The 64,072-nt window shown below is 36.2% G+C and overlaps 7 protein-coding genes and 1 pseudogene across 11 annotated transcripts; 4 read left to right on the top strand and 4 right to left on the bottom strand.

Annotated features, from left to right (window-relative positions):
• The first annotated feature begins 8,356 nt into the window (after positions 1–8,356).
• On the top strand, positions 8,357–12,732 carry LOC132187221 (amine oxidase [copper-containing] alpha 3, peroxisomal-like). Its single transcript, XM_059601462.1, has 5 exons — positions 8,357–9,129; positions 9,980–10,364; positions 10,440–10,553; positions 11,785–12,323; positions 12,442–12,732. Exons 1-5 carry the CDS (start codon positions 8,357–8,359, stop codon positions 12,644–12,646), a joined length of 2,016 nt encoding a protein of 671 aa, XP_059457445.1. The 3' UTR covers positions 12,647–12,732.
• Positions 12,733–15,359: 2,627 nt separating this feature from the next.
• On the top strand, positions 15,360–19,312 carry LOC132187212 (amine oxidase [copper-containing] alpha 3, peroxisomal-like). Its single transcript, XM_059601450.1, has 5 exons — positions 15,360–16,135; positions 17,152–17,536; positions 17,627–17,740; positions 18,458–18,996; positions 19,091–19,312. The coding sequence occupies exons 1-5, from the start codon at positions 15,360–15,362 to the stop codon at positions 19,293–19,295; spliced, it is 2,019 nt and encodes a 672-aa protein (XP_059457433.1). The 3' UTR covers positions 19,296–19,312.
• A 1,485-nt stretch (positions 19,313–20,797) lies between these two features.
• LOC132178059 (G-type lectin S-receptor-like serine/threonine-protein kinase LECRK4) lies at positions 20,798–23,181 on the bottom strand (annotated as a pseudogene).
• Positions 23,182–24,219: 1,038 nt separating this feature from the next.
• LOC132177992 (G-type lectin S-receptor-like serine/threonine-protein kinase LECRK4) lies at positions 24,220–26,541 on the bottom strand. The gene has a single exon (XM_059590482.1). The coding sequence runs from the start codon at positions 26,539–26,541 to the stop codon at positions 24,220–24,222; it is 2,322 nt and encodes a 773-aa protein (XP_059446465.1).
• Positions 26,542–36,186: 9,645 nt separating this feature from the next.
• LOC132187229 (primary amine oxidase 1) lies at positions 36,187–40,515 on the bottom strand. 3 transcript variants are annotated; one of them, XM_059601480.1, is made up of 6 exons: positions 40,296–40,515; positions 40,022–40,119; positions 38,388–38,746; positions 38,166–38,279; positions 36,530–37,074; positions 36,187–36,450 (listed from the first exon to the last, which is right to left on the bottom strand). In XM_059601480.1, exons 2-6 carry the CDS (start codon positions 40,047–40,049, stop codon positions 36,288–36,290), a joined length of 1,209 nt encoding a protein of 402 aa, XP_059457463.1. In that variant the 5' UTR covers positions 40,050–40,119; positions 40,296–40,515; the 3' UTR covers positions 36,187–36,287. The 3 variants fall into 3 exon arrangements, with proteins under 3 accessions (XP_059457463.1, XP_059457472.1, XP_059457456.1); XM_059601489.1 differs by lacking the exon at positions 40,022–40,119; XM_059601473.1 differs by lacking the exons at positions 40,022–40,119; positions 40,296–40,515 and having other exon boundaries at positions 38,388–40,001.
• A 2,388-nt stretch (positions 40,516–42,903) lies between these two features.
• Positions 42,904–49,335, top strand: LOC132187249 (heat shock 70 kDa protein 8). Of its 3 annotated transcripts, XR_009440810.1 has the most exons (5): positions 42,904–43,235; positions 45,441–47,163; positions 47,919–47,960; positions 48,043–48,135; positions 48,360–49,335. XR_009440810.1 is itself a non-coding variant. In XM_059601499.1 (3 exons), the coding sequence occupies exon 2, from the start codon at positions 45,443–45,445 to the stop codon at positions 47,159–47,161; it is 1,719 nt and encodes a 572-aa protein (XP_059457482.1). In that variant the 5' UTR covers positions 42,904–43,235; positions 45,441–45,442; the 3' UTR covers positions 47,162–47,163; positions 47,251–47,282. The 3 variants fall into 3 exon arrangements, 1 of the variants encoding a protein (XP_059457482.1); XR_009440809.1 differs by having other exon boundaries at positions 47,919–48,135; XM_059601499.1 differs by lacking the exons at positions 47,919–47,960; positions 48,043–48,135; positions 48,360–49,335 and adding an exon at positions 47,251–47,282.
• On the top strand, positions 48,066–49,250 carry LOC132177909 (glucan endo-1,3-beta-glucosidase-like). The gene is made up of 3 exons (XM_059590412.1): positions 48,066–48,135; positions 48,360–48,636; positions 48,875–49,250. The coding sequence occupies exons 1-3, from the start codon at positions 48,066–48,068 to the stop codon at positions 49,248–49,250; spliced, it is 723 nt and encodes a 240-aa protein (XP_059446395.1).
• A 1,875-nt stretch (positions 49,336–51,210) lies between the features above and the next one.
• LOC132190870 (uncharacterized) lies at positions 51,211–54,681 on the bottom strand. The gene is made up of 7 exons (XM_059605902.1): positions 54,473–54,681; positions 54,168–54,285; positions 53,759–53,847; positions 53,596–53,642; positions 53,423–53,511; positions 52,764–52,897; positions 51,211–52,325 (listed from the first exon to the last, which is right to left on the bottom strand). The coding sequence occupies exons 1-7, from the start codon at positions 54,557–54,559 to the stop codon at positions 51,630–51,632; spliced, it is 1,260 nt and encodes a 419-aa protein (XP_059461885.1). The 5' UTR covers positions 54,560–54,681; the 3' UTR covers positions 51,211–51,629.
• Between the last annotated feature and the right edge of the window lie 9,391 nt (positions 54,682–64,072).

Genomic DNA, 64,072 nt, shown 5'->3' with positions numbered 1-64,072 from the left:
AATATTTTATTTTGTTTTATTTTGTGATTATCGAAACAAAACTCAGAGTCATGGTTATTGAAATTGAGAACCATTTGTTCTCAACCACCATGAAACCCACGTATATGTTTTATTTGTTTTGACCAATTTGCTTGTGTATTATTGTTTCTTAAAACAAAATGTGTGGGGCCTATGGGTGATCAGGACCCTTGGTCCTTCATTTTCCCCTGGTCACTTTCGATTAGAATTCAAGAGAGACAAGCTACAAAAACCAACCCCCCTTATCTGCAGTGCCGATTTTTTTTTTTTTTCTTTTTTTCTGCAGCACCGATATCCCCCCTCCCACAGCAGCGGCGTTGGCCGCATAAGGTGAGCTGTTGACGGAGGAAGCCCCATAAGGGGCCGCCTGTGATGGGCAGAAACGGTGCCTACACAGGCTGCCGATTTTTGGCCGGAACGGTGGCCATTTCACTGGGCTACCCACAAAAAAAAAAAAAAAAACGGCCGGCAGCCCCACACGGGGTGCCTGCTGTTTTTGGCCGGCGCATTAAGGAACCGGTGACCAGAGAATGGGGAAGGGGAAGATGCAGTGGCGCAAGGGGCTAGCTTTCCGGGTTTGGGTGTTAAGTTTTTCGGGTTCAGGTATTATTATTCGGGTAGGGTTTCAACCCGTTTTGGTATGATTTAAAAAAAAAAAAAAAAAAAAAGAATTTGGGCTGACCCGATCCAGTAACCCAATTCTGGGCCCGTATCCGGAGTAAAGAAGCAGCCCAACCTGGTTTAAAAAAAAAAAAAAACTGGCCCATCCGGATTATAAAAAAAAAAAAAAAGGGGGGGTGCTCAGGTGGGTTTCGAACTTGGGCTCTTAAGGGATGAAGGCCTAAGGTCACTTTAAGACCATTGGGCTATTCAGTTTATTACGCTTTAATATTGCATTTATATTTATCTTATCTTTTAAATTGTTCAGTATTAAATTATTATTTCTTTAATGCATGAACTTAAGGATACATCTTTTAATTGTTTAAATATAAATTGTTTGATGCCTGGACCTGAGAATAATTAACTAAGCCTCATGTGTTGGTGAATGTTTATGGTACTATCCAAAATTGCAATCGGAAAGCTCTGGCAAGGCAAGTCTTGGGACTTAAGTGTGCCGTTGTGCGCCCCCCCACTTACCTGGGACACTATCCGGTTGTACTTTGGAAAAATACTGTTTACCCACTAACATGATGGTTTTGTCTTTTATTCTTGGGAACTTTATTTTGGCATCTATATAGTTAATGATGTTAATGAAGTCGTGATTATCATAATAATTTTTGGGAGAGCCACAGCATCCCGATTTTATGATGATAATTGCATCAAGATCATATATATGAACTTCATACGAAAATTAACATCATGTTGTAATTAATTCATAAATTTAATTTGCCAATCCCCACAGGGACGTTTTTATTTTTATGAATTAATTAGAATAAGATAGTAAATTTAACATTAAAAATAAAATTTCTCTTAGGCCCACAGGTACGGAAAATTTTATTTATTAATGCTAAATTTATTAGTCTTATTAATAAAGAGTAAATTTCATGCATGATGCAACCTTTGCCCACAGGTAGGTTGAAATTTACTATTAAGTTAACATTGGTTAATTTAAATAAAGTTATTTCATAGCATTAAAATATTTTCCTTGGTTATTGCAGCTATTCCTACTGCTTTAATGGATGGAACTTTTCATGTTCCAATGCTTAATGGTAACAATTTTTCTGACTGGAAAGAAAATTTATTTTTCACATTGGGGTGTTTGGAGCTTGACTTGGCGCTCCGTGTGGACGAACCACCCGCCCTCACGGAGGAAAGTACGCTACAAGAGATTACTAAACATGAACGGTGGGAGCGATCAAATCGCTTAAGTCTAATGTTCATGAAATCTCATGTCTCTAAGGGCATCAGGGGTTCCATCCCTGAATGCACTAAGGCTAAGGCATTCATTAAGGCAGTTGAGGAACAATTTGTGAGTTCCGACAAGGCCTTAGCCAGCACCCTAATGAAGAAACTATCAAGCAAGTCCTTTGATAATTCCAGAAGTGTGCGTGAGCACATTATGGAAATGAGGGACATGGCAGCTCAACTCAAGTCCCTAGAGATTGACATATCTGAGTCATTCTTGGTGCATTTCATTTTGAACTCTCTTCCCTCTGAGTATGTTCCTTTTAAAATATCATACAACACACATAAAGACAAATGGTCAGTAAATGAACTTCTGACCATGTGTGTTCAAGAGGAAGAGAGGTTAAAACATGAGAAGCCAGAAGGTGTTCACATGGCTATTCATGCTAAGGGAAAGACCAAGAGAGGCAAGCATGCCCAAAACTTCAAAAGGGAGAACAAGTTGCCAATCAAGAAAATTGGCAAGAAGGATACTTGTTACTTTTGCAAGAAAGAAGGGCATATGAAGAAAGATTGCCAAAAATATATAAAGTGGCTCGAAAGAAAAGGTAATCTTATATCTCTAGTGTGTCATGAATCTTTTTTTTGTTGAGGCTCCTAATAATACATGGTGGATTGATTCGGGTTCTACAATCCATATTGTCAACTCAATGCAGGGTTTTCTCACAACAAGGAAGCCAGCAAGCAATGAACAACGTGTTTATTCAGGAAACAAACTATTTTCACAAGTAGAAGTTGTTGGGACCTTTAGAATAATTTTGAAATCTGGATATGTTTTAGACCTTGAAAATGTATTTTTTATTCCAGAATTTTCTAGAAATTTAATTTCAGTTTCCAAATTGGATGCTGTGGGTTTTGGATTTTGGTTTATCAATTCAACTTTTAGTATTTTTAAAGGTGAACAATTGATTGGTGGTGGAATAAAAATTGATGGTTTATTCAAAATTGATCTAGATCCCAATTTTGAAAACAATTATTTATCATTGCATACTGATGTTGGCATAAAGAGGAGTCTAATGGATCAAAACTCCGCTTTGTTATGGCACAAGAGATTAGGACATATCTCCATTGAGAGAATCAAAAGGTTAGTGAATGATGGAGTTTTAAAAACTCTTGATTTTACAAACCTTGGTACTTGTGTGGATTGCATAAAGGGAAAGCAAACCACTAAGACCACTAAAGGTGCCAAAAGGAGTTCTGAGATTCTTGAGATCATACACACTGATATCTGTGGACCTTTTCCTACTCCCTGCCTAAATGGTCAAAGATATTTCATATCTTTTATTGATGACTATACAAGGTTTATGTATCTCTATCTTCTAAATGATAAGGCTGAAGCATTAAATGCTTTTCAGACCTATAAGGTAGAAGTAGAGAAACAAAAGGAAAAGAAAATCAAGATCGTAAGATCTGATAGAGGCGGAGAGTACTATGGTAGGTACACAGAAAAGGGACAAATGATAGGTCCATTTGCGAAATTCCTTGAAGAGGAAGGTATTGTGGCTCAATACACGATGCCTGGCACACCACAACAAAATGGTGTAGCAGAAAGAAGGAATCGTACACTTATGGACATGGTTAGGAGCATGCTGAGTAATTCCCATCTCCCTTTATTTTTATGGAGTGAAGCCTTAAAAACTGCTGTGTATGTTTTAAACAGGGTTCCATCCAAGGCTGTCCCCAAGACACCTTTTGAATTATGGAATGGGTGGAAACCAAGTTTAAATCATTTACACATATGGGGTTGTCCTGCTGAAGTAAGGATTTACAATCCAAGTCTAAAGAAATTAGACCCAAGGACAACCAGCGGATTTTTTATGGGCTATGCAGTTAACTCCAAGGGATTTAGGTTTTACTGTCCTTCGCATAGTCCTAGAATTGTTGAGTCTATAAATGCAAAATTTATAGAGGATACTGAACCTTGTGGGAGTGCTCATCCTCAAATGGTTGAATTAGAGGAAGCACGAGAGTTGACTGAAACTCCTTCACATGAAGGACGTTTGATTGTGCTTAGGGAAAATCAAAATGATTTCCTTGAACCACAATCAATTTCAGAACAGCCAACTCCTGAGGAACAGGTTCTAAATGAGCCTACTCAACCTCCTCCAAATGGGGAGGAAGTAGGATTAAGAGGATCCTCTAGAATATGTAGACCAACAATCCCTAGTGATTATGTTGTATACCTCCAAGAGTCTGATTTTGACATTGGGCCTAAAGATGATCCAAAAACATTTTCACAAGCCATGAGTGGAGATAACTCCACATTTTGGTTCAATGCCATGAAGGAAGAGATGGAATCCATGGCTAAAAATCAAGTCTGGGATCTCGTTGACTTACCAGAGGGAGCTGTAGCCGTAGGCTCCAAATGGGTTTACAAAACCAAAACAGATGCTTCTGGTAAAGTTGAACGGTATAAAGCTAGACTTGTGGCCAAGGGATTTACTCAGAAGGAAGGCATTGATTATCATGAAACCTTCTCTCCAATATCAAAGAAGGATTCATTTAGAATAATCATGGCATTAGTAGCTCACTTTGATCTAGAACTACATCAAATGGATGTGAAAACAACATTTTAAAATGGGGATCTTGAAGAAGAGGTATACATGAAACAACCTGAAAGATTTGATGATAACAGTCAGAAGGCTTGCAAATTAAAGAAATCTATTTATGGGCTAAAACAAGCCTCCCGCCAATGGTATATTAAATTTCACAAAGTTATTACCTCATATGGTTTTGTTGAGAACTTTGTTGATCAGTGCATATACCTTAAGGTCAGTGAGAGCAAAGTTATTTTCTTAGTCCTATATGTAGATGATATTTTGCTTGCAACTAATGATTTAGGTTTGCTACAAGAAAGCAAACAGTTCCTCTCTCAAAACTTTGAAATAAAAGATTTGGGTGAAGCCTCATATGTCATTGACATAGAGATTCACAGAGACAGAAATCAAAGAATATTGAGATTGTCTCAGAAGGCTTACATTGAAAAGGTTTTAGAGAGATTCAGAATGAAGAACTGTTCAACTTCTATAGCACCTATCATTAAAGGGGATAAATTCAGTAATAATCAGTGTCCCCAGAATGCATTGGAACAAGAACAGATGAAAAGTATCCCATATGCATCTGCAGTTGGCAGCCTATTATATGCACAGGTCTGTACTAGACCTGACATTGCAATGGCAGTTGGAATGCTGGGTCGATATCAAAGCAACCCAGGATTGGAACATTGGAAAGCTGCAAAGAAAGTGATGCGGTATTTGCAAGGAACCAAGGACTACAGTCTGACATACAGACACACTGACCATTTGGAGGTGGTTGGATATTCAGATTCAGATTTTGCTGGATGTGTGGATAGCAGGAAGTCTACTTCAGGATATATCTTTCTTCTTGCTGGAGGGGCTATATCTTGGAGAAGCAGCAAGCAGACTATAATTGCTACATCTACAATGGAAGCAGAATTTATTGCATGCTATGAAGCCACTACACAGGCATTATGGTTAAGAAATTTTGTTAGTGGTCTCAAGGTTGTCGATTCTATAGCGAGACCAATCAAGATCTTCTGCGATAATCGTGCTGCCATTTTCTTTTCTAAGAATAATAAAAGTGGAAGCAGAAGTAAGCATATCGACATCAAGTACCTTCGTGTGAGAGAGAACATTAAAAGGAATGAAGTATTCATTGAGCATATTAGTACTGAACTGATGATTGCGGATCCCATGACTAAAGGTTTACCGGTAAAGCAGTTTAAAAGTCATGTGGAGCATATGAGGCTCATTGATTCATTTTGTACTTAGTTCTTTCTATTCAGTCTATAGACATCATGTTATTTTAATAAAGTTTTGTGCACATTTATTATCTTATCCATGAGGATAAAATTAAGTTTGGACCCGAATGACTTATAGGAAGTTCGTTCATTAAGTACATTATCCATAAAGTACTCATTTAGGGAGGTATTAGACATCGTGATACATGGAAGGGACGGCTTATTACATAAAAGCTTTACCGCCATGATTCGTGTGTAGTATTCCTTGAATGAGTGGGAGGATTCCATGAATGGTTGGAATAGATAAAGTATTGGCCAAATCATAGAACTGAACACCATAAGGAATTTATGTGTCATAAGGGCCAAGTGGGAGAATGTAAGAAATTCCATTTAAGTATGTCCCTTATATCACATATATTATTGTAATTATAAAATTACGGTGTTCAATATTCTATTCCAATTTGAAGCTTATTATGTAAATCAAATATTATGAATTAAATGACTGATTTAATTCTTGTGGAACAAGTATTTGATTTCAATCAAATATTCTGAATTAAATCACTGATTTAATTCTTGTGGAACAAGTATTTGATTTAATTAATGATTTAATGTTTGTGGAATCAATTAGTTGTATTGATTGATTTTTTATTCCTTGATGGGAGGAATAATTAAGGTAACAGCTCTAATTGAGGGTCCCCTGACCTACCTATAAATAAGGCATGTGTATTCCATCAATTGGCACTCACTGGTAAGCATAGGTCAGAAGAACCTCTCAATAAAATTGTTTAGTTTTAGTTTGATTGCTGTGGAGTCGTTCTTCAAGCTGCTTGAGCAAAGCAATGGATAGAGGTACATATATATATATATATATATATATATATATAAATTTCCGCTGCTAATTATATTGTTAATTAGCATTTATATATATTCAATATCTTACATGCTAACCATACATTCATATGAAAACCTTTTACACAAATCAATCATTATACGTACGTTAACGCGCACTGGTTTGAAGAAGAGACAGATCGATCGAAATAAACCTAACATAATGAATCGATATTACAAAAATGAAGGGGGCAAGGGCAACTAGTCAATAATGCTTGAGGCCAGTAAAAGGTCCATCAAATCAGGACCATGACCAGGACCTGGACCATCTCCTGATTAGTCTCCACTCTCCAGGTCCACTAATCAGGACCATGATCGCCATCATGACATGAAGACAATTGGTCGCTGCATGCATGCCCTACACTAGTTGTCAGGCGACCTAACGACAAAAATGTGAGGCAAATTAAAAACTGACTGTTGTGTATTTATATAGTTTGGATTTGGGTCCAAACTCAGTTTCTTTATATCAACCGATGATTCATTTTTGTCTGCATTTATTTTATATAAATGCCTGCATCCATACACGTAAAAGTAAAAGGATATATACATTTGTGTCCTGAACACAAGGCAGGGGACCACCCATGCACTATATATATATATATATATATATATATATAATGTTATTAGTATATATATGTTATTAGTATTTTTAGAGTCATTTAAAATGTAACGCGACTTTTAAAATTATCAATAAATCAAAAGTTAATAAATCACATCTCAAATTTAACGATAATTTTAAAGATCACATCACATTTTGAATGCCTTTAAAAGAACTTTAAAAAAACTTATAGCATTACTATATATATATATATAGTTTGAATTTGGGTCCAAACTCAATTTCTTTATATCAATTGATGATTCATTTTTGTTTGCATTTATTTAATATAAATGCCTGCATCCGTACACATGAAAGTAAAAGGATGTATACATTTATGTCCGGAACACATGGCATGGGACCACCCATGCACTAGTGGGGCTTGTCAAGTCTCCAACTCTCAACCTCGGGCTCACAAGTCACAAGGAAGAGAAAGATGGGCTTCCTACCACTAAGCCACTTCCACGGGGGTGTATATATTATTATCTAGTATATAGTATACTAGATATTATAGCATACACTATAATATTTAGTATACATGCTGTTATTTTTAATAATATGTTATTTATTAATATATACTATACTAGATATATAATATCTATATACATGCTGCTATTTTAATAATAGAATATCTATATATATATATATAGCATTTTTTTTCCCACACGTTTTTCTCTCCTCCATCATTTGATTACCCCAAGTCTAGTCATTACTTCGTCATCATTTGCATTCAGTTTTTACCCCTCTCCTGGCAGCTAACAAGCACCTAGACCAACACCATTTCGAAAGCCTCTTTTCTTCTGTTCCATTTTCAAACACCTCGGATCTTCTCATCTAAAATCTCAGCCATTCAAGTTAACCCAAAATTTTCAACCCGGAACTACTCCCCTCTCTTCCTTCCTTCTCGCAACACCCTTACCTCTCTGAAAGCCCTATAGTCTCTCCCCCAAATCTTGCTTCATGTCCACCCCCTTGTATAGAAAACCCTATTTTTATAGGCACAGTAAAAAATCATGGGCTTGTCATGGACCCCCAAGAGACCACGTAGCTCGCCCCCTACATCAATGTAAACCACGTGGACCTATTATTTTTTATTTTAAGGTAAGTAGAACTGTAATTTTATGAAAGGCTGGGGACAATTGAAAAGTCTATTCAAGGGCAAAGAGGGCTGAATTTTTCAGCACAGAGCCATGGCTTCGATGTTGACACTAATGGTCTTCTTACTCTTATCACTCTACACCTTCTCACCGGTCTCAAGCCATCAGCACCACCCCCTAGACCCTCTAACCCCATCCGAGTTCACCCTGGTTCGAGCCATAGTCAATAAATCATACCCCAGCCCAAACCACAACCTAACCTTCCAGTACATAGGTTTGGACGAGCCAGACAAACCCACCATCCTCTTATGGCTATCAAACCCGGCCTCCAAACCCCTACCTCGCCGGGCCGCCGTCATCATACGTGTCGAGAAACAATCCCACGAGATCACAGTGGACTTATCCACCCGTTCGATAGTCTCCGACAATGTTTACCATGGACATGGCTACCCTCTGCTTACCCTTGACGAACAGACTGCTGCAACGAAATTGCCAGAAACATATGAGCCATTCATCAAGTCAATTGAGAAGAGGGGGCTGAAGTTATCACAAGTGGTTTGCTCCACGTATACAACCGGGTGGTACGGAGAGGTGAAAAGTAAGAGGGTGTTGAAGCTACAATGTTACTACAAGGAAGGAACAGTTAATTTCTACTTGAGACCAGTGGAAGGAATACTGTTGGTAGTTGATTTGGATGAGATGAAGATTGCTGAATACTACGATAGGTCTATTGCTCCGGTCCCAAAAGCTCAGGGAACAGATTACCGGGCATCAACGCAGAAGCCACCCTTCGGTCCGCATCCAAATGGTGCAACCTTCATCCAACCAGACGGACCTGGATTTAAGATAGACGGGCACATTATCAGGTCAAGACTGTTTTTTATTTTATTTTAAAAAAATTCAATTCATTAATTCATTTCTTAAAAATTATGTAACATTTAATGGTGGCGGACTGATTATTGAAGGGCCAGCTGACTCTATGCCCATGCTTAAACTTCACGAGCATCTTTAGCATATGTAGGCAAAATATTTACCCAAAAAAAATAAAAAAAAATTTTACTTTAACTATTCATTTTTTTATATATACTTTAACAGATTTTTTATTCAACTATCTGTTTTCTTTAAATATTATTTTGTGTGAGAAAGAGTGTGAAAGAAAGAGGAGGAGAGAGAGAAAAAGGAAGAAAGAGAGTTAAAAATAATAATGAACAAAGTTTATAATGTGAATAGTAGATATGTTAATTTACTTATTTATTATTCATACTAAAAGAAAAACTGCAAAATAGTTATTCTGCTAAAAAAAAAAACAAAAAAGGTTAATAATAGTCAAATCTGATTATTATGAAAGATTTACCTATTCTCTTAAAGATGCTTTAAAAGATCTATCTTCAATCGACTGGTTGTTATTAGCCCAGTTAGCCCTCGGGCCAAGCCCACTTGGAGGGAGAGTCCCACAATAATTAGCGAACCCTTCTTATATTTGAGTATGGCCAAATTATTTGCAAGTTCTATCTCGACCAAATTATTGGTGTGTGGTCAATTATCAACAAATGGGATAATTATTACGTAATCGTGTTGCCACGTTACAACACCATACAAGCATCATGTGTTGAAAAGATTAATTTTTATTATATTTAAATTTTAAAAGAAAAAACTAAATATATATTAAGACAAAAATTAAAATATTGACAAAACATCAAATTTGTTTGTGTTTAGTTGGGCAAACTGGATTTTCCACCTAGGATTCGATGTTCGAGTTGGTCCGATAATTTCTGTAGCATCAATTTATGACGTTGAGAAGCAGACATATCGGCGGGTGCTATACAGAGGATTTATATCCGAGTTATTTGTGCCTTACATGGACCCAACTGAGGATTGGTACTACAAAACTTTCTTCGATTGTGGTGAATTTGGTTTCGGTCAATCTGCAGTATCACTCCAGCCCTTCGCCGATTGCCCGTCCAATGCAGTATTTAGGGACGCATATTATGCTGGTCAAGATGGCGTGCCTGTGAAAATATCAAATGCACTTTGTATTTTCGAACGCTATACGGGAAATATAATGTGGCGTCACACTGAGACAGGGATTCCAGATGAAGTTGTAAGTGACATTTTTATTATTATTATTATTTGGACTTAATTGATAGTTTTATATGACAATTATATGGTATTGCAGATAAGGGAGGTTAGGCCAGAAGTGAGCCTAGTGGTGAGGATGGTCGCCGTGGTGGGCAACTATGACTATATTATTGACTGGGAATTCAAGCCAAGTGGCACCATTAAATTGGAGGTATGATTATCAGCTTGCGATTATCATTTTTTTATTTTATTTTTTCAACTTTAAAAATGAAATCATCTAGAAACTTGTACCGAATTTGCGACTAAGGATGTCAAACTTGATAATATAAACTCAACACAGGTGAAAATTGCCTAATCGGTTACAGTTCTTATTCATCTAATTAATTAAAGGAGTCAAATACTTCAATGTTAACCTACTAATTTTTAGGGGTGAAAAGACGGTTACGGTTAGCGGTTTTAGCCAATAACCGCTAAGCGTAACCACATTCACCCCTAAAAATTAGTGGGTTAGAGTATTCCCAATAGAGGAGCCAAATTTTTATGCAAAATGGCTTCTTAAAAGGCACTTTATCTAGTTTAACTAATGAATTTTTAAAAATCTCCTACATCCGATTAGCTATATTTTTATCTATATCATATAAATATTATTAAAAGTGAGAAAAGTTTTGGAAAAAATAGAACATGTGAGAGAAAAAATATGAAAAGTTTTGGAAAAAAGAGAACATGTGAGAGAGAAAATATGAAAAGTTTTTGAAAAAAGAGAACATGTAAGAAAAAGTAGGAAAAGATTTGAAAAAAAAGAAAGAAGAGAAAACAGGTGAGAAACAATAAAAAATAAATGACTCCCTTGAAATGTGCTGCTACATTTAGCTTCTTTTTTTTTTTTTTTTTTGGCTCTTCCAATCAAATATCTATTTTACATTTTTTTTTTACTAATCCAATGGAGGGGGTTTTTTAAACATTTGAAGAGTCATTTTAAATAAAAGTAACATTTGGCTCTTCCATTGAGAATGCTCTTAGGGTTGAAGTATTTGACCACTTTAATTAAATGAATAAGGTTATGGTTGACCTATATAGTACTCTTATATCCATGTTTCAACATGACTCGAGCCTGACACTTGACATATATAAATGTTTATAATTTTTTATAAGACTTACAAATTCGACACGAAATTAGGGTAGATGGCTTTAACTCATTTAATTAAATTAGTCATATTAGGGTTGACCTATATAATCTTATTCTTATTTCTCGACATGTCTCAAATTCAACACACGAACACGAATTGTCATCCTTATTTGGGATGCACACTGCAAACAAAGTGTTAGTATCTATAGCATTATTCTATGAATTTTTTTATATCATGTATGCATGTTCACTCAATATTGATTAACATAGAAATGTCAAAATCAAAATTGGTGATTACTTCCTCTAATCCTAATAGGTTGGGCTAACTGGCGTGCTAGAAGTGAAGGGTGTGACATATACCCACACAGATGAGATAAGAGAGGATGTGCATGGGACTTTGTTAGCAAATAACACTATAGGTATCTACCACGATCACTTCTTGACGTACTATCTTGACCTCGACGTGGATGGTGAAGCCAACTCCTTTGTCAAGAACAATTTGGAGACGATCCGAACAACAAACCAAAGCTCACCAAGGAAAAGTTATTGGACAGTTGTGAGTGAGACAGCTAAAACTGAAGGAGAAGCTCGAATTCAGCTAGGCTTGAATCAACCTGAGCTAATAGTTGTGAATCCCAATAAGAAAACTAAAGTTGGGAATAATGTCGGATATCGTCTGATTCCAGGGTCAGTGGCACATCCCCTTCTGTCGTACGATGATTATCCACAGATCCGAGGAGCCTTCACAAATAAAAATGTCTGGGTCACACCTTATAACAAATCAGAGAAATGGGCAGGAGGAGCATTCGTAGATCAAAGCCGAGGAGAGGATACCTTAGCAGTTTGGAGTCTCAGGTACCACATATATAGAACATAAACATAATTGATCACTGCATTCGATAATTGTGACTAAATTCTATATATATATATATATATATATATATTGTATTGAATTGGATGGATGGGTGTGCAGGAATAGGGAGATTGAAAACAAGGACATAGTATTGTGGTACACAATTGGATTTCATCATGTCCCTTCCCAGGATGAGTTTCCGGTGATGCCAACGTTAAGTGGTGGGTTTGAGCTACGGCCTAACAATTTCTTTGAGAGCAATCCAGTACTTAAAACAAGAGCTCCCAATGTTGTACCAGGGCCTAACTGCACCACCCAAGGCTAGGATTTTATGTTATCATAATGCGAACCATAAATAAATTAAGAAGGGTTTAATAGTTGGAGAATAAAATAATTCCTCAGCTCATTCAATAATGACAATATCGTTTGCTATAATTTTCCATCAATTCTTCCTTTCTTTTGTAGTTGTTGATCTGTCCGTGATTCAGGGATCGAGTACTTGATTTACGCAAGATTGAACAACTATTGTGGTCGGTATATATATATATATATATACACCGAAGAAATGTTTCTACAAAAGTGAAAATGAATCCCACATTTTTAATAGATAGTATTTTTCAAGCAGTTCGATACCTAAAAAGGCCTAAATTATATAATTTGATGACATACAATTTTAAAGAAATTGTAGGAAATCTTAATCCTAATATTTTATGTCAAGATATTACAATGCCATTAATTCAGTATTTGACAACTCAACTATTGATTCAATCTATTTTCCTACATTAATTTAGGAGTTTCCATGCCTAAATATTCCTTCCAAGGCATGAATGAAAATTTTAAGTGAGAACTTTTAGGCTTGTAGGTTGTAGTTCTCAGGTATTGATTCCACTTACGTAATGAATTTGTAACTTAGATGATGCATTAAATGTTGTACTAAAAAGAAAGGGCAGAGAAGATTGAAAGCAGCTATCCATCTTTTTGGAACAACCTATTGAGGTTAATTTGGGAGTTTTCGTGACCTTGTGTTCCTTCCAAGGCAATACCGCGATTTTTAAGTGAAAAGCTTTAGGCTTGGAAATATATAGGATCTTCTTTATTTCAAATGAATTAATGGAGATGAGTCATTTAGATAAAATGGTAGGATTAAATTGTCCAACCTTTTAAAGATGAGGACAATTTTGTTCTAATTTTATCACTCTTCTATCTAAATGAATACTCTCTATTTCAAATAAAATATAAAGAATCATTTCTACATACTTGTAGGTTACAGCTATTGTGTATCAATTCCATTCATATAATTTTGGAGTTTCCATGCCCTAATATTCCTTCCAAGGCATGAACAAAAAAAATTTAAGTGAAAAGTTCTAGGCTTGTAGGTTGTAGTTTTCATGTAAATGGCTGCTATACATCCTAACACTTTTTCTCAAATTTCCTTTCTCAAATGATCTAAATCCCACATTCATTTAAAAAAAATATATATATAAATCTATTTATTTATCGAATAAACCAAATCATTTAAAAAAAAAAATTTAAAAAAAAGTATTGGGATGTTAGTATTATTCTTTCTTGAAATGAATTTGTAGCTTAGAGAATGCATTAAATGTTGTACTTATGTCAACCACTTTTGAGTGGACAAATGCTAGTTACGTACGTAGACAACCAAAAACAAAGGACTAGGAAGATTGAAAGCAACCGTCTTTTTAAAACAAGCATGACCACAAATTTAAAGTGAAAAAGTAGCATTAGGCTCGTAGGTTGTAGCTATTACGTACTCATTACATTTTTGTCATTAAGGCTGTGTTTGGCAAAGGAGCGGGCCGAACCGGACCACAAAATTTAAAAAATTTCTCTCAAAATCAATTATAACATTCTTATTTTTACATCACATCAATTATTTTTTATTACTATTCAAATAAAAAAAATTACTATAAAACAAATTTTTTTTCGCTTTTTTTATATAAAACATTCTTATTTTTTTCTCTTACATCAATCAAATCTGTTACAGCACACTTCCTTTTTCAAACCTTTTGCCAAACACACCCAGATTTGTGCCTTGTGGCTTACGAGAAAAATGAAACCTACAATGAAGTTGTTAATTTTGGAGTTTCCATGCCCTAATATTCCTTCCAAGGCCTGAATGGAAAGGGGCGGGAAGCTTGAAAGCAGCCATCTTATAGAAAGAACTTATTGAATTGTTAATTTTGGATTTTTCTTGACCTAATATTCATTCCAAGGCATGACTGCAAATTTTAAATGAAAAGCTTTAGGCTTTCATTATATAATAGGGAAAAATATATTTTACCCCACTAAAGTATTCACAGATTTGTAATTTTAATCCTAATGTTTAAAAAGTGACATAAGACCTCTCATAAAGTATCTAACATTGACATTTGACCCCATGAAATACACTTTAGCCCCCTAATCAATTGACACTTTATCCCCCAAAACTTAGTTACTTCGGGTGGGTAAAATGTAAACATAAAATAGTTTGGAGGGGTAAAATATACTTTATGAGGCTAAGTGTCAATGTCAAATACTTTAAGGGGGTAAAATGTCACTTTTTAAACATTACGGTTAAAATTGCAAATTCATTGATACTTTATGGGGGTAAAAGATATTTTTCCTTATATATTAACTGTTGTACTTATTACATTAGATTTTTGTTTACCATCTGCATTGCGTAGCTAGGCAAGTGCTAGGCACATACAACTACCAAAGGGAATGGACCACTATCAAGTTGTTAACTTGGGAGTTTTCATGCCATAATATTTCTTCCAGGGCATGAACAAAAATTTTAAGTTAAAAAGTTTTAGGCTTATAGGCTGTAGTTAGGGTTGTACAAGTGGTGGCTATCAAACCCCGCAAAAGTCAAGATTCATATTAACTATTTAAGAAATATACCCTTGTGTCTATTACCCCATCTCCTAATTAGCTTATCTTGACTTGCGCGCCTTACATTGTTCAAACTGATAAATTATGACACTTGAAAGGTCTATTTAAGGGCAAATTAAGAGTCCTTAATTTTTCAGGACAGAGCCATGGCATCAATGTTGACACTACTAATGGTCTTCTTACTCTTATCTCTCTACACCTTCTCACTGGTCTCAAGCCATCAGCACCACCCCCTAGACCCTCTAACCCCATCCGAGTTCACCCTGGTCCAAACCATAGTCAAGAAGTCATACCCCACCCCAAACCACAACCTAACCTTCCAGTACATAGGTTTGGACGAGCCAGACAAACCCACCATCCTCTCATGGCTATCAAACCCCGACTCCACATCCCCACCTCGCCGTGCCTTGGTCACCATACGTCTCAAAAAAGAATCCCACGACTTAATAGTGGACTTGACGACCAGTTCATTAGTCTCCGACAATGTTTACCTTGGACATGGTTATCCTCTGCTTACCTTTGATGAACAAGATGCTGCATCCGCATTGCCAGAAACATATGAGCCATTCATCAAATCGATTGAGAAGAGGCGGCTGAACTTATCAGATGTCCTTTGCACCACGTATACAGCCGGATGGTACGGAGAGGTGGAGAGTAAGAAGGTGTTGAATCTACAATGCTACTACAAGGAAGGAACAATTAATTTCTACTTGAGACCGGTGGAAGGAATATTGTTGGTGGTTGATTTGGATGAGATGAAGATTGTTGAATACTACGATAGGTCTATTGCTCCAGTCCCAAAAGCTCAGGGAACAGACTATCGGGCATCGATGCAGAAGCCACCGTTTGGTCCTCATCCAAATGGTGCAACCTTCGGGCAACCGGACGGACCAGGATTTAAGATAGATGGGCACAATATCAGGTCAGCGTACAGAAGTTAAGCTTTTTTTATTCTTTTGTGCAAACAGATTCATCCAATTCCATGTGATTTCGTTTTTTTATATTTTTCGATTCATTCATTTAGTTAAAAACTCATTACATAACACCAATTACCAAAAGAATTTGGATCATCTTCGGTTCATCCAGTTAGTTATATTATTGAGGGATATTTTTGTTCCAAAAAAAGTAAAAAGACAAAAATACTCTTCAAATATAATTAACTGCCCACATTCAGACTTGGAGATGATCTAGTTCCTTAACAAAGGGCCCACATTCAAACTTTCCGAAGGTCTATAGTTGGTTAACCTGTTGCATGCCGCTGGTCCAGTAAGCCCTCAGGCAAAGCCCATTTGGTACTCTTGATTTTGAAGTAGATCGATTGACCACTCCTGGTGAAAAGACGGTTAGTAAAATTCACTAACTATCTAGACGGTTAGTGGTTAATAACTTTAATAACCGCTAACTGTTTTTTAAAAGAAAAAAAAAAAAACAATGTCGTTTTTATGGTAATATGATAATATCATACTACATACGACATCATTTATAAATGTTTATACAATTTTATATATATTTAAAATTTTAAACACAAAAACGACACCATTTCATAGGTGTGTGTATATATATATATATATATATATATATATATGCGATTAGTGGTTTTGAAAAAACCTAAAACTGCTAACCATAACCGCCAAGGAGGTTAATGGTTTTTTTTAACCGCTTTTAAAAGTGGTTAACGGTTAGTGCGGTTAGCTGCCCGCTTTTTCACCCCTACTTCTTTGGCGGTAGCTCAATTACCTAGCTCGTCTCTCCCAATGTTTTTTAGTCTTTTCTTAAACTTTTTTGTGTATATATATATTTGAAGGACAAATACGGTATTCTAATTCCTAAATTCAGGATATTAAAAACTTTGCACCTATGGTCAAGTACAAGTTACAACATTTTTTCCAGATAAAGTTTATATATATCTTAAGAGTAAATTAATTTGTTTGTGATTAGTTGGGCAAACTGGATATTCCACCTAGGATTTGATCAACGAGTTGGTCCAATAATTTCTCTAGCATCAGTTTATGACGTTGAGAAGCAAACAAATCGACGGGTGTTATACAGAGGATTTATATCCGAGTTATTTGTGCCTTACATGGACCCAACCGAGGATTGGTACTACAAAACTTTCTTTGATTGTGGCGAATTTGGTTTCGGTCAATCTGCAGTATCACTCCAGCCCTTCGCCGATTGCCCGGCCAATGCAGTATTTAGGGACGCATATTACGCCGGTCAAGATGGTGTGCCTGTCAAAATATCCAATGCGCTTTGTATTTTCGAACGCTATGCGGGAAATATAATGTGGCGTCACACTGAGTCGGAGATTTCTGATGAAGTTGTAAGTGACATTTTTATTATTATTATTATTATTATTATTATTATTTGGACTTAATTGATAGTTTTATATAATGATTATATGGAATTGCAGATAAGGGAGGTTAGGGCAGAAGTGAGCCTGGTGGTGAGGATGGTCGCTGTAGTGGGCAACTATGACTATATTATTGATTGGGAATTCAAGCCAGATGGCACCATTAAATTGGGGGTATGATTATTAGCTTGGAATTTTTTTTTTTTTTTTCAACTTTAAAATGAAATAAGAGTTGCATCATCAAGAAACATGTACCACTACATTAATTTGGGATTAATTCGGGTTGATAATTTTTTACACAATCTATTAACTCGATATGAAATTAGCATATTAGAGTTAAGGAGTTTGACTAATTTAATTAAATAGTTCAAGGTAGGGTTAACCTATATAATCTTATTTACATACATTCGACACTTAACATAAACGCTTGTAATTTTTGACATAATCCATAAACTCGGCATGCATGAACCCAACATGAAACTATGGTTGAGAGGTTTGATCTATTTAATTAAATGGATGAGGTCAGGATTGACCTATATAGTCTTATATACATGCATCATTATGACCCGAACCCGGCCCAACACCTGACATAAGGGCTATTAATTTTTGACACGAGCACAACATGAAATTAAGGTCGAGGAGTCTGACCTATTTAATTTAATGAATTAAGTTAGGGCTGACATATATAATCTTATACTTATTCCTCAACACGACCTAAACCTAACACACTAATACGAATTGTCACATCTATCTGGGATGCACACAAAGTGTTAGTATGTGTAGCAATATTATTCTATGAGTTTTTTTATATCATGCATGTATGCATGTACACTCAATATTGATTAACATAGAAATGTCAAAATTGGTGATTACTTCCTCTAATCCTAATAGGTTGGGCTAACTGGCGTGCTAGAAGTGAAGGGTGTGACATACACCCACACAGATGAGATAAGAGAGGATGTCCATGGGACTTTGTTAGCAAATAACACTATAGGTATCTACCATGATCACTTCTTGACGTACTACCTTGACCTCGACGTGGATGGTGAAGCCAACTCCTTTGTCAAGAACAATTTGGAGACAATCCGAACAACAAACCAAAGCTCACCAAGGAAAAGTTATTGGACGGTTGTGAGTGAAACAGCTAAAACTGAAGAAGAAGCTCGAATTCAGTTAGGCTTGAATCAACTTGAGCTAATAGTTGTGAATCCCAATAAGAAAACCAAACTTGGGAATAATGTCGGATACCGTCTGATTCCAGGGTCAGTGGCACATCCCCTCCTGTCGTACGATGATTATCCACAGATCCGGGGAGCCTTCACAAATAATAATGTGTGGGTTACACCCTATAACAAGTCAGAGAAATGGGCAGGAGGAGCATTCGTTGATCAAAGCCGAGGAGAGGATACCTTAGCAGTTTGGAGTCTCAGGTACCACATAGATCAATATAAACATAATTGACTGCATTCGATAATTGTGACTAAATTCATATATGTTTTGTTTTGAAATTGGATGGATGCGCAGGAATAGGGAGATTGAAAACAAGGACATAGTATTGTGGTACACAATTGGATTCCATCATGTCCCTTCCCAAGATGAGTTTCCGGTGATGCCAACGTTAAGTGGTGGGTTTGAGCTACGGCCTAACAATTTCTTTGACAGCAATCCAGTACTTAAAACAAGAGCTCCCAGTGTTGTACCAGGGCCTAACTGCACCGCCCAAGGCTAGGATTTTATGTAATTATCATAATGCGAACCATAAATAAATTAAGAAGGGTTTAACAGTTGAAGAATAAAATAATTTCTCAGCTCATTCAATAATGACATCATTTGCTATAATTTTCCAACGGACAAGATTACAAGTATCTCAATTGCATTTGGGTTACATCAAGGAGATCTTTGTAGCGTAAACCACCCGTCAAGATTGCAAGCATCCCAAAATAAAATAAAAACAGAATAGCACATTGTAAGTAAGGGAGGGCTTGAGAAGTCCGATTATGCATGCGGTCCAGCTTCTCTTGGGCCTTCTTTTGGACCCTTGGGTTCTTTAATAACTTGGCCATGGCCCATTCAGCCATGATGGCAATAGCTACTTTGGGATGAACATTTCTGAGAAATCTTTTTTTTTTTGTCTTTCGAGTATTAATTAATTGAATGATTTTGGAGTTTCTTGTATAATGGAAAATCTCACATTAATGAAGATGAAGCAGTGCACCGATCGTGTGAAATTTTTTTTGGGGGGGGGGGGAAACTGGAGAAGAGTTTGGGTATGGGTTTGAGTAAAAAACCATGCAACCACTAGAATAGCACAGACCACATGGCACAACCAAAACGTAAGGACAGGGAAGATTGAACGCAACCATCTTTTTAAAACTTAATGGTGTTGTTAATTTGTGAGTTTTGTAAACCTAATATTTATTCTAGGCATGACCACAAAATTTTTAAGTGAAAAGCTAGCTTTAAGGCTTTGTAGGTTGTAGCTATTACGTACTCATTCCATTTATGTGATAGGTTTGTGGCTTACAAGTTACTATCACTACTTTGTGTATGCAAGTGCGCGCTAGGTACGTACATACGTCTACCAAAGGGAAGGGACCGAGATAAATGAAACCTACTTTGAAGTTGTTAAGTTGGGAGCTAGTTTCCATGAACAAAAATTTGAGGTAAAAAAACGTTTTAGGCTTATAGGATGTAGTTAGGGTTGTACAAGTAGTTGGCTATCAAACCCCACAAAAGTTAGCTCCCAAGTTAGCTTCTTCTTCTCTTTTTTTTTTTTTTTTTTTGGCATGTCCACACAAGAGGAAAAGGATGACGTACTTAAGCCTAGTGCGAACCATAATGAAGAAGTTCCACCAGCGAGCAGCACCCACTAGACCCTTTAATGCAAGATTGAACAACTATGGTGGTCTGGTCGCTATAATATCTTCTATATACCGAAATGATTGACAACTTTCTTCAAAACCAAAATGCATGTTATTTGGAACGCTGTTTGAAAATGTTTGAGGCTTACTACTGGCGCCAACAAGGAAGATTAGGAGAATAAACAAATTTGACTCAACAAGAAACAAATCTATTACTATTAGGCTTGGATTACTACTCCTTATGAAATTATAGTTGGAAAGATTACATCACCATATATATTATATAGACTTAAGTATAAAGGTGGCTCATATATAGTAAGCTTGAGCTAGGATACATGATGAAATTAACCAAGTACAGACCATCAACAAACTAATAACTCAGATAGTTTGCGGTTGGATCATAAACCAGCGGTGGGATCCCAACCTCCACTTTTCCTTCAAGCATTTGTGTCACTTTCCTCATAGAGGGTCTGAGAATGGAATCCGGATGAATGCACCATAATCCCACCAAGGCCATTCGCTCAAACCTCTTGAAATCGCTCAATACATCTGGGTCATGCCCCACCACCATCTCTAGCTTCCCAGATTTCACGCAACTTATAACCCAATCTGAAAGAATCAGATCGTCCTTTCCACTCTCTTCCTCCACCCGGCTCAATTCCACTTGCCTTCTTCCACAAATTGTCTCAATTAACATCACACCAAAACAGTAAACATCCACTTTGCTGGTTATAGGTCCACTCCTCAGCCATTCCGGTGCAATATACCCCATTGTTCCTCTAATGTTTGTGTCAGTTCTTGTTTGATCTCTGTTCAAAAGCTTGGATAACCCAAAATCTGATATCTTCGCAGTATAATTGACATCAAGTAGCACATTCTGGGGCTTGATGTCACAGTGTATGATCTGAGTCTCACATTCTTCATGCAAGTACCGCAAGCCTCTTGCTATTCCCAGCGCTATTTCAGCCCTCTGATTCCAATTGGGTCGCTCTCCCTCCTTGGCATTAACTCTAAATGAGACAATGCTCCATTTGGCATTAACTCTAAAACCATAAATCGGTGATCCTTCTCAATGCAAAAACCCAATAGTCTTACCAAATTCTTGTGATGGGTACGACCAATTATCTTGAGCTCTGTTGCAAATTCCTTCTCTGTTTTCTCAATGCCTTTCGTCAGCTCCTTCACAGCGATGTCAATCTCAGTATCTTTCAGAGTTAGAGTGCCACCGTCAACTCTTCCAGAAGAACCTCGGCCTAGAATCTTACTAAACCCATTTGTTGCTACACGCAGCTCCTCGAATGTGAACTCCCGGAAGTTAATCCCAATGGCGTTAGAGTTTGATAACCGCTTTTTCTTCATCATCAGATTTCGAGCTGCAGGATGATAGTATACGGCAACGGCTCCAAACAAGAAAGCAAGTGAAGCACTAATTATAAGGCCAATCTCCAAAAGAACCCGCACCCGAAATTTCTTGTTTTCTGTACCTTTTGGAAGATCCGGCTCACGCACCCTCAACGGCACCTTGATAAGTGCCGTTTTACCTTTGCTGGAAGCACTCTTTCTGGAATTCAGCAAAGGCATCCGCTTCTTGTTACAAGTAGAATTCACCCAGGAAGCAGCCGAGGTATAACAATCATCCATAATAGCCTTCTTGCATCCCTCCACAGAGACGTTTTTCACTTGAGCCATTTCAAACCCATCAGATTCGAATTCAGCATCATCAATTACCTCCAGCTTGAAGTTGCTCATGGAAGGGCCTTGGCAATAATTCAGCACGTTTTCTGGGTGGCATCCTTTGGATACATTACTTGGATCCAACCTGATATAGCTTGGTATGCAACTACAGGCCATCGTTTTATTATCCAATGAAGCTCTGCACATGCCATTGAGGCCACATACAGTAGTCACGCGGCAAGGGTCATCAACAAATCTCCACACGCTCGTCCATCCATTGCGATTTCTTTTATGGTAAACATATTGTTGGAAATTACCATGATCATCAACCGTGGCTCGGTGGTAGTAGTCTTCAATTGGGGTTGGAACCTTCTCAGTTAAAGAGTAAATACTATGGTCAATAGTACTGCTATTGGCAAGGTACATGAAAGCACTAGCACCATTAAACACCAGTATAACATTTTCGGTTGAGATTTCTATGATCCGATAAGCAGGATGAGAGAAGCGGTGTGCAGAGAGCACCAACTTTGAATCCCACTGCAATTCCAGCTTGAAATTCCCAGTTGAGTAATCTGAAGATCCATTTGCATTGGAAAACAGCTTTCCGGTTTTAGCTAGAGTCTGTCCTCGTAAGAGTGTGTCCGTTGGAAAATCAAAGCTCTGCCAAATGGTTTTATTACTGCTATCTTTCAAGACAAAGTTACCATTATCTTGCATGATGCCTGAACTTGCAGCAGCTTCACTGGCACTATATAGTGTTTGATTACTACCATTAACGAGCACAAGCTTTCCGGCATCATTCAGTTGAATCGATGAATTAGGTTCTGCCGGCCAGTCACGGTTGGCTGACCAGACTAGAGTTTTCTCTGGAATTTTGTCAAACCAGATCCCAGCAAGGTAGTGACCGTTGGGGAGAGGGTAGAATCCGAATGCAAAATCTCCAGAGAGGGACCGCCAAGAAATATTCGATCCAGCAGTGATGTTGGAACCTAAGCTTATGTTGGGAGGAATCTGAGCGTGTAAGCTGCAGAAATTCGAAAATAGCAGGAGAAAAAAGGAAGTAGTTATCATTACATTCATTGTTAAGTGCTGTGGGAACCCAGAAAAGGAGAACAGCCTTTATGTATATTCCTATACACAAATATATCTCTATGAAAATTTTTATGAAAGATTTCCACAAGACAGACAAAAAAAAAAGAAAAAAAAAAGTCAAATATGTCGGCTAGAAACTACTAATCAGCGTCTAAAGGGGGGTCATTTTCTCTCCAAATTCCAAATATGTTTGTCCAGAGTGCAACTGGTTGAGTCATGGACCCATGGGACATATTTTTAACTCTTTTTGGATTTGTTATACATGTCATTTCCAGTTGGAAACCCGTGGTCAATGGATGATTCCACCACCATAATTGCAGCAGAATATGCCGCTTCCACTGCTCTATAGTTCTGGACCTGTGAACTTTGAATTTTCCTTGAGTTGTTGGTAGCTTGGTCTCTGGACTTCCATTTGTGTAGTTAGAAATTCATAGCCAGCCAGTGATACTCTTTTATCTTCATGAACAAGTCTTTTATTATTATCAACCTGTAAAAACTACTGGGTTTTAGAAAAACAGATGGATCAGTGAAAAAACATTAACTTGTTCATTGTGCAATGTTAATTTGTTCAGAAAGTTTGCAGCTTCTAACTTTTTTAGTTTTTCTCTCTTTTATATGTACATATATAATCCCAATTTTCAACAATGTCTTAATTTTTGTAATGTATCCTATCAATTTGCAATGTCTCATTTCTGTTGGGATTTTTTATTAAATCCTAATGGAGTACCTTGCCTGAGAAGTAAGAACCCCTCCCACGACTAGTCCTGGGTTACCTCCCACTGAGGGTGTAGTTATATTTTATTGAGGGTACATTGCAAATTGGGTAGAAGGTTGAGAAGTAATGTTAAACGTGATTTTCAAGCTCCTTTTGTGTATTGTGTCTCTCCAATACTGATATGGCTTTAAAAAATTTATAATAGATCACACTATTGGATTTTGAAGTTCTTTTATTCATGATGCAAATTGAAGAAACTTACAAATAAAAACTGAAAACATATACAGGGGAAGATATAATATAATTTTATCTTAAAACATTTGTGCATCAATCAGAGGTGGAACACCAACTTCAACATTTCCTTCTAACATCTCCACAACCTTTTCCATCGATGGTCGAAGAGTTGGATTAGAAGATACGCACCATAATCCTACCATTGCCATCCTCTCAAACCTCTTGTAATTGCTCAAAACTTCAGAATCATAACTCACAGTGGCTTCTAAATTACTAGCTCTCATGCAGTATAGAACCCAATCGGTCAGAATCACATACTCGCCCTCTCTGTCTTCATCAGTTGAACGCATTTCTATCTGCCTTCTGCAGAAGATAATCTCAAGTAAAAGAACCCCAAAGCTGTAAACATCCACCTTGGTCGTCACAGGTGCATTCTTGAGCCATTCGGGTGCCATATATCCCATCGTTCCTCTTACATTGGTGCTTGTTCGAGATCGGTCATTCATTAGTAGCTTTGCCAGGCCAAAATCTGATATCTTAGCAGTGTAATTGTTGTCGAGAAGAACATTCTGCGGCTTTATGTCGCAGTGGATGATCTGGGTATCGCACTCTTCATGCAAATACAACAACCCTCTTGCGATTCCGAGAACTATTTCAGCTCTGCGTTCCCAGCTGGGTCGAATTTCCCCGAACAGGAAACTCGATAGACTCCCATTCTTCATTAGCTCATAAACCAGAAGGCGGTGATTATCCTCGTTACAAAAACCCAACAACCGCACAAGATTCTTGTGATGAGTTAAACCAATTACTTGGACTTCTGTAATGAATTCCTTCTCACCTTGTTCAATCATCTTCTCCAACTGTTTAACAGCTACCTCAACAACCTCTTCATCTTCCATGGTTAGGAATCCGCTGTAGACAGCACCAAATGCTCCTTCGCCTAGTTTATTCTTGAATCCATTCGTCGCTTCTCGCAACTCTTGGAATGAAAATGCCTTCAGGTTTATCTCCACTGCCTTGGGTTTTGGAGGCGGCTGGACATGCATGTAACGTTGAAACAGAGGATGATGATAAATGGCAATGGCTGCAAAGAGTAGAGCGAGTATCAAGCACAATAAAAGGCTTGCCAGTAGAACAACAGAGGATGGAGAATCCTTTCTCTTCTTAGGAGGAACTTGTGCACTGTTATTCACCACAGGGACTTTCAAAAATGCGATAAAATTTTTAGTGGCAGGGTTGCTTTTTCTACCATTCAACAAAGGCATCCTCTTCTTGAGACAAAAATTTTGGTCAGAGCCAGAGCCAGAGGGATTAAAAACACCAGCCATGCAGAAACAGTCATCCATCACAGCCTTCTTGCACCCATCCTCGTCTGTGTTTATTCTCGCCAAATCTGCATACATGTCGTTTGTGAGATCTGTATCCTCCATTGTTTTGATTGTGAAATCTGAAGTCGAAGAATTTGCCGCACAAAAATCAATCACTACTTCTGGATAGCACCCTTTGGAGGGAACGTATGGATCCCACGGTGAATAACCAGGCAAGCAATTGCAGGTGATTGTTACATTATCAAGCACCTGGCAATAGCCATACACCCCACAAATAGTATTCACAGTGCAAGGCTCCGTAATGGCCTGCCACACAACTTGCCATTGGTTGTTATTTCCTTTAAGCCTAGCCAACTGTTGGAAATTTCCATGGTCATTGATAGTTGCTCGGTGGTAGTAATTTTCAATAGGTGTGCGCACTGAAGTACTTTTCGTCATATTGTATGAGATTGAAGCGTTATTCTCAACAATAAGATACATGAAAGCAGTGCTCTGGTTGAAAACTAGGCTTATGTTGACATTAGTTGCACCAGTGTACCAATAACCCGGATCAGCAAACCGAAAGGCGGATAGCACAAGATTGCCGTCCATCTGCTGAAGCTCCAACATGTATTGGCCAATCGAGTAGTCAACTGAGCCGTTGGCATTGGAGTAGAGCTTCTGGCCCATAGTCAAACGTTGACCTAATAAAATAGTGTCTGTAGGGGAATCAAAACTCTGCCAGAGGATTCCACTGGAACGGTTTAGCAAGACGAAATTCCCATCATCTTGCATTGAAGCCGAATTGACGGACGTGCCACTGTGTACGAAAAAATGAGTCCCATTTGAGTGTGTAAGTTCAAGTTGGCCGGTGAGCGATAATTTGATGGCGGATCCTTTATGGGCTGGATCCTCGCGATTTGCTGACCAAACCAAAGTTTTCTCCGGGATCTTATCAAACCAAATGCCAACAAGGTACAAGCCTGTGACAAGAGGGTAGAATCCAAAAGCAAAATCACCTGAGGGTGATTGCCATGAAGAACTGGCTCCTGCAGTGATGCTGGAACCCAAATCAATTTTACTGCCACTCATCTGAGCGCAAGAGCAAAGTAAGGAGAGAAAGAATGGAAAAGACCAAAGAAAAATTCTAGCACCACCCATTGTTGCTACAAGAGGGAAAGAACCAAGTGGAGAGTAAAGATGTCTGAAGTGAAAAATGGCAGATAATGCAAAATTCTGCACTTCAATTAGATTGGACTGGTTGTCAACTCAAATATTTTTTCTTTCATTTTTTTTTATTTCGACTCGTCAAATCAAACTTGGGGAAGTTCGGCTTGTTTGTTTGTTTCTTCTTTTTTTACCAATTAGGCCAACAGCCAAAATCAAACTTGGAATTTTGATTTTGATTGGAGTCTTTTGGTACGGTCCGTGCGGATAAGTGAAAGTTGTCTTATTAGTGCCTTTCTTTTCCACATATACCACATATATTGAGTGATTGATCTTGTTTTCTTTTGCTTATATTACTGCTATATGCGGTTCTATTCAAAAGACCGAGACACTTATTTGTTTAATTTTTTATTGTTTATAACTTTACCCTATTGTTTTTGTATTGGGTTTATTGTTGGAGAGTCCATTCATTTTTCAGTTTTTTTGTTGTTTTTCTTTAGGACCTTTTACTCTCTTTTCCTTGTAGATCAAGAGTGGTAAATATCTTTCATTGTAGCCCCTTTTAGAATTTAATTAAAAAAATAAATAAATATGCTAGATTTATTAAATTATTGTACTTGAAGAATAAATGCAGTTGAATATAAAAGAAAAAGGAAAAAAAAAAAAAAAAAAAAAAAAAGAAAGAAATGCAGTTTTCTTATTTACGTTAGATTTATTAATTTGTTGTACATGAAGACCATTCTTTTCCGCTTTGGTATTTCAAGTCTAACACGTGTCACTTGTAATTTTTAAAATTTCTAACGTGAAGCTTCTGGCTAAGAGGAATCTTTGATTCTGGCTAACAACCAAGGGAGTTGGCTTGACAGAAACATCTAGCGCCATTAGATGTCGTGGGCAGAGAACTGGAAAATCCGCAATAAATCCCCCTGATTAAGACAATTGGGAGTGCCGTGAATTCCCTGCTAAAACTTGTGAAGAATGGTCATTGATCATGAATTGTGCAACTCTCAAACAACAAATTTGAAGAGCTGGACTTCGACGTTTTGACACCGATCAATCCTACTTGTTCCTTGGCCATTTGCAGAAAAGTAGAAGGAACATATATAATTTGTATCAAAGTATATTTTTGTAAGAATGTCTATTTAAGTAAAGGGTTGCTTTCAAAATAATTTGGTGGCCGGAGCTCAAATTCGTCATTAAGTGTTGGTCTCGATCTCATATTAAGAATAAGAAGATGAGTAATCCAAGAATAAGTGGTTTGCAAAGATATTAATTTAGCGACTTAATATTTATGCCAAGCTTAACAGAGTGGATGCTTTCTAATGATGTTGCTCTCTGTTTTTGGCTCAGTCCACATAATGGCCAAAAAAGAGTGTCGTTTATAGAAGTTAAAAGTCAGCTAAAAACAAAGGAGTTCAAGTGGGTTGGGAGAAAGAATGTAAGAAATCTATGCCGCTAATGCAATTCCAAAACTAATGGGAAACGTCAAACACTGGACACTTCAAATAGACGGTTGGGGTTTTGTCTCCCTGGGTCGTTGTTGGTTTGTATTTTCTGTCAGTCTTCGCTGTTTTTTTTTTTTGTTTTTTTGTCGGTTATAATTTTTTTTTTGTACCGAAGTGGTTTGATCTAGTGGGAGAGATTTTTGATGCTTGTGGATGTCCTTCAACAGATTCTATTTGGTTTTCTGCAATGCTTGCTCTGCAACAACCATTTAACAATGGTTGTTGCCTTTACCGCAACAGACTCTTCACGGAGTTCTTTTGCAATTTGTCACCGCCTTGTGCGGCTCTAGAAAAGGCCCGGCTTGTTATGGTTCTTTTGGGACCATCGGCAAAACTATTGCCTACTATTGGGTCCTTTTGAACCTGATCCAAAATTTGTTCATGTATTTGTACTACATTTATCTTTTGGGCTTTGTTGTCGGAGTGCCCACCCCTTTTGTGGTCTTTTAATCGTATAACCTGCTTTTCCTTATTTGATTTAAAAATAAAAAAAAAATAAAAAATTGGACAGATCCAAAGACTCCAAACTCTAATGCCGTGGCCCGTGAGTAGAGGATTGGAAAAAAATCATGTCAGAGGGAAAAACATGGAATCAAAGAAAAGTACACTAATATAACAATAAGTTTAAGTGGAGCATTTTTCTTATATTTAAATATTAATTATTTTATATTTATTTTAACATTTATATTATATATTTTTATTTAAAAGTCATTATGCTTACTTTTTATGATGCATAATTACTAATTAAGTTATATTTTTATTTAAAAGTCATTATGCTTACTTTTTATGATGCATAATTACTAATTAAGTTTTTATAATCAAAGTTTCTAACATCTCATTTTCAATTGGTAATATGGATATTCCATTTAATTTTTCTCGTGACATTGTCGATCTTAGGTAGGATTTTATCAAATTTAATTTTGAAAAAAAATTATTTCTTCATAAGCAACCGTAACATGTATTGTCAATCAAATTTTATAAGCGGTACATTTAAAAAAGAATCAAATATTTTTATATAATTTAATATGTCAATCAAAACACTTTCTTTTATTTTTAAAATTTCGTTTAAAACTTTTTTTTTATTATCACTTATTAGATATAGAATGACTTATCACTTGATTCAAGAACATGAAAAAAAAAAAAAAAAAAAAAGCGTTGAGAAAATGGAAAGCTATAAAGTGTAGTTTATAGTGGAATACAATGTGAAAAAATAAATAAATAAATAAATAGAGGTTGAAAAGTTACTGTCATTGTAATATTTTCTGTTATGCACAATGCAAACAATTGGAGTTTTATGCACTTTGAAAACTTTTTACTTTCTAAAAATTTATGGATATTGAGACTTTCCATGAATATGAATAATGAATTTCTCAATAAAGGACACAAATCTCACAAGTATATACACAAGAATCTATATATACAAATAAATGACCCTATTAAGCAGTGGCTGATCCAATAATTCATTCTACTAAGGGCGTCAATAAAATAATAAAATATACAGATAATTTTTTTTTTTTTTTTGTTCTCTTTATATATTATATTTTTATTATAATATGGTAAATACAATCAAAAAAAGAAATTATACCACAATATATGTATTACAAAAAGCATATGTATCTGACTTCATAAATATATGTTAAATTGATATATCAGTTACCATATAGGCACTAGTACAATAGAAAAGAAAAATACAAAATACAAAGTGCCTAAAATTGTATTCTAAGCGCGCGGTCTTAGAGAAACAAAATCATCAAGTATCAAATCTGAATCGAAACTTTTAGCAGTTTCCCTTTCAATGTAGACAACTAAACTATCTCCAAGAAACTCATCTTCCATTTTGTTACGAAGTCTTGTTTTAACAATTTTCATTGCTGAAAATGCTCGTTCGGTAGTTGCTGTAGACACCGGAAGAGTCAAAACATGACGAATCAATCTATCAATAAGATAATATGTATCTGATTTTCTTGCCTTTATCAATCCTCGACATAATTCCGCAATGGAAGACAATTTTTGTAGTTTCTGATGATCAAGCATATCAACTTCAAATTTCTTCAACTGAAATCTCAAAATAATTTTTTCCTGCTTAGAAAAATCAAGAGAATAGTACTCATCTGCAAGACTACATATATCCTCAATATTAAATGATTTATAAGCATCATTTGGATCCAAAGCTGAACTAAGTGTCAAGAGTTCCATTGTCCTTTCACCAAATCTACAATCGAGCTCTTGCAATTGAAAGTCTATAGCAGCATTGAATACATCAAAATGATAATGATGTTCCACCGTAATGCGATCTCGTTGAAGACAACCTCGGCCTTTAACATAACGAGCACCCAAATCCAGAATGTCTATTTTAAATTTCTTAGAGAAAGATACTACTTTCTCAAGAAAATTATCCCAATCTTCATTTCTCAATTTTTGAAGGAGTGTTTTTGTATTAGAAACTAATTGCATAGCATTCAAGATGTCTTTAGATTTTTGTTGTAAATGTTGACAAAGACAATCAGTGGTACCCATGATTTCCCTCATCAAATGTAAAATGAATATTAATTTGAATGATCTAATCATTTCATAAGCAGCATCAGCATCCCCACGTTGAGATTAAGTGGATCCTTCTTTTATAATCTTTTCAAGCACTTAACAAGTAGGATTAAACAGCCATAGTAGGCTACAAATAGAATAAAAATGAGAACCCCAACGAAAATCACTAGCTCGTTTCAAAGTGCCAATTTGATTAGCACCTTTTCCAGTTTCAAGTTCATCAATAGCTATCAAATATGCGATATCTGCTTCTTGAGCATCTTGCAGATCACGATGACGTTTACATGAAATACTAACCACATTGATAATGAAATTCAAATTTGAGAAGAAATCATGAACAACAATTACCTCTCGAAATGCAACAACTAATGCTAAGTATAATCGATGTACAAAATAATGAACATAGTATACACAAGACTATTCATTAAGAAATAATGCTTGCAATCCTTTCCATTCACCACGCATATTGCTAGCACCATCATACCCTTGTCCACGAATACTTTGAATATCAAGACAATTTTGAGAAACAACATCAGATATTTTATCTTTTAAAGTCAATGCCGATGTATCTTTAACTTGGACAATATCAAAGAAGCATTCTTGTATAAAACCATCTTTGTTAACAAATCTCAAAACAATAGTCATTTGTTTTCTCTTAGACTCATCTCATGCCTCATCAACAATAATGCAAAATTTTGAATCACCAATTTCTTCACGAATTGCATCTCGCACCCTTTTTGCCAAGACATGTAAAATATCTTTTTGGACTTGAGGTGAAGTATATTTTGCATTTTGTGGAGCATTTTCTAAAACAACCTTGGCAACATCGTCATTGAAATTGGACACAAGTTTTATCAACTCAAGAAAATTGCCACGATTTTTAGAATCGAGACCTTCATCGTGACCTCTATAAGGACATCCTTGATATGCTAAATACCGAATAGATTCGATTGAAGTCTTCAATCGCAATTGATTGTTCAATTTTTCTTCCGAAGTTTGCTTATCTATCACCTTATCAATATGTTGATATTGATTCTTCAAATTATCACAACACTTAACAGCATTATTATGAGGTGAACATGGCTCATTTCCCATGTGGACCAAAAAAGAACAATGCGTACTATCATAAACTTTCTTCAAATTATGAAATCCTTCAATAGTAAATCAACTACCTCCAAACCGCCACGTTGGCTTTTTAGCAAAAAGAAAGCAGGGTAAACAATAAGCAACATCTTTGTTCTTAGAATATTCAAACCAATTAAACATCTTATACCAAGATGATTGAAATCTTCGACGGTTTTTTTTCAGTTCCCGAAAACTGATATCCAGAACTACTAGAAGGAATGAACCTATTCGGACCGACTTTAAGATAAGCACATCTAATTTCATCCCGTTGATTAACAGGATATTCTCATATTTGAGGACGTAACCCAGGATCATGTTGTAGAGTAGAAATATCAAATGGTTCAACTACTTGAGATTCAATTCTTAGCATCTTAGAAAAGCGTTGTTCATGAGCTAAAGTTTGAGGATTGGATGTCGAGGAAGACATTTTAGAATTTGAATCAACACCATTTTTCTTAAAAAATGCATCAATTGTTTTTTGCTTGCCCATAATGTAATCTAAGAATTTTCAGAAACCTGGAAAATTATTTATCTATTAGTTTTAATTCTCACACTAAACAATTCATGTCTAATGAAACATACTATAAGTTTCTAATGATATTATAATAAAATTATTAGCATATTCCGATAGCTATTAGCCTAAAATGAATTAATAAAAAGAACAAACCTGAGATTGGCAATAATCTTCCGAAACTCGTTGATGCTTGACAAAATCCCAAAATATATAAAACACACCTTACAAAAAAAACAACAAGATTGTTTTTATTAGAATAAGAAAAACAAAATGATGAAAATAAGAGATATATCACAATTAAAAAGCTCAATAAATTTCAGTCAATCATATTAGAGTTTGCAAATAGCCCAATTAAAGGAGAAATACGCATCTACAATGAGAGCGCCGCACTACAATCTACAAAATGAATAAATAAACAATAAAGTTATTGAATATGATATCCCTTAAAATCTATAAAGTTCTTGAATAGGATAAATAAACAATAAAATTATTTCTCACTTTTCTAAGCAGTACCAACCAAATATATTGATATATCACTTTACATAGTAAGAGAGATGCATTCTCTCTCTCTTTCTCTCTTGTGGGTTGTGGTGTTCTAGTGGGGAAGGTTCCAAAGGTAGGCAATACTTTTAAAGCCAAGGCCAGAGATATCCCTGAATTTATATACTAGAAACAAATTAACTACTGTGAATAATATACAAAAGTATCTCTTGAGTCTTGTTGTTTTTATGGGCCAAATGTAAATTAGTAAAAGTAAGCAAAGCTATCATGTGGTTAGGACTGAGGAGAGTAGCAACAAAAAAAAAAAAAAAAAAAATTTGATGCCTTAATTATTCATGTATCTCGTGTCTCTAGGAACCGAATATATTTATAAACATAAAGCAAGTTAAGCAACTGAGGAGATACTCATTACTCACAGAGTCAGTCAAAAGTGGAGTGTGGAGCCCGATTCAAGTTTTGTCATTAATCGGTGTTTGTTGGCTTCAAGAGTGTGATCACAAATAGCCTTCCCAAGTTCCCATCTCTCCCCACTACGGCACTACCAATCCCTTTGTTTCTCACCACCCTCACACACACAATCAAACTTTCTTTATATGTTTCCCTTCTGAGTTCTGAACCAGCAAAAACCGAATCACCATGTTAGACAAATGAGTTAAACCAACAAAATTCATAAACTAAAATCGAACAAAGTTCATGAAAATCAATCAAAGAAAACAAAAAACGAAAAATTAGTTAGATGGGCTATCATCGTGGGCGGCCGTGGCATGAAAATGCCGATGGTGCAGCTAAGCAATTCAAGGTTGATGAGAGACGGAGTGCTGCATAGTCCACGCTTGAGTCGCAGGATAGGTTGAGGTTGGAGTCTAGAAGAGGGGTTAGGGATTTAGGGTAAGATTATTATTATTATTATTTTCCTTTGTTTAGTGTATTGCCGTGCTGGTGCTGGAGCGTTGAGACTTGAGTTTTTTTTTTTAGGGCGGTAAAAATATTTTGCAGGGGCGGTAATGATATTGAAATTTTTTACCAGGGGCGCCCTCCAACTTTGGACTTAAAATTACTTAACCTTTTTTTTTTTTTATAACCGGGGGCGCCTGCCCCTAGGTCGCCCCCTGTCTCTCTACCACTGAACACGTGACACTTGTAATTTTCTAAATTTCTAACAGGAAGCTTCTGGCTAACAGGAACCTTAGATTCTGGCTAACAGCTAGGGGAGTTGGCTTGACAAAAACATCTAGCGCCATTAGATGCCGTGGGTAGAGAGCTGAAAAATCCGCAATAAATCCCCCTGATTAAGACAATTGGGAGTGCCGTGAATTGCCTGCTAAAACTTGTGAAGTAATGGTCATTGATCATGAATTGTGCAACTCTCAAACAACAAATTTGGAGAGCTGGACTTCGACGTTTTGACACCAATCAATCCTACTTGTTCCTTGGCCATTTGCAGAAAAGAAGAAGGAATATAATTTGTATCAAAGTATATTTTTGTAAGAATGTCTATTTAAGTAAAGAGTTGCTTTCAAAATAATTTGGTGGCCGGAGCTCGAATTTGTCTTAGTTAGTGTAACATCCAGATCTCATATTAAGAAGATAAATAATCCAAAATAAGTGGTTAACAAAGATAGTAATTTAGCGACTTAATATTTAAGCCAGGCTTAACAGAGTGGATGCTTTCCCATGATGTTGCTCTCTGTTTTTGGCTCAGTCCACATAAAGGCCAAATAAGAGTGTCGTCTATGGAAGTTAAAAGTCATCTAAAAACAAAGGAGTTTAAGTGGCTTGGGAGAAAGAATATAATCAATCTACGCCGCAAATGCAATTCCAAAACTAATTGGAAACATTGAAGACAGTTGGGCCAAGTGACTTGATGTATTTCAAGTCCACACGTCACACACTTGACACTTCAAATAGAATAGCCATCCAACAGGTCCAAAGATTCCAAACTCTAATGCCGTGGCCCGTGGGTAGAGGATTGGAAAAAATAATGTAAGAGGAATATACGATAGAGGGAATCGGACAAAATTATATTAATATATATATTATGATAGGTTTTCATAGGTTTTGGAGCCAAGGGCAAAAAATTTAAGTGGGACTTTTTTCTTATATTTAAATATTAATTATTACTTATAAAAAAAAAAAATTAATTATTTTATGTTTATTTTAACATTTATATTATATATTTTTATTTAAAAGTCATTATTCTAACTGTTTATGATGCATAATTACTAATTAAGTTCTTATAATCAAAGTTTTCAACATCTCATTTTCAATTGGTAATATGGATATTCCATTTAATTTTTTTCGTGACATTGTCAATCTTAGATAGGATTTTATCAAATTTAATTTTATATATATATATATATATTTTCATAAGCAACCGTAACATGTATTGTCAAACAAATTTTAAAAGCCTTACATTTAAAAAAGAATCAAATATTTTTATATAATTTAATTTGTCAATCAAAACACTTTCTTTTATTTCAAAAATTTCGTTTAAAACTTTTTTTCTTTTATTACTTATTAGATGTAAAATGACTTATCACTTTATTCAAGAACATGAAATAATAAGACTTAAAAGATAATAAATAAAAAGAAAAAGAAAAATAAGTGTTGAGAAAAATGGAAAGCTAAAAAATTCAACTTTTATAGTGGAATACGATGTGAAGAAAAAAAAAAAAAAAATTAGAGGTTGAAAAGTTATTGACATTGTAATATTATCTGTCATGTACAATGCAAACAATTGGAGTTTTATGCACTTCGAAAACTTTTTATTTTCTAAAAATTTTTGAATATTGAGACTTTCTATGAATATAAATAATAAATTTCTCGATAAAAAACACAAATCTCACAAGTATATACAAATATATGCCCTGATTAGGACACTTGAGAGTGCCTAGTTTGAACGTTTATCCAACAAATTTTTCCATTTCAACGTCAATAAATTTTGCCAGCAATTCTGAAATTAAAACTTGTATAAAGTACATTTTTGCAAGAATGTGTGGCTACTAACAAGGGATATAATTCTACTAACATGGTTACATTCACATGTTTTACAGGGCCGGCGCTTAGAGCTCCAGATTTTAAGGCTTAAATTTTTTTTTTTTAAGACCCAAATTTTTTTTTAATAAGGCCAAAAAAAAAAAATTTGTATAAAGGCTCTTAACATGGTTTAAGAAAAATATTATTATTTGTTTATAATATCAATGCCTCAACATGTTTTCTTTAGGCCTTCAACATGCTTTAAAAAAACAATATTATTAGTTGTTATAATATGGAAGCCTTCTGCACAATGGCCACGAGGTCTTCAACCATCAACATGAACAAGGAGTAAAGACAAAATGGTAATTTTAATCTCAAACAAAAAATTACTCAGTGCAGATCTCCCGCCATACTAAAATAAATATTATTTAATTAATATTTAAATATTAAAAAAATAAGACCAAATTTTAAAATTTTGCCTGAGGGCCAAATACATTAGGTCGGTCAGATCACTTCTGTTCAAGCAAAGGGTTGCTTTCAAAATAATTTGCCGGCCGGAGCTCGAATCCGCCATGAAGTGTCGGCATCACTGGGAAATCTTCTTGGCATGGAGCGTGATGGAACCCTACCGTGTACCACAAAACGATATCTTTGTTGTCAATAGCTCTGTTCCTGCAAATACCATCAAATATCTTCTTAATTAGCAAAACTTGATTAAAATCAGCCTCACTTTGCAAAATTGATACTTTACCTCTGGCTCCAAACGGCTAACCCATCATCTCCTCGGCTCCCTTCCGTGTAGAACCCTCCAGCCCACCTCTCTGACTTGTTATAGGCGGTCACCCACACTTGATACTTTGTATAAGCGGCTCTAATCTGCGGGTAATCATCATCTGATAAAAGAGAATTAACCGGCTTCCCACTAATCAGCACGTAACCCACATTATTCCCAAGCCTCGTCTTCTTGTTGGGATTCACTACTAGCAGCTCCGCCGGCTCCAAGCCGAGCTGGACCCTAGCGTCCGCTTCAGTTTTCGCTGTTTCAGTAACCACCGTCCAATAACTTTTTCTTGGTGAGGTGGCGTTTGACTGCGCTGCTCTTGCCGTTTGTAACTTCGCTTTGACGAAGGAGTTGCCGTCACCGTCAACGTCAAGATCTAGATAGTATGTGAGGAAGTGGTCGTGGTTGACGGCCACCGTGTTTTCTGCTACTAAGGTGCCGTACACATTTTCCGTTATTTGACCGGTATTTGTGTGTGGTGTGGCCTTCATCTCTGGTATACCTGTCAAATCCACCTGGAAAATATGCCAAATATTTTGTAATTGCTAATAAATTTTTCAGAGGAAATGCTTTTTTAAAACAATTTCTAAAATATAAAAAGGGCCACAGTAGAATTGAAAATATAAATAATTTTTTTATTTATTTTAGAGACGAGAATATATCATTTTGTTTTTAGGTAAATTTCAACGTACGATATAATTTCAGAGGAAACGTTAATGTTTTTAAAACAATTTCAAGCTATTAAGTTGTCACAATTTTTTTATAAATTCATGTGATAGTTCATGAGTGAAAAAAATTAAAAATTTTGATATAACTATCATGATAAGTGCTACATAGATCGTCAATATAAAGGATTTGCATTAAAGATTGTAGCTAAAACTGATAATTTTTTATAAGACTTGCAAATCCGATATAAATTCAATACCAAATTAAAGGGTTAGGGTTGAAGAGTCTAACCCGTTTAATTAAATGAATCGGGTTATAATCTTATATCAATGCTTCGATATGACCTGAATCCGACACACAACATAATAACATGTAATTTTTGACATGACCTGCAAATTTGACACGAGCCCAATATAAAAGTAGAATGTTAGGGTTAATGAGTTTGATTTATATAATTAAATGAGTTTGGTTATGATTGACCTATATAATCTTATACATATATTTCAACATAGCCGAACTCAACAGGCAAATACAAATTGACATCCCTAGTTGTAACTCCCTAGCTCCCTAACACCATTGTTCTCCATATGTATATGTATATATATATATATATATATATATATATATATAGGTTCTTATCCTGAAAACCAGGGCCTAAATTTGATAATGTCTGTGGGCTGTGGGATATGTAAACATGAAACAAATAGTGTTATGGGTGATCAAGAACAATTTGGATTTCTCACACAAATAGAAACGTTTATATTGTTGCTTATTTTCTTTGCTCTTCTTATTGTCAAATGTTAAGCGTGTTTTTTTCTTTTTGGTTTTGAATTTTTTGTTAATATTTTTATTTTTGATAAAAAGAAAATAAAAATGAAAAAGAGAATGATTTAACAAACAAATAATTATTTCTTTGTAGAACTAAAAGGAAGAATCTTACCCCAACTTTGATGCTGCCACTCTTTTTGAATTCCCAATCAAGAATATAATCATAGTTTCCCACAGTGGCTATCATTCTAACCACCAAAGTACTTTCCGCCTCCCCACCTCTTACCTGCAAGACCAGCAGCCACATTACGTTAACTTCACAACAAAACAACACCAACAATTCAAGAGAAAACAAGACAAAAATTCAAAACAACAGCAACACAAGCTTAATTACCAGTCTCCCAGGAACATTGATTTCAGTATGTCTCCAAGCTACATTTCCACCATGTCGCTCAAAAATGCAAATTACCCTCGGTACCTGTTGTGGCAGCCCATCTGGCCCAACCATTAACCCATCAATATATGCAGCGTTTTCTGGGCAATCAGTCAATGGCTGCAGGGTATCAGCTGCTCGCCCGAACCCAAATTCACCAACGTCCATGAAAGTCCTAAAATACCATTCAACAGTAGGATCCATATACGGCACAAATGTCTCAGACACATGTCCTCTATACAGCACGCGCCGAAACTTCCTTTGTTTGGCATCAAATATTGAAGCTGTTGATATGGTAACTCCAGCCCGAGCATCGAATCCTACATGAAAAACCCAATTAGCCCATCTGACCTGGTGGCCATCAATGGTGAACCCAGGTTTTGTTTTGTTATAAGTAGTCGAATTAGGCCCCCCATTTGGTGATTGAAAGTCGGTGCCCTCAGCTTTAGGCACGGGTGCTGTAAATCTATCAGTGTACATTGTGATTTTCATGGCATCAACATCAACTAACAAAGTTATGCCCTCAATGGGCCTTACAAAGACATTAACAGACCCTTCACGATAAAAGCACGCAACTCGAAGAGCTCTTTTTGTAACACTTTCCCCATACCAACCAACTGTAAATGGCACGCAGGAAATTTCAGACACATTCAAGCCCCTTCTGAGAATTGACTCCTTGAATTTGGGATACTGTAAAGGAAGTTTGCTGGCTTGGTAAAGTTCAGGAAAAGTGAGAGGAGGGTAGCCATGACCGCTGTAAACCTGGTCCGATGTGATTGAGCCATTTGTCAAATCTAAAATGAGCTCACGAGTCTCACCCCTGGCTCGAACCACCACCTTGGCTCGACGACTAGGCCTGCTGCTTTCTTTACTAGAAGAAAGCCAGTTGAAGACATCTTCTTTTTCTGGCTCCTCAAGATCAACAGAATGATAGGTTAGGTTGGGAAGTGAGCCAAGCTGAGACTTTTGAATTATGGTCCTTATTTGGTCTATTTCTGTAGAGTTGAAAGGGTCTAGCGGGTGATAAAGACAAGACACAAAGCACCATTGAAGGACAAAGCCTAGAACTAGAAATAGAAAAGATCGACAACCCATGACCATTCGAAACTGTACAAAAAGGCACATTTAATTTATTGTGCTATACTTGAGATTGTACCTATATGTATATATATATAAAGGGCAGCCTTTGCTTTAAAGCTGCAATATACACAATTTCTTAGACTTTCTCTATAAGCACCGGACGCCCGACAACTTGCGTTTTCCAAGTCCTTTTCTTGCAGTAAGAGCAAGAACAATCGACTCGGTCTGCTTTTGCTTAATTTAATAGAGGAGGAGGGAGGGGCATGAATCGCATGATCTATTGATCATTGACTTGCTAATTAACCAGACCCAGCTGGTGGTTTTTCTTTCCTTGCTATGTTTGAAATGTAGGAGATCTAGAGCGAAAGAAGGGGCAAAGTGGTTCGGTTTCTTCTAGAAAACCAATGGTTTTTCAAGGAAAAATTCCTACGGCAATTGAAAATGTCCAGATGCCTTTATTCTCTGCAGAACAATTCAAGTATACATCTGGAAACAAACAAACAAACAGTTTTTACCTAAATAAAGGAAAGTAAACCCTCCCATTATTAGAAAAAAATTCCCCTTAATTTAACTTCCTCCCTGGATATCTACTTTGACTCGGCAACCTGCCAACCTTGAACAATTCAAAATAGCAAAAAAAAAAAGTCAAAAGACTGTAGATATGCTTAATTTCTAACAAAGAACCACATGTCAACGCTCAGAAAAATATTGAATTCGAACCAACTTCTTACGATCTCATGTCCTATACAGAGAGATTAGATCAAAAATGAAAAGTTCAGTGATTCTCACCTCTAACACTGGAAAGCATTCATGCGCGCATGTGACTTCAACAAAGAAAAGAAGACGAAATTTGTGAGTTTGAATATTGGCATGCTAATACCAAGTCCCCAAATGCTTTTGCTGAGCAAATTTACTCCCACGAAATTCCTTATTTTCCCACTTTTGCGCTTCAGGTGGAGCTGGGGACGGGCTAAATGCTCCGGTTCCTTGAAGTTGACTGCTACTGCTATGCAATAACTGCTACGATAGAATTAGCTTCTTAAAGGCAGTTTTCTTTCTTTTATTTTTTTTAATTTTTTTCTTGAAGAGTTAATCGACGGGGGGCCATAATTAATTCGAAGTGTACTAGAAGCACAATACAGTGAATACCACGATTATAAGATTTTTAAAATGGAGGGATTTACGCCAATCGACATCTCAAACCTGCTGCTGAGTTTAGGCCTCGCAGGAAAATCTGCTTGTTAAAGTATGTTGGGAATTGGGCCTTCAAAGCCACTGCCTTCAAATATGTACTCAAAGCCCAAAGCATAAACCCAGTAGAGGCCCATAACCTCTTCTTAGGGGGAATAGGCGGTTAATAACAGCCCACGCTAACCGCTAACCTTTATATATATATATATATATATATATATATATATATATATCCTATAGTAATACCCTTCTACATATGAGATTATTTTTAGATTTTTATACATTTTTTATATATATACATATTTAAACACAAAAACGACATTGTTTCATATATATATATATATATATATAGAAACGATGTAATTCTGTTTTTTTTTTAAATAACCGCTAACCGCCAGTTAATTGCATAGGAGGATAGGAAATTTTACTAACCACCTAAGCGGTTAAGATTAGCGATTTTAGCCAATAGCCATTAACCGTAACCTATTTTTTTACCCTTAGGAAGTGCTAGAGACGTAAAAGGAGTCTCCAATGTCACAACCGAGAGCTAATAAATGCCCAAACCAGTAATTCTAAGTGGCCTATTCGTGTCCTATTAAGAATGATATGACTATTAAAATTACCTTTTGATCAAATTTCAATAATGATCAATCACAAGTTCAATAATAATTTTAATAGTCACATAATATTCTTAATAGGATATAAGTAGGCTATCTAAAATTACTCACAAATCAGTCCTTCCTCCTGAAATCCCGGGATAAGGGTACATTCCTTCAAATCCTGGAATTGTACATAAGGATACAGATAAGGGTAATCACCTTGCTCCATGACTCATTAGACTCAAACGTGCAGGACTCTATGACCTAATGCCTATAAAAGAAGAAAATGACACACAAGTTTTGCTGCTGTCTAAAACATTATACAATTGTCAATTACACTAATATTTCAAAAATTGGTTACTAACTTAGAGCATGTTTAAAATTATGTTTGAGAAATAGAGTTTTTAATTCAAAAAATACTTTTTTACGCTTTTACCAAAAATTCATTTTAACTTTTTTTTTTTTTTTTTTGTAACAATTTTAACTATTTTTAAAACTTTATTCAAACTCACTTCTTTGAGATCCTTGCCATTTTCGAGCTTGTATGGAACTTTGCTGCTAGTACAAGAAAACCCAGCCAGGCCCTTAAAGTAGATACTTTTATTTTGGGCTAACCGGATCGGGCAATATTTAATTTGGGCTTTCGTTAAGTCAGAAGCAAATGGATCATAATCACCCGATCCGAAAGAACTAGTCGGTTCACTTGGACGGTGACACAAGTGAACAGCACAAACTGACTCCGCAGGCCACGTTGGTTTCTCTCGACACTTCGCGAGCACCGGAAAATTCAAACAATTACTTTTTAACCAAAAATGTTTTGGGATCCAATGCGACTTCAATCACGCACATCTATTCTCACAATCATAATGTGTGAGACGTGGCTTCTATCAGATGGTTCAGGGCCTTCATATATTCCCTCCCACAAAAACAAGATGCAAAAATCATGATTTTCTTTAGCAGTAATCCACTTAAAAAAAAAAAAAAAAAACTATTTTAAATTAAATCGCAAAAAATTAAAAAACTTGCGTTTTCAAATTATGAGTAATAAGTATTTTTTTAACACAATTTTAAAGGTCAAATTGTAATTTTATCAAACGCCAAAAAAACCCTAATACTAAGGCTTCGTTTGGTTCGCGGAATGTCTAGTCCATTGAAAAATAATTAGTTACTATTGAGAATAGACTATTATCAAGAATAGAGTGTTACCAAACAAAAGACTAACTATACCTAGTATTAACTAGTCCAATCCAAAGATCTATTCCGCAAACCAAACGGGGCCTAAAAGTCTAGATCCTTAATTGGATTATTAACATTATAAAGAAGTTATCTATATTTTTTAGATTAACTTTTAAAATTTTAATCATTATACCAAACAAAACAATTCAAACTTTACCATCGTAGCATTTACAGTTAATATAATTTGTGAAAAACATGAAGAATCCTTGCCAACTTTCTGATTTTCAAGTTAGAATTCATGCAAATTCTGTTTTTGTAGGTCAAAATTTTTATAAAAGTGCTAAATTTGTGACACATGTGATCTGCGTCCGAGTGCTCATATATTAGACGCTCCACTTCACACCAAAAATAAATGCCATAATCTGATAATCTTCGCGTCTGCCTCGTTTCCTCTCTAGGAAGCTCTAGAAGTTGAGCAGCTTTGTATTAGTTCCTGGGCAGTGTCAGTCTTCTCGACACAAATTGTTCTCGCAGCTTCCAGAAATAAATGCCATATATTAGACGCTCCACTTCACACCAAAAATAAATGCCATAATCTTCGCGTCTGCCCCGTTTCCTCTCTAGGAAGCTCTAGAAGTTGAGCAGCTTTGTATTAGTTTCTGGGCAGTGTCAGTCTTCTCGACACAAATTGTTCTCGCAGCTTCCAGTCCTATTCTCTCTCTGCTCAGCCTGCTTCCATCTCTCTTCGTCGCCGCTCTAAGCAGTAAGTCTCTCACTCCCTTTACAGCATTTTGCCTTAAACTCTTAGTTCACTGGCATAGTCGCTTTGCCTTTTCTAGTCGTTCATGGTACTGAGAAGATAATTCTTTCATGATCTCTTTTGCTATTTTACTTTGATACCCAGTAACAATACCATCATATGCGAAAATGGGTTTGTTCTGTTTTAGTGTAATGCTTGTTGCGTGTGTTGGTTCTCTAGTAATTCGTTGGGGAGCCATATGTCCCTAAAGGTGTTTGTGGGAAGACCTACACGAACTGTATTTTTCTAATTTCTTTGCTTTGAAAGCCCGTTAGAATTGGAGGTCTGCATGGTCTAGACTCTAGAAGGGTTGTGGCATATTGAATGTTACAATATTAATTAAATAATTAAATTCATCCGTTCATATTGTAGTGTATCCAATTTTCTGAATGTATTTTTGATGAAAAATGAATTGTAATGATGGTTTGGATGAATGGAAAGGAATTGAAAAATGGAAGTATTCTTGAAATGAACTCAATTGAAATTGGTTGATTTGAGGTGCTGACTAGAAATCATGCATCTTTATGTCCGTTATATAAGTAGTGATGATGTTCATCATGTCCCTTTAGATTATGATGGTGCTTGTTGGCTGTGTTGGTCAGATTTAAGGAAGCCACAACCAATGGGATTCTTGAGGTTGCTCGGCATAACTAGTTTTCACGATGATTTTGGTAGTACAAATCAACATCAGATTTATGACAAACTGAGCTTGAACTTATCATATTCTTAAACTAAAAAGAAAAAAAAAATGATGCTCTAATTATAGAAGCGTTTTATTCTCAAGTACTTAAAAAAAAAAAGTGTTTTATTCTTACTATAACACATTTTTTGAGAGTTGATTACTGTTAAAACTTTCAAAAGGGTTGTTAAGGATACAAATACCCAGGAAACTCTCAAGTAAGGCTTTGATATAACATGTTAGAATATTATCTTAATCAAAAGCTTAAACCTATAGGTTGGATCATATCAATGACTCACTCTTGTGACTCCCATTGATGTGGGATTTAATCGCGCTCACTCATATATGTATATTCTAACAACTGTCTTATACGCATTCTCACTAACATATGTTGCATTTGATTCTAAGGCTTCATATTTAACCTTTTGATATTTCTTAATAGTTGCCAATCGCCAAAAAAAAATTGACCTGACTCGCGAGGAGTTTGATCAATAATACCTATTAACATCTAGATCATTTTCGTCAGGTAGAATTGTGGTTTTGAGGAAACTAGATGCTTTCAGACAGCATCACCAGTATTCAGTCTATATGAGTTGAATTTGTTGGCACTCTGATAAGGTTTAAAAGCACTTGGTTGTTCCTTATTGCAAAATAAAATGGAAGATTGTTGGTAGCCTCTAGACAAAAGATAAAAAGTCTATAATTCCAAACTTGCAATGGTTTTTGGTGCAGAGATGACTTGAGAAAAGATGATGGTGACCTTTTTACTGAATCGAATCTCTTTTGTGGTGTTAATAATCAAAGTAATCTATTATGAGTCTTTGCTTCCACCGTGCCAAGAAAACGCCTACTTATAAGTGAGGCACACTAGTGACCAAGCAAGTAAACTGCTGAATTGACTGTCTAGCTCTTGCAATCAATGAAAATTTCCTTCACCGTAGTAAGCTAAGCAAGCCCGGTTTTCTTGCATCATAACTTCTATTAGAGAACTTATAATCATATAAGGCATTTTAACCCCAAGGGGTTGGCCCAAGTGGTGAAGGCCTTGGTCTTGAGGGTTTGCTCCCTTCAAAGTCCAAGGTTCAACACCTCATGGGTGCAAACAATCCCTTAGTGAAAAGCCAACGATTTAACCAGTTCCGTGTAGAGAAACTTTCGAGGGTGCGGTGCATGGGATTGGGATTTACTCTACAAGGGTAGGTTTAAAGGGCCCTGTATCCCTCTGTTTTGTCCTCCTATCTTAATAGACTTTAGAATGGGGAAAGTGAATATTTTTTAGTTATAGTCTTGTAGGGTTGGTTTCATGCTTGTTAAATCAGATGATGAATTTGATTTCTCTCTGTCTGGCATTTACAGTCATACATAACTATGTCTATGAAGGTTGTGTTTTATACCTTGTTTGTGCTTCATGTTGTTAATGGTTGTTTGCTGCTGTGTTTGGTTGTTCAAGTGAAAGCAAAAGCTTCATCCTTTTATTTTTCTAAATGCAGGAATGTCTGAACCAGCATACACTGTGGCATCTGATAGTGAAACCACAGGAGAGGAGAAAACTTCTTCTGCTTTTCCAGAAATTGCAATTGGAATTGACATTGGCACTGCCCAATGCAGTGTTGCAGTCTGGAATGGCTCCCAAGTAGAGCTTCTTAAAAATACTAGAAACCAAAAAATGATGCGATCATATGTCAACTTCAAAGATGATGTCCCTTTAGGGGGTGTCAGCAATCAACTCTCCCATGAACATGAAATGTTATCTGGAGCAGCAATCTTCAACATGAAACGCTTAATTGGTCGGGCTGACACTGATCCAGTTGTTCATGCAAGCAAAAGCCTTCCATTTTTGGTACAAACATTGGACATTGGTGTCCGACCGTTTATTGGAGCCTTGGTTAACAATGTCTGGAGATCCACCACTCCTGAAGAAGTCCTGGCAATATATCTGTTGGAGTTAAGAGCAATGGCTGAAGTTGCGTTAAAGCGGCCCATAAGAAATGTTGTTCTGACCATTCCTGTTTCATTTAATCGCTTCCAGGTGACCCGGATTGAACGTGCTTGTGCCATGGCTGGCCTTCATGTCCTAAGACTGATGCCTGAACCAACAGCTGTGGCACTATTATATGCACAGCAGCAGCAACAGACTATACATGACAATATGGGCAGTGGAAGTGAGAAGATTGCACTCATATTCAATATGGGTGCTGGCTATTGTGATGTAGCTGTTACCGCTACAGCGGGAGGAGTTTCGCAGATAAAAGCCTTGGCAGGAAGTCCTATAGGAGGTGAAGACATGCTTCAGAATATGATGCGTCATCTGTTGCCCGACTCAGAGATCCTCTTCTCAAACCATGGAATCAGTGAGATCAAATCGATGGGATTGCTTCGAGTAGCAACCCAGGATGCAATCCACAAGCTCACCTCCCAGACCAGTGTTCAAATCGATGTTGACTTAGGAAATGGGTCAAAAATATGTAAGGTTGTGGACCAGGAGGAATTCCAGGAAGTCAACAAAAAGGTGTTTGAGAAGTGCGAGAGCCTCATCATCCAATGCTTGCGTGATGCCAAGGGAGAACCTGAAGATGTGACTGACATAATTGCCGTAGGTGGATGTTCATATATTCCAAAGATAAGGAATCTTCTCATGAGTATATGTAAAAAACAGGAGCTTTACAAAGGGATGAACCCATTGGAAGCTGCTGTCTGTGGGGCAGCACTAGAGGGAGCAGTGGCTTCAGGTGTCAATGATCCCTTTGGGAATTTGGACCTGTTAACCATTCAAGTCACTCCTCTGGCCATTGGGATTCAAGCTGTTGGAAACAATTTTGTACCCATTATACCTAGAAACACTACAATGCCAGCACGGAAAGAGCTTGTTTTCACAACTGTCCATGATAATCAAACTGGGGCACTGATTGTTGTTTATGAAGGTGAAGAGAAGAAGGTGGAAGGGAACCATCTGCTGGGCTATTTCAAGATCATAGGTATTCCACCAGCTCCCAGGGGAGTTCCAGAGATAAATGTGTGCATGGACATTGATGCCTCAAATGTTTTGAGAGTTCTGGCTGGGGTTGTACTGCCAGGGTCTCAACATCATGGAATTCCTGTCATGGAAGTCAGGATGCCAACAGTTGATGATGGGCATGGCTGGTGTGCCGAAGCTCTACATAGAACTTATGGGTCTAGCCTGGACTTAGATACAGTTCAGAAGAAGATATAGCGGTGAGATGTAAATATTTAATCTGTGTGTTTATTTTGTTACTGTGCTTTTTTATGTTTCTAGTGATCCTGAACAGAATAAATTTTCAGTAAAGACGGTTGTAAGGTGATATGGTTCGTTACATCAACAAATGTGGACTTTATGTAATTAACTTTGCTACTTCTGATGAGTTTCGATCTTCGTGAACAGTTGTAATTATATGTGCTACTTCTATTCTGGCTACTTAAATGTGGACTTCAATAAATATGAACAGTTGTAAGGTGATAATTTGTTACCATGCTAAGTTTGTTCCTGTTATGATTTTGGTGCAACTTCACATTTTCTGTATTATGAATTTATGATTGACAGGTTCGTGGTTAATGATTCACTGATCTGGTATCATGATTACTGAAAGCATGTGGCTGCAGTGCAGCCATCTTTGTAGGATTTTTGAAGTTAATTTGGCATTGTTTGTTATACTAAGATGTCCATATTCAGTATGCTAGCAGTCACAATAATGAATCTTATTAAAATCCACGTTATTTTTCTTCAATTAATAGATATGCAATTAATGTAGAGATGTTGAGGATTTACTAGGTGGCAAAAAACACTCTGAGAAGTTAAGGTTCTTTAATTACCAGTTGTGCAATTAATGTAGAGATGTTGAGGATTTTCTTGCTAGCAAACAATGGCAAAAATCATGTCTTAACATCTTCTAGAACCTCCTTGGCTCTATCTATATAAGCAGTACAAGTAACTGTATTATACGCATCTTCAGGGGTCTTACCAGAAAGCAGAGGAAATCATCTTCAGAGGGAAGGTGGGATTGAAGTTACCTCCATCATCGCAGTATGAATTTTGTTTTTACCTGATTACATATTGATCTGTGTTTTTACAAAAAGGCATAGGAAATCACCAGATGAAGATGTCGCCTACATCAATGATATGGATCACAGTATTATCAATGGCTGTTTTCCACCACTCCATGGTCTTCGGTGAGTAGTTCTACCTCATCAATTTAACAGCCAAAAAAAATTGAATAAATGAGCGTTTGTAAGATGCCTTTGAATATGTATTGGTCAGTTCATTTGAGCTACCTTCTTTTTCTTTTTTTTAGCTGTTGATACAATGCATTTGGAACACTAGCTAACTTCTCAATTGTGTAAATGATTCTCATATGTTCTTTCTACGGATTTAACCTCAAAAGAAAATCTTGCAGGTGGTGATCTTGGGATAAATTATGGAAGAACTGGGAATGATCTCCCATCCCCGAAAGCTGTAGTCGATTTCCTTACTAAAAATCTAAACTATGCTATCCCACTGGTCCGGCTTTTTGATGCTAATCTTGAATTTCTAGAAGCATTGAGGGGAACCAATTTGGTTGTAACTGTTGGAGTCCCAAATGTCCTGCTCACCCACATAGCATCAAGCCAAAATGTTGCCAATAGCTGGGTTAACGATCACATCAAATCATTCGTCAGCCCCAATGGTGTCAAGTTCCGTTATATTTTGTTGGCAGCAACGCTATCCCATGCATTGTCGCGTCGTCGGGCCCTCCGGCCATGGAAAATATCTACCAAGCACTAAAATTAGCAGGATTATCGGATCATATTAAAGTTACGACAGCGGTATACCCTATTGCACTAAGCAACTCATACCCTCCATCCAATAGCACATTTTGTTCTGAGGTTGCCGACATCATGTACAAAGTGTCAAACTTTTTATATGATATAGGCTCTCCACTTTCAATCAATCGTACCCTTACTTTGCCTTTGCCTCGGATCCATCCCTCTTCTCATTGGAGTATGCTTCATTTCGATGTCAAAAGCTGGTGCTTATAGACGGCATTTACGAGTATTACAAGCTCTTTGATGCCATGGTGGATGCTTTTGTAACAGCAATGGCAAGGGCAGTGGGGAAGGAGGATGTCAAAATTGTGGTTTCTGAAACTGGCTGGCCAACCGAGGGCAATGAGCCTTGCACAAGCATTGCCAATGCCAACATCTATAACAGCAATCTAAAGAAGCATGTGATAGAAAAAGGGTGCACCCCACGAAGGGCAGACTTGAATTTGGAAGCGTACATAAATTCAATGTTCAACGAGAACTAAAAACCTGATCCAGTTGAACGATACTTTGGTGCTTTTTATCCAAACCTTACTGATGTATACCGATTATGGCGTTGATGAACTCAGCAATTTGTTGCTAAGGCTTTTTACTCTATATTATGGCCTGAGATTCCTTAAACAGTGATTTTTGTCAACTAATTAATGATATATTGGGAAGTGACAAAAGAACTAATTACAAAGAAGAGAGAGAAGGTTCCTTTATGACTTTATTGATTTTTTTTTTCTTTATAATGAGTAAGAAATTAAGATGCTTACCTAAGGTTAATTTATTGACAAATGAGATTTTTCTTAATGATACAATTATATTGCTATGTGAGGAAATAATTAATTATTTTCTTCAAAAAAAAAAAAAATTATATTTTTGACTAAACATAGTTTCTTTTCGTATAAGGATAACTTCACTAAATTAATTAATATGATAGAAAGTGATATCCCAAAAATCCACCTCTTAGAACTTGAGCTGGTTAGTACATTGAAGGAGCTAATAAGCTCATGGCCAAATAGGCTTTGTAAGTTTCAGTGGCAGATCAAAGAACTCGTATTAGGAGGGGCAGAACTAAAATAATAATTTTAAAAAAAATTTTGGAGGGACAAGAGAAAGAGAAGTAAGGGTTAAGGTAAAAAAAATAAAAAAAAAAGTTCAAAATTTTTTGGAGGGGCGAGCACCCCTACCTGCCTCCCTTTATATCCACCTCTGTTTGTAATGATACTCATTTGGTTGTAAAAACCCGTGTAACGTTATATTACCTCCCAGGCTCCCACACACCAAATACAATATTCAGTGATGTATTTTATGTCGAAATTGATGAGAAAGCGTCATACTCTATCTGTTACAGTAGAAAGTGGCATTTAATGCCACATAAGTCATGCACATTATCAAAAGAAGAATAGTTCAAAAGTTTCATAAAACTACTACGATAGTGGACAAGTGGTTTGATTGCCTAATATAAGAGAATGTTTTACCTTTGAAGGGTTTTTCAAAGAATTTCACTTCGTCAATAAAAACTTGTATTGATTATGTAATTACCTTGTTATATTTTAGAAAAAACTTCACAATACCTTCCTAAACTTCTACACATTTTGACATTAGCCCCTAATGTTAACATAACATTTATACTGTTAACACCACCCAATCTAGAATCATAAGCCTGTATACTTTTTGATCAAATTATTATATATGTACATATCAATGCTAACCTTCCCATCAGGACTACTGTTAGACTCGGATAGTCGTGAGATATATTGACCAGGAAATCTATCAGTTGGGAAGTTGATGGCAAATCCCATGGCATTGCCATCACAACCTGTCTGTCCATATTCACTGAAGGAACTCAAAAGAATAAAGAAAGTGACACATTCAAACCCACAAACAACAAAGAATAAACTCCAAATTACACGAACCGGGGCAATTCGTACAAAACACTGCCCCTTGTCGGCATTGAAAACACTTGTGAGACTAAAATACAAAGCACAAATTAGGGAGTAGTGAGAAGCAGCAGTAGACTCCAAGTAGAAGGACCCCCAACATCTTACGTCACTACTTCAGTAATAGAACCTTGATACCTAAACGACACCAGGTTGACGACAAAACGCCATGATCCAGAGCCAAAAACGTATGTGTACAGACAAGTGTACATAATGTATTTGTCAATTTCAATTTCCAATGCAATAATTAATTACTCCCCCTCTTCTTTTTATCGCAAATATTGTACAAGAGTAAATAACAGGAGCTCCAATTGACTTCTCAAATAACAAAACCCGACACATATTCCTACCAGCTCTGCTAACGTTGAAACCGACATATAAAATATTGGAGAGTTTAACCAACTGATGCAAGAGCTCAAGAAGATGATTACAAAATGAGAGGGTTTTTTTTGAATCTGGTTATATTTTTTTATTATAAACAAAGTCCAACCACGTAGATCCAAAAGATTCTATCATCTTCACAAACAACAAAAAATAAAAATTATATATCAACTTTTGAATTGAAACAGAGATTTCTTTCTTTTCAACGCTTTGGTTGGTTGAGTACAACAGTTCTATTTCCCACCATATGATTTCCAAAGCAGTGTTCGCCGTCTCGACCACGCTATCTTGTTCCCATGCATGCTTTTTGGCCCTCCAAAACCCAAAACCCAAAACCCTGTAGACTTTGTTAATTCTTGTAAATGCCACAAAGCTCAAAATTGGACATGGTGCACTGCACACCATCTCACACCCCACCCAGCACGTCGTCGTGAATTTTTTTTCTTTTTTCCTTTTTCTTGGTGTTGACAATCAACGCACGAGGAAACTTGAATTGCGAAATAAATAATCAATTATTAGCAGTTGTTAATGCCCTATTTACTCTTTTTGATTCGTTTAGAACCGTTGGGATACGGACACGTGGCGGCGTCTGAGGTGGGGAGAGACGATGGAGATTAGTCCTCCCAGTGGGGGCCTCATCTTTGACCTGTAAATCATCTCATCGTACGGCCTCCTGTAGAACTTCAAAAACGGCACAAACGACTCACGGGACTTGTCCGTCCTGCTGACGTGGTTCTCCTTGCGAAAGAACATGGCCGGTGATTGGAGGAACGAGGGCCGTGGGGTACGCGGGTGTGGGGATTTGCCTGCCTCACGGCCTGTGCTGCGCTGTGGCAACGGGGTCGAAGGGAACAGGGACTTCCTCGTTAGCCTATTGCTGCTACCACCGTAGATGCTTCCAGGTGGCGTTCTCGCAGCCGGTGATGCGAACGAGAGTGACCGGGCGTTGAGTGGGGAGATGAGTGCCGGGCCCAGAGGAGAGGGGCCGGTGGGTCCTACTTTGGAAGCTGACGTGTCCGTTAAGCTGAGGTACCATGGTTTGAGTGAGTCAAAGTGGTGTGAGACAGTGAACGAGAAGCGGGAGGATGAGCATGAGCCAATCTTGGCCGTCGATTGTAAGGACGAAGGGTCGAATCGGAGGGACGAGGCTCGTGGGTAGGCTGAGAAATCGTTGAACTCCAATGACTCTTCAAAATCTAGCGATGACACCACATATGTGACCGTTGCTAGCTCAATGAACGGTCGCACCCCCTGCAGCCATAAAAATTATAAGCCTTTAAAACCAAATATCATTAAATTTCGGAAAAATTAAGGAAACAAGCAAGGGGTAGTTATCGGACAAGAAAATTAAAGCTAATTAACCAATTATTCGCCACTTCAATGTAATTAAGTTAAATTTGGGTCCAATTCACATTATTTGTGACATGATTTTGTTGAACCCAACAAACGAATATCGAAGCAAGAACAAAGAACTCCATAGGGTCGACCCCAAAAAAAACACACAACAAAATCCTTAAATGGGTTACAAAGGTGGTCCAGGAAGAGTGGTCAAACGGTAACAAACACTGTTGCATGCAAATTCAACAGTAAAAGACTTTTGTTTAAGCTGCACACAGCAAGTACAGAGGTAGTGGAACACAGTACACAGAGAGAGAGGTACAAAGAGGAGGCATGCTTTTGGATTTTTACCTTCCATAAATAAGAGAAGAGGGAGGGAGGGTCTGTGACAAAAGCCTTCAACAGCCGGCCTGGGTAGTACTCCGCCACAGTTTTCAGCGTTGCCAGCAATAAGTTCATAAAAGCCGATGCAGACCTGAAAAAGCCTGCATTCGCCACGCATTCAATATAATTAACTTATTTCAATGTTTTATCTCAAAAAAGATATTCTTAGCAGCTCAAAAGTAAGATAAAACACTGGTATTAATTTATTAATTGTGATTGGAATGCTAAAAGGCTGAGCACTGTGTGGAAGATTATCTGTTACTGGCAAAGCAAAAAAGGAGAATCGTGGGTACTTCTGCTGAAGATCAAATATTTAAGGAAGCTACAGTTTTGAAATTGACTAATTCTGGGAGCGTATCAAAGCTCCAATTCCCAATAATACCCCCTACTGATCCTACAATACGAGACCATTATTGAGGCCCTTGACCACGACACTTCAGGGGCACTCCAGACACTTTATGAGAATATCTCAGACGATGCCGGTGCTCCGACATGCTGTCGCATTAACTAGGCTGGCTACGGCAGCGTGCGTGAAGATTTGAGGTCAAAATGACTAAACTACCCAACCAATTTCAAACCTATATCAATTTTCAAAAGGGTACTATCGACATTCTAAGCCAACTTACTTGCGTCGAAAAGGAGAACGAAGTGCTCTACGTTTTTTGGCATGCTTTGAATCGCCACCTCCAGTGTAAACACCAGCAAACGAGTAAACCTGAAAAATTAAAGAAGAAAATAAATAGTGAAAGATTTGTTACAACGTTAACGATGGGAAGAAAAATCTTGTTTGGGAACTCACAGTTTCTGGGAATGGAATTTCTGGTAATCTTGCTTGATCCGGAAAATCTATAACAATGGCAGAACAAACAATTTTTTAATTTTCTTCAGTTACTTTACTCATGACTTTCACGCATTTTGAAGAAAAACTTTGAGAGAAATTAAGGAAGAAGAATTATATATACCAAAACGGGTCTGGATTCTTCATCGTGACCGGCAACATAAGCAACGCCTTCGGCGAGCTCAGCTGAGAACTCATCTGCTATTAAATGCTCTGTATCCAAAAACGAATAAACAATTAAAAAAGTAAAAACCAGAGGCTTCAATAACTCAGATTTTCTTTTTTTTTCTTTTTAATTAGTAATGTGGAGAAGTGACTTTAATCATTACTACTGGGAGTTCAACTTTAACGCTTAATTCAAAGAGGAAAAGCAAGATTCTTTACTGAGCGAGACAAAAAGAAAAGAAGGTAGCAGCAGGGAACAATAGGAATAGCCTTTGAGATGAAGAAGAATATTAAAAAAAAATTAAAAATTAAAAATAAAAATTAAAAATTAAAAAAAAAAAAAAAAAAAAAAAAAAAAAAACGGATACCAGTGCCGATACTCTCTCTCCAAGAAAGACAAGCCCTTAAGTTCTTCGCAGCCTTCTTCACACTATCTCCTTTGGATCTCAGAAACCGTTCTACACATGCCCTGTTGCAGAACTTCTCCTGTGTACAATAATGGCAAGAGAAATTTAAAACCCAAGTTCCAAGAAAATGTACACACACAGCTTGAAGAAATCATGAAAGAAACTTTTAGATGAACATGCAATATTACTATCCAGTACAGAAGGTGCACTATACAGTCACATGGAGCTCTAAAACACAGCAAAATAAGAAGCTGAACCCAACTCACCTGCTTCACTGTAAGAGGGGCTTGTTTTCTGAGAAGCTCCAGAACGGCTTCAACCCTGGCGTCGTCTTTCTGATCTTTCTTCCCCATTTCAAGCAACACTCAGAAATCTCCAAGAAAACACTAATATTCCAAACTTCTGCTTCACGCAACCATTAAAAACTTGCACTTGCAGTAGAGAGAGAGAGAGAGAGAGAGGGATTGAAAGTGAGTGAGATAATATTGTTGAATAAAAAGTGAGGGCTAATAGACCATATTTATAGCAAACGACGGCTAATAACGCCGTTATTAACACAGTAAAACACTGGAGCTTTTTATAAAGGCTTTCAACGTCAACACTGCTTCGGTCAATGCCAACACATGATTGTGAAGATGGTCCGATAGCGATTCGTAACGGAAAACGTTTATGGCCAAGCCCCACTGCCCAAACCCGTTACACCCACATTATTACTTTCCCCTTTTGCCCCTCCTCTGCTTATCTTACAAGGGCCTTTTAGTACATGCATTTAATGGTCACAGCTCGTTTGGCAAAATGAAGGTTCCCTGACTTCCTTATTTAGCCACCTATGTTTTAGGGGCTGAGTCAGAAGGATTTGATGTTGTACAAATCATTTATGAAACGGTAAGTGGGACTCCGAGCGAAAAGGCTGCATTGGTGTAATTATATAGGACAGTACATTTTGTCCTGGTAAATTTAATGGGAATTACAATGATAAATTTGTAGAAAATGGGGTAAAAAAAAAAAAACACGAACATGTGAGCGGATATTGCGGGATAATCGGACGTATCGAATGAGTGTTAGCACAGTGTTTTCAGGTACATCGGTTGCCCAGATTTTTGTTTGGATATATTTTCCTTAGTCGTGTTTAATTTCAATTAACACTTATGATTTTATTATTAATACAAAAATAAATAATCATAGGCTTTTACTCCATTAAAAGAGCCATAAAATTTCGATATTTTCACCCAATAAAGAGCAATCACTACATAGCTACATACTGTACAGTTATGTGCCCATTACGAAAGATTGATAATTATCAACATGGGTCTTTAAGGGGTAACTCAATTGGTTGTGGACCACGCCTAATAAAGCAATGTCACTAGTTCGAATCTCTCATCCCCCTTCCCTTGTGTGAACATGTTAAAATAATAATAATAATAATAATAATAATTACTAACGTGGACCACCTCGAAATAATCTTGTATAGAAAATATTAAAAAAGCTCGGAAAAGGTTATAACATAAAAAGAGCTCAAAAAGTTGTATTAAGATTATCTCAAAATAAAATTATCTGACTTAACCATCAAAAGCTCTAAGCAATTGTTACTTTAGTGGTATTTTTTTTCCTTATTTTGTAGGTGCTCATTGTGCAGTCCAATCATGCAAAAATGAACAAATCATATGTATTAATTTTAAATTAAAAACCAATAATACAAATCAAGGTATATATGAAGTAAAATAAAAATTAATTAACAGTTTATTGTCTCCTTAAAGGGGATTCATACGCCCGATATACAGGTGCTCGATCAGCCAGGAACTATTGAATCACATGTTCGAGGGTGGAGCTGGAGGATCAATGCTGCGGAAAAAACATGAACCATTCACATTAACACACACACACACAGAGTCCCATAAGTCAAAACCTTGATATTTGTCGTCCAATATATATTTTCTTTCACTCTACATTAAAGTCCAAGTCCGTTGTTGTTACGGCGACGACCTCACAAAGTCCAGGACATTCTCCACGTGTCAAGTACTTTTATATATCCCATATATAAATATTTCTCAGACCTTCATTATTTTAGCTCGTACTAATAATATTCTGAAAATATATAAATATAATTTATGTTGCCTAGAAATGGCCGCTTGCCCAAGTCAAAAACCCCCGCAATTAAAAAGCAAAAACTCGTCGGTTAACTGAAGAAAGAGGGGGGGTTAGGGATAGCCAAAGCGTAGTTTAGGCTGGTAAGTTGAACTTCCCAAAGCTAAAGCTGTAAGCTTTATCGTGGCAACTAAAATAACAACACAAACGCGGTATTTAGTGAAAGATTTGTTTCGTTTGTCCCCATTCAAATGTGGACGAGATTCTTCTCTTTACCTAAGCTTCTCTTTCTCTTTCTCTTTCTTTTTCTTTTTCTTTTTTCTTTTTTGTGAAAATGGATAAAGTCCCCCCATCTCTCTCTCTCTATCTCTCTCTCTCTCTCTGAATATTCAAATGCTATGAGATTTCACGGCTATAATGTGGGTGTATGAGAGGTTGGCATATAGTTTGGCATGAGATGATGACTTTGGGGGATATGATACTGTTGCTTGACAACCATCCCACGTGGCCCAAGTGTACTGAACTTGCTTCCTTTTTCTCACCTACCCTTAAAAAAATCTTCTTCTTTTTTTTGTTTAAGTATTTTTTTAGTGATTTCAAAATTTGAAACATATCACCCTCCCTCCTCCCTTAGTCTCCCGGCCAACGTGCTTCTCACTTCTCACACCCCACACACCACCATCCTAAAACTATATGATGGTTGAATCATTACCCTTTTAAATTCAAAATCACGTATTGCTTTCCTCTCTGGCTTCTATATACACACGCAGCATTCTCTCTCTCTCTCTCTCTCTCTCTCTATCCACTACAAACAAATTAAGGTGAAAAGGGCAATAGTGGTTTCCTTAAATATTTACGAAGTAACTAAAACTAGCAAATAGCCTGTTCTTCTGGTTGTCTTCTGTCGGTTACTCTAACTTCATTTGGGTAGAAGTAACGATGGATTGTGTCCACATGAAACCAAGGCAATTCAGAACTTGTACGTACGTGGGCATCAAGTAGTTTTTTTTTTTTTTTAAACCGATGACTAGACTAGACTAGGGATATATAATATATATAATAATATGCTCCATTGTTTTGCCCCTTTGGAAATTTCTGAGAAACTTGTATGAAAATTTTAAGCAATGCCACTTCCAGGACAATGTAATAATGAATATTCCCGGCACTCGATCTATGTCTGTTTCTAACATTAACTGTGTGATATATGACACTATTTCTCACTATTTTTCTGTTTACTTGTCAACTTAAAAGGCAATGAAAAACTCCATCGTTTTTCCTCTCTTTTTTACTCCCTAAGAGTTTTGAGATCTTGTTGTAGAGCCAGGAAAATAATTTCCAAAATTTTCAAATTATGACTCCAACCATTCAAAGTAGACATATACAACTCTAAAGACTCTTTAACTTCTTGATATGTTATATTTGAAATTGCTCCGATCCACTAGGGAGATCATATATATATATATATGGATTAATTAAGATGTCTAAATTAAAATTAGGTTGATCCAATATCATAAAAATTTAAGTAACTTAAGAGAGAGAGTGGTTGTAAGATGTACATATCCTAGACAGGTGAACTCAACATCTTAGACCATTCTGAGCGGGTGAACTCTACCTTCTTTCTTAAATTAGTCAATTTTTTTATGAAATTTAAACTTAATTATGATTTTGCACGGGTTTTCGATTTTAATTAGGCTTTAAGACTTTTCATATTGTCGAGTTGGATAGATATATAAATAAAATGCTGAAGAAATATTCTTAAAGCAAATCATCATAGGGAAAAGTTATCACGGCGCACAGTACTTTTTCCGTCTCGTCTTCATCTCTCTTTAGAATTTTCCTAATGAGTCGCAACATGTTCACCTAGTTGGACGCTATTTTAGTTTTTTTTTCCTAGTTATGTTCATGCCTCTTTTCCCACAATTGAAATTGGAAGCACAGTTCAGTCTCTTATTTTGTGATTGGTCAAATCTTTCGGTGTCGTTGGTTGTACATGAGGTATATGTCTAATGTTTTTTTTTTTTTTTTTTTAATGTAAAATTTTTACTTACAAAAAAATAAATGCAATCGAGTCTCCTCTCCACTAGTAAATTCTCTAGTAAAAGTTGGGTCGAATGCCACGTGTCATGCCATGAATATTCACTCTAAATTTCCTTTTTTTTTTCTTTTTTTTTACTTGTACGTACTCTAAATTTCTTTAGTAGGAGGAGAATCCGACTAAAGAGACAAAACGTGGCTAGTTTTTAAAAAAAAACAAAGGAGACATGAGTGAAATGATATGTCGACCTGATCGAGCTATTCAATTATTGTCAAAAAAAAATTGTATTTATTTGACAACACAAACACCTTCATTCATTCATAGGATGTTGGTAAATTGCATGTTAACAGATGATAATAGAAAATTTGAACAGAATTTCAGCCATGAATGAAAGTAATATGTTGGTAATTAAATTGCAAGACTTGGTAAATTAAGTACATGTTGAGAAAATTATGGTACTAAGGATTTGTCATTACAATATTATAGGATGTCAGTTTTATAAAGAAGGCCATATGGAACATTCCGTCACTTCAAGCTTTAAATCCGTGCAATCAAAGTTGGTATACGACAAATTGGGTCGGAGGAAATATTTTCTTCAATTCAATCCATTAAATCAACGTTTCTCTAAAATGTATATATATAATTCTCATATATTCATACATACATATTTAATTTTGTTTTACATTTTTTATAAAAGCAAGTAATTCTCACATATAATTTTAAACAGTATCAATTGAATACTTATTGAAAGGCCTCGATGCCGACAGGTTCTAGGAGAGCACGTTCATCAAAAAGCCAAGCTAACTTACAACATAACAAAAAATCACATGTTATTGAGGGTCTGATAGCCTATAAGATCCGAGTGCACCTTCATCAAAGGAATGCCGTAAGGCAAACAAATCCAAACGCTCACACCAAAATATCATTTTACCATACTCTTGTTAACTTGAGCGTCGAAATGACTTCACCGAATTGCACCAATAAACCCTTTCAAGACGTTCTCTTTATTGCAAGACTCATATTTTAAAAAGGCAATCTTGATGTCACCTTACACCAACCGGCAACAGCCGTTCCCTTCAACATTTGCACACAACAATGTTATAATTTTGTTTCTCATTTTTTTTCTTTTGTTTTTTTTAATTTGTTCGAACCCTTTGAAGTCGTAAAAGAAGTGGTGTAAAGCTGAGTGGTCTGTATACGTTGTGAAAAGGCGGCCAACGTGTCAAGTTGGCAGTGGAAGAAACGATCATTTCGGATTGGACTTTGGGCAACACAACTGAACAACTTTATTGTCTTCAAAGGACCGTTACAAAGAGAAATGAACGATGTTGACCACGACTCAAGGATTGCCACAAGTGGTTCGGGACCCATTATCTTTGTGACTGAATTATGGCCCCCGCCATTGAAAAAAAAAAAAAAAAGCTTATGTTCCATCTCCATAATACATCATTTTGTAGGTTACCCACCACCGTTTCCTCTTAAGTCTTATCCTATTTTTTTTGGCAAAGCCAACAATATAGGGCAGTAGAGGTGGAACTAGGTGTATCATGTCTGGATAGTTTCCAAAGTTTAATTAAATTTTGGAAAAGCCGCAAAAGCCGGTTGAGAAAAAAAGCTTCTTCTTCTTAGATTGAGGTATTATAAAAAATTTAAAGTTTAATATATTAAATTGAGAGTTTTTTAACATTAAAGAAATAATGTCAAAATGCGTGGAAGTTCATGAGATTTTGTAAAGTTTCCCTAAAATTTTTCTTAATTTTTTTTTTTTAAAAAAAATGATGTTACTCTCTAAAATTATTTTTTTACCCCTCAAATTTTATTTTATTTTTAGTTTCCTAAATTTAAGTTATACCCTTTTACGGTCAGAATAATTTTTTTATCATTTTTCTTTTATTTAAACGCGTTATTTATGATGAAAGAAATGAGATAATATATAGAACTTAAAGAGCCAAAAAGTGCAATTTAAATACAAACTGAGTAATTTGTTTAAAAAAATTTTAAAAAAATTAGGACTAACAATGGCCAACTTGCTCCTGGACTTCTAATTCAAAATTCATAACCATGTGTAGCAAAAGTTCAGCCTAACTATCAAAAATGGTTGTTCCAGTTGACAGGTGGGTGAATTGTTTTTGTTTAGGTTAACGTTGTTCCTGTTAATAGGAATTATGCCAATTAAGTAATTAATTGGCAATTTGTATTTATATCAGTTAATATATCCAACAATTTACCACATACATTATTTAATTACTGATGATAAAGATTGGTGAATATTTCTGGGAATGCTAAAAGCTGAGAAAGTACATATTCGATCACTAGCCAGAATTCATAATTTAATACGACAAATATATCACAGGTTGTTATAATGCTGTAGTCTTTTTTTTTTTTTAATACATTTGTCGTTATCAATAATTGAAATAAACTGGCTTCATTGGTGCATGTAAACCTAATTAGGTTAGGTTAAATTTGAACAGGAAGGCTTAATCCTCCAACTGCCACTACATTTACCCAGAATTTAAAATCCCATGCTTTAAAGTTTAAACCAAGATTCTGGACCGAAAAAACAAAAAAAGATTAAAGGATTAAAGAATAAAGAGTGATAAGAGAAGAGAAAATTACAGTAGAAAACACTAATTCAAGTAAAAGTGTGTGTAATAATTGAATTTTGCCTTTAGGCTTTAAACTTTATGTGAAGGCGGTGAAATGACGGCATGATTAGACAACAAGTTATTTGATATTCAAGTTGTTAAACAACAAAAAAATGTTTATTGCTATGAATGGTAAGAATGAGATCATAAATCAACTTTGATTGTCCTTAACCTAATGATGTCGATCAACCTCCACGGGTAGTAATTAACTTTGTTAATGACAAATCTTATTTGTCAAGATCAAATCCCATCTTAAAGAACATATTTATATCATTATAAAGGCTTTGCTTTATGTCATGCATTTGTGCATACACACAAGACACAAGCAGGAAAGATTACAACAAATAAAAAACACATAAAAATGGATCAGTAGCTCAACAATAAGCCTCAATACAATCAAAAATAATAATAATAATAAAAAATAAAGGAAATGGCTCAAATAAATGTCGCAAACTTATATGTTTTTGACACAAACGATAAGAAGAATGACCTTCACTTAAGCGAATCAGAGACAGAACAATTAAGAAAACAACTAGTGTAGCTACGTACACGCCGGAATGAGAACTAAAGCAACGAAAGGGGCATTGATAGAGGTTGGATCAATTAAAGCCACATATAGGAGGCACCATCTTGGTGTTTCAAGAACACTTCAAAAAGATGTGCAATTTATAATGGGAGAATGGCGTGAATTATGAGTAATATAATGTTTCATTGGCCTTGAATCAATTTGTTAAGAAAAAAAAAAAAGTTAATGACGGGTGAATATTGTCACATCAATTCAATAAGATACAGAGAGAATGAGAGTATAATATATAATATATAGTATATAACATCAATAATAATTGTTGTTCTAAATGTTAATATAGGCAGCATCATAGCAGAACAAGCAGAGGGTCAACTTTGGGAGTAGGGAGTATCTCACTTCTGTGCATCTCCGTTTGGAGGCATTATGTGGTAGACACAAATGATGTTAAATGTTTTGCAGATCGGACGGTGACTGCAGACCTCATCAAGTCAACTTTTGGACTGGTGTATGTGTCTGAGACATGCTGATGGACCTGGTCCAAAGCAATGGTCAGGTTTGATGGGCCTGCCACAATTATACGGCTTGTCGTTTGCCACCACCATCAAATACATGAAAGTGAAACAACTTGTAACTTAGCGTATTGTTTTTACTATTTTTTTTCTTCATGCAATTAATGGGACAGGGACAGGCAGCGTGAAATTTAAGGATACACTTGATATATTAGAATGAGATTTTTTTTTTTTTAATTAGTATAAATAAGAAAGAATATTATTAAGAATATGATAAACTGAAAAGGTAGGGAATAATTGGTCATCATTTTAGTTTTGTCTCAGCTATTTGGAGATCCCATTGCCCTGCCAACCAAAGATATTCTTATTGTGGTGTATGTACTAACCAGCAGGTTGCTGCAATAATTTGTTTGTTGAATGAATGCAGATAGATCAAATTAATCTCAGCTTAGGGAATAACGGAAATGAATTGGAGAGTATCCCGTTAATTATAGTTTAGGGGTATTTTTGTCTTTTTACTTTTTGAGGAAACAAAAATACTCATCTAATATAACTAACTCGATATTCTCTAATTCATTTGAACTGAAGAATGACATTTTCAAGAGAATAATGATGGCGACCCAACCAAACTAGCTATAGAATAGCTCCATTTCTGCATATCTAAGTATTATAAAACAATAATGTTTATAGTAATAATTTTTTTTTTTTGGAAAGCTAATAGATCACTACTCTAAGTCCAAGGTATAATCGATTCACTAGCACGATTCTTAATTTTTCCAACCAATTCCACGGGTCTGTTGTTGTTTTTGTGTTTTTTTGTTTTTAATTAGACCAGTCTTATCATATTTTTCACCAAATTCCTAATATAAAAATGTAAAATCTTAATTATATCTCCAAAAAAAAAAAAAACCATGTTATTGGGCTCCATTCTCTTTTATTATTATTATTAAATTATTATAAAACTTGATGATATAGCAATTAAAAATAGCTCTTAGATCAGGACTTATAAAAAATAAAATAAAAAATTCAAAGGGTTATTTTTTACTAAATAACATTACTCTTTCAAAATTGTTTTGGTCCTACCCATTCAGTTGGGCTTGCTTGTAGTAATCGGATAAGTGGCTGGGCTCGGTGAGATTACCCAACCTTTAACAGTATTGGGGTGATCACTTGACCCAAGTCACCAGCCCAAAATCATTTGAACCTTGCTCCATTCTTGTTTTTGCAGATCTAAATGCTCATTAAAATATGAGCCCAAACAATTCAACCAATCAAAACGGGTTTGGTTTGGGTATTTGGAGGTGTTAAACTTCAATCTATCCCAATTAAATATAAAAGGAAAAAAAAAAAAAAAATTTGAAATTCACTCTACAGTATGGAGCTTCACTCAATTGACCCCAGCTACACAAACCTTTTTTTTTTTTTTTTTTTTGGTATTGTTTGGGTTTTTTTCAAGGATTCTTACAAACTGGTTGGAAAAAATTCTTCCAATATAGTCTATATAAATGATATGTGTCACTTTACATGTGAGAAACAAATTTTTTTTATTAAAATTTATGGTTAAATACCTTATTCCCTCTATAGTTTAACCTTTTTCTCTCTTTAGTTTAACTTCTTTATTTTTTGCCTCTTACGATTTACTTTTTATCACATGAGGTACCTCTGGTTTGCCTAAAGACGGAGATGGTACCTCCGTCTAAATTCCGTCAATTGATGGAACGTCATGTCAGCACCAATAACAAATTGACATGTGTCCATATAATTAATTAAAAAATATTTAAAAAATTATATTTAATTGAATTAAATAACAAAAAAATAAAAAGTTTAGCCACCCCCTTTGGCTCCTTGGGGAGACCAAGCCACCCCCAAACCGGCTAGATGGGGGTGGCTAGGCCACCACTAATGGGTTTGGGGGTAATTTTAGCCACCTCCTTTGGCTCCTTATGGCTAGTTTGGGGGTGGCTCGGATGGCCACCCCCCAAACGGCCAAGGGGTGGCCGTATTAAATATAATTTTTTAATGTTTTTTTTTTAAAATATTATTTTTTAATTAATTATATTGACACG

Source organism: Corylus avellana, chromosome ca1 (genome assembly GCF_901000735.1).
Source record: "Corylus avellana chromosome ca1, CavTom2PMs-1.0".
NCBI lineage: Eukaryota > Viridiplantae > Streptophyta > Magnoliopsida > Fagales > Betulaceae > Corylus > Corylus avellana.
This window is presented reverse-complemented; position numbering and strand designations above follow the sequence as displayed.

Bases quoted from the DNA above. Each gene is read 5' to 3' on its own strand.
- LOC132187221 (XM_059601462.1), top strand. From the start codon at position 8,357: ATGGCTTCGATGTTGACACTAATGGTCTTCTTACTCTTATCACTCTAC. The intron at 10,365-10,439 runs GTAAGTGACATT...ATGGTATTGCAG, and splicing joins CAGGGATTCCAGATGAAGTT to ATAAGGGAGGTTAGGCCAGA. The intron at 12,324-12,441 runs GTACCACATATA...ATGGGTGTGCAG, and splicing joins TTAGCAGTTTGGAGTCTCAG to GAATAGGGAGATTGAAAACA.
- LOC132187212 (XM_059601450.1), top strand. From the start codon at position 15,360: ATGGCATCAATGTTGACACTACTAATGGTCTTCTTACTCTTATCTCTC. The intron at 17,741-18,457 runs GTATGATTATTA...TAATCCTAATAG, and splicing joins ATGGCACCATTAAATTGGGG to GTTGGGCTAACTGGCGTGCT. The intron at 18,997-19,090 runs GTACCACATAGA...ATGGATGCGCAG, and splicing joins TTAGCAGTTTGGAGTCTCAG to GAATAGGGAGATTGAAAACA.
- LOC132177992 (XM_059590482.1), bottom strand. From the start codon at position 26,541: ATGAGTGGCAGTAAAATTGATTTGGGTTCCAGCATCACTGCAGGAGCC.
- LOC132187229 (XM_059601473.1), bottom strand. From the start codon at position 39,551: ATGTGCCTTTTTGTACAGTTTCGAATGGTCATGGGTTGTCGATCTTTT. The intron at 37,075-38,165 runs GTAAGATTCTTC...CATATTTTCCAG, and splicing joins GTGGCAGCATCAAAGTTGGG to GTGGATTTGACAGGTATACC. The intron at 36,451-36,529 runs GTAAAGTATCAA...TGGTATTTGCAG, and splicing joins TTAGCCGTTTGGAGCCAGAG to GAACAGAGCTATTGACAACA.
- LOC132187249 (XM_059601499.1), top strand. From the start codon at position 45,443: ATGTCTGAACCAGCATACACTGTGGCATCTGATAGTGAAACCACAGGA.
- LOC132177909 (XM_059590412.1), top strand. From the start codon at position 48,066: ATGTCGCCTACATCAATGATATGGATCACAGTATTATCAATGGCTGTT. The intron at 48,136-48,359 runs GTGAGTAGTTCT...AAAATCTTGCAG, and splicing joins CCACCACTCCATGGTCTTCG to GTGGTGATCTTGGGATAAAT. The intron at 48,637-48,874 runs GTTCCGTTATAT...TATATGATATAG, and splicing joins GTCAGCCCCAATGGTGTCAA to GCTCTCCACTTTCAATCAAT.
- LOC132190870 (XM_059605902.1), bottom strand. From the start codon at position 54,559: ATGGGGAAGAAAGATCAGAAAGACGACGCCAGGGTTGAAGCCGTTCTG. The intron at 53,848-54,167 runs GTATCCGTTTTT...TTTTGGATACAG, and splicing joins GAGAGAGAGTATCGGCACTG to AGCATTTAATAGCAGATGAG. The intron at 52,326-52,763 runs GTAAAAATCCAA...TTATGGCTGCAG, and splicing joins TCTTCTCTTATTTATGGAAG to GGGGTGCGACCGTTCATTGA.